This window comes from Tauraco erythrolophus, chromosome 2 (genome assembly GCF_009769465.1).
Source record: "Tauraco erythrolophus isolate bTauEry1 chromosome 2, bTauEry1.pri, whole genome shotgun sequence".
Lineage (NCBI taxonomy): Eukaryota > Metazoa > Chordata > Aves > Musophagiformes > Musophagidae > Tauraco > Tauraco erythrolophus.
The window spans coordinates 72,502,865-72,573,872 of NC_141466.1; the positions used below are offsets into that span (position 1 = coordinate 72,502,865).

The 71,008-nt window shown below is 49.8% G+C and overlaps 2 protein-coding genes across 4 annotated transcripts; one reads left to right on the top strand and one right to left on the bottom strand.

The window, feature by feature from the left end:
• Positions 1-2,853: 2,853 nt before the first annotated feature.
• Positions 2,854-49,136, bottom strand: RAB10 (RAB10, member RAS oncogene family). 3 transcript variants are annotated; one of them, XM_086631461.1, is made up of 6 exons: positions 48,992-49,136; positions 23,058-23,118; positions 10,038-10,176; positions 6,696-6,785; positions 6,112-6,213; positions 2,854-4,141 (listed from the first exon to the last, which is right to left on the bottom strand). In XM_086631461.1, the coding sequence occupies exons 1-6, from the start codon at positions 49,116-49,118 to the stop codon at positions 4,058-4,060; spliced, it is 603 nt and encodes a 200-aa protein (XP_086487587.1). In that variant the 5' UTR covers positions 49,119-49,136; the 3' UTR covers positions 2,854-4,057. The 3 variants fall into 3 exon arrangements, with proteins under 3 accessions (XP_086487587.1, XP_086487589.1, XP_086487590.1); XM_086631463.1 differs by lacking the exon at positions 6,112-6,213; XM_086631464.1 differs by lacking the exons at positions 2,854-4,141; positions 6,112-6,213; positions 6,696-6,785 and adding an exon at positions 6,792-9,706.
• An 11,771-nt stretch (positions 49,137-60,907) lies between these two features.
• Positions 60,908-70,450, top strand: KIF3C (kinesin family member 3C). The gene is made up of 8 exons (XM_009991591.2): positions 60,908-62,320; positions 66,614-66,715; positions 66,819-66,941; positions 67,042-67,160; positions 68,511-68,627; positions 68,909-69,017; positions 69,239-69,414; positions 70,331-70,450. Exons 1-8 carry the CDS (start codon positions 60,908-60,910, stop codon positions 70,422-70,424), a joined length of 2,253 nt encoding a protein of 750 aa, XP_009989893.2. The 3' UTR covers positions 70,425-70,450.
• The last annotated feature ends 558 nt before the right edge of the window (positions 70,451-71,008 follow it).

The window sequence follows — 71,008 nt, forward strand, 5'->3', positions numbered from 1 at the left end:
ATGGCTGCGCAGGGCCGCCACGCCAGGAGCCCCCGGCCCTGCTGCTGTGCGCGAGGCCCTGAATCCTCTTCCCTCCCCACCGCAAAATGCTGACGAGTCCCCGGCCATGGGGAGGATTCAGGATCCCCACGGCCTCGTCCTGCTGCGAGGAGCCACAGGGGCCACAGTTGTGACAGCCACAGCCTCATCACCAACAGCAGCACCAAACCACCCTGTCCCGGTTACTGACACCCCGTCAGCGGCAGCAAAGGAGAAGCACGTCCCGGCTCCGCCGCCGCGGGGGGGGTGACATCCCTGACCCCAAGTGCCCAAAGGCTCCCCATGGGCAGGAGAGCTGGTGGAGAAGGGGCTGGCGAGGATGAACGGATCCTGCTCCATGGCAAAAGACATCGGCCCAGCCATCCATACAGCTGGCTGTTGGCACAGTGCAGGGGTGGGTCTGGGAGAGCTAGAGACCACCTCCCGTAGTTCATATCCACACCAGGACCCATGGGGAGGATGTGCAGAGGGATGGGCTGAAACAGCCCCATTCCTTAAACGTGTTGGCGAAGGTCCTCTCCAAGAAGCCAGAGACAGTGGGGGTGCTCCCACCCACGGGGTACCCCGGCCAAGGCTAGCAGCCCCCAACACACCGTTGCGCCTCACAGCCCCAGAAAAGTAACACCCTAAAGCTTTTCTATGGAAAAGCCAGAAAGTAACAGCCCTACCCCACAGCCAAACCACCCCCTAAAGCAGAGATCAGCTCCCGCTTTCCAGATTTCGTCAGTATGTCCAAGCAGTGGCAGCTGCCGGGTCTAAGGGCAGCTACAGAGCTTTGCTTTGGCCTGAAGGCTCAGGGTGGGGGTCCCATCGCAGCCCCAGCATGCACCTGCCCAGGCAGCCTCTCCCCCGGCATGCGGGGGCCACCCGTGCCCTGGCCGGGGCTCAGCAGAAGAGAATTTACTGGGGCCCAGGAAGGAACCATTGCAAGTTTATAAAAGCTTTTATTTGCTCTTGGTATGACCAAGAATGGGACAGTGATTCTTTATACAATTTTGATACAGTAAGTGGTACAAAAGAATGTGTTTTAAATAAAAAGCCAGAGTGGAGTAGCAAAAATATTAAAAGATTAAGTAAAAAATTGTAGGCATGGGAATTAATCCTAGACCTTAAGTTGATGCTGTTTTTCCACCATCTGAGTCCAAGAGCACGAAGCGCCGCTTTCACCCCTGCCCCGCGCCGGCAGCTCCCCGGGGCAGCGCCGCAGCACCCAGGAGAAGGGGCACCACCCTTGTCGGACAGATTAAACCTCAGCTTTTGGTGTATCATGACTAATTTAATCAAGTTACTTTTTTTTTTTTTTCCTGACAAAAAGGTAGCGCTGAGCCTTCCTCCACAGAGCGGGTCGGCTAAAGCCCCCACTGCAGCAGCACCGCGGGCACCGGGCACAGCCGGGCAGCGGGCACGGGGAGAGCTGCTGTCACACCCTGTTCTAGGCTGGACTGAGGCTTCATTCCACGCAGGGGGCTGGGGAGGGGCGGGGGTCTTCCAAGTAGAGGCTTCCCAAGCAGTTAGTTTGCTAGCTAGCAGGGAGTTTAAGATACCGGCACAAATAAAGTTACCGCAAATTCCTCCAACATTATTATTTTTTTTTTTTTTAATTTTAGCGTCTGCATCGACTCTCGCTGCTCACTCCGCCTCGGCTGGGCCTTGCACTCCACACCACACTACACCGCCAAACCACGCGGCTAAAATCCATGGTTTTTATAGGAACAGAAGTAGACTGTCTAGAAATACTTCAGTTTATTAACTCGGTAAGGAGAGTACGAACCAGAGGTGGCAGCCAGTAGTACCAGCGAGTGGCCTGTTCTCTACCTGTTGGCTTGCAACGAACACAGCGCCTACAAGCGATCCCGAGGGATTTACACAGAGGGAGCCAAGCCCCTGGAAGCAAATAAAAGGCTCATGTTTAAAGCAAGGATTATACAAAAAAAGAAACCACAAACCCTTGATGTATATTTCTCCGTTTTTCCCTTTTTGATATCGTCAGAAAGTGCAGGTTTAACCACAAGGTAGCCGTACTCTATTTACAATGCTGACGGGCAGGCACGGGGCGTGAGAATGGGAATGGCGCCCATTTATCCGCCAGCCCCAGCGTCCTGCCCGGCCCCAAGAGCCACTCGACTGGGAAGGGTTAACACACACGGAGACAAAAATGCCAAAATACAGAGGAAGGGGGAGACACCTCGGTCAGGTCGCTACACGGGAAGCCATTCGAAACTAGAAGTTCAAAGTTAAAACACCATCATTTCATTAAAATTAAATTGGCGTTATTGACTACTTTAATTATTCACCAGAGACAGTCCAAAACCCGAGTGGACAAGAGCGAGGCACAAGCTTGTCCAACTTTAAAGGAGAAGGCGAGGCTCGGGGAGGAAGAAGTGTCTATTTAAAGTATCTGTTCATCCGTGGGCCGGAGCAGCTCTCCTGCGTGGCGTTTGAAAGGCAAAGCGGAGGGACAGATGCTCCCGCAGACAGGGTGCTGGGCTCAGCTGGAGCGGCCGAGCGAGTCGGACTGGCAGCGCTCAGCCCCCTGCCTTTCCAAAATGCCGAAGCCATCAGCGACACCGGAGCCCGGCCAGGGCAGTGCCCAGAGGGCAAAAGTGGGAAGACGAGCTGGAAAAGCGAGTGAAATCACGGAGCAGGGGGCTCGGCAGCCCTGCTGGGATCGCCCGCCGCGTTCCCACAGAGCGGCAGTGAGAGCAAGACTGACCCGAGGACCAATGACTCAGCTTCTAACACTGGAAAATGGAAAGTTTTCAGGGAGGTAATAAATTAAACTGCCAACTTGATGTATTATTTTAAAAAAAAAAAAAAAAAAATCTGGTTTCGCTCAGCCTTTTTGAGGCTCCCAAATGACTCGTCGGAGCGGCTAACGGTAAGAGAGAACTTACAGTTCAAGTTAACTGCTGTCAGTTTGGGAATCGCATGTTATATTCATACACACAAAGTAGACAACCACATCACCCTCCATAGGAAACTAGTGCATGCAAATAACTCTTCCATATCATAAAACCCAACGGCTATGCAGGAGGAGAGAGGAGATATACTAGTGGACTGACATCGGCTAGAGGGACATTAGTAGGTATCTTCAACATTTTTTTACCTTGAAAGCTAAATCAGTGCTTTGTATTAAATTTTTGGCAAACATACCACGTTGCCATCCTTTTAATTAACACGTCACACCATGAAGAAATGCAAATAAAAGCAGCATGCAGGCAAAAGGAAAGAGCTGCGAGTGAAAGAAAAAAAAAAACGGCAGCAGGAACAAGTTCTGAATGGGAAGATCACCAAAAAGGAGACACAGCAGAGTAAATGTGAGTTTGTTTTTTTTGTTGTTTTTTCTTTTTTGCACCACCCTTTGTCCTCGATGCATTACACCAACAATCACAGAAAGCAATCACAAGAGTTCAGTATTTTAAAATGGTCACGTACGGATGGTATATGTCTCCTGCACATGCTTCCACCAGAAGAAAAGAAAAAAAACAACAAACCAAACAGTGAAAACAAAAGTTCCTTTCCACATAAGGCACAGGACAAAATAAACCCCGTTCACAGACTCAAGGCGAAAATGAGTGTTTTCCTGGCTCTTCTGCTGATGCATCTAGAGAATATGGTGATTCAAGCACATGATCCATGACAGAGAATTCCACTGTTGTACAAAATAAATTGTTAATTCTAACTTTTATTCTTATACAATTTGCAGAATCGAGTTGAATATGATTGCTATATGTTTTAATATCAGGAGGAACGGGACTATAATACAACCAAAATGTAGTGGTAAGTTGAGCAGGTACATTAAAAAAAAATAAAATGAAGTCACGGAGATGATTTTCCTATACATGTTGTTGAGAAAAATTATAGTACGCAAGCTGTCCTAAACAGAACAACAAAGGGAGACAGAGCTTGTTAAGATGAGGAACAAAACATTGTTTTAAGGTTAAAAACGGGCAGAGTGGTTTGTTTTGCAGCGAGAAAAAAGGGGCGGTGGATGGCGATTGGTGATATAGGAGAACGCTCAGCAACACTTGCTCTTCCAGCCTGTCACCCCACCTCCGCTGCTGATATCTACATTTTCACTGTTGGGCTCTTTTACAGGGGTCTGCAAGGAAACAAGCAAAAAAGGTTAGGTAACTCTGGAGGCATTCTGAAATAAAGTATTCAGAGCTGAAGGGACTGCGGTTTACAAAAAGACTCACACCACCAAATAATATTATGAGTAAGCTACAGACAAAGAGCTCCACAGAACTGCAGGGAACCCTCCTCTCCTCGCCAGCAAGAGTATGAAAAACCAATTTAAGGGATTTTATTTTTTTTTATTTTGTTTTAAATAAACAACAACTGGAAAGCTAGGGAAAAAAAACCCACCACTTTTGGACTTGGACCACCCCAAAGGAAACTATTTCTAGATCCTGCTCTTAGAACTGACAGTTGAACTTTGGTGGAGTAAGTAAATCACAGTGTACAACTAACACGAGCTGAAGTTCAATTATGTGAACTAATGACCTTAAAAAACCACAGAGTAATTTATGGATAAAGAGGGGTTGTTCAAAACCATCTGCCTTCCAGTTAACCAGGACACCAGTTTCCGAGGCAGCGGACAAAACAGGCTCATCTGTGTCACGGGATGTAAACTTGGTCAAACTAAAGCAAAAATCAAAGTCAAGTGGCTTTGATCAGACACTAAGGTCTACTTTCAGCTGCTTAGAAACACTCATCAGAATACTGCAGTTTTGTCTCTACATCCCTTTTCTTATTCTCTTTGGCACAGCCTTGCAAAAGCAAATCCCCCCGTTCTTCAGATAAATGCATTGAGGCCCAAAATAAAAAATTGAAGTTCCAAAGGGTCAGCGAGACTCACTAGCCTGACCTCCTGTTTACCAAAGGCCAGGGGATTTTCGTCCATTTTCTCACGTAAAGTTCATCAAAAACTGATAAAGAAACAACTCAGGACCACAATGGCGAACCAGACATCGCTGAGCAGACACGCGTTTAACAGGGTTGCGAAAACATCCAGCATTGACCTTGCACCGAACTCCTAATCAATTAACTCAGATGACGTTATCAATAGCGTTCACGCAGGAGAGCGGTGGAAGCCAGTGAGGAAGGCAGCCTCGACACGCACCAGTCCCTACCGCTAAGCTGTCCACGGGAAAAACACGTAGGGTCAACCACTTGGGAGCTAAGCACACATGCTGGAGTTGGCCAACCTGTATCTCCTGAGCTCCACAGTTTCGGTGCTGGAGAGGCATGACTTGATGGTAAGGGGAATGTAAACCAAGCCCTTGGCGATGGGAACATATCAACTAACTGAAGCCAGCCCTGGAGCCAGCCAAGCATCCAGCCCAGCTCAATCCTGCAACAAAATAGTGGCAGCTACTAGAAGATGATGTGTTTTCTACTCATGAAAGACATCAGGGATGCAAGAACAGCGGTATCTCGTAGCTCTGGGCATACAAAGATTTGGGTGCAGGCCACAGTAAAGATAGTCATCTTTGTGGTATGCTGTATGTTTCAGGAGGGGGAGTCAACCAGTAGGAACCGGTGATCCATGTTCTCTCAGTTGCATTATAATCTTCCAATAAAACCTCCAATGAAATGTGGAAGCTGAGAGGGTTAATCATTGGAAACAAGGTAGGAAGTGACAGATCTCGTTCATTTGTTCCATCAACCACACATAAACTCTTCCCAAAAGGCACTTCTGAGTTTTTAGACGGTGTTGTGTATCGATGGAGATGGTGGCAGGGAAAGGACAATTCTCTTCCAGGCCAACTAAAATGTTTTAACTCCAAGCACGTGTATGACACAACCATGAGTTTATGAGCTGAACAGCCAGGAGTTCTTTGGCTCTTTGGTGTATACAACTCCCTCTACAAAGTACTCCTACAATAATGAAACATCAAACAAGCTTTAGAAGCTTAGATGTTTCAGATGTACAAGAGTCCTCCTTCAGGGACTCGCTTGTCTCAGCATGCCAAAGCCAAAAGCTGCAACAATTCAGGTAAATATCAAAAGCGGTGGGAGCTGAAATTTTAGGGTATTTTTCTTCAAACAAATCCTGTAAGCACCTACCTTTCGAAGAATGTCTTCTGCTAATGTGAGGAATGCCTTCTCAATGTTTATATTTGCTTTTGCACTAGTTTCGAAAAACCTAATACCATGCTCCCTAGCAATCTAAACCAAAAAAGAAAGAAGGTGGTTAGCATCACCGTGAAGTAGTCAATTGGTGCAACTTCGGAATCAGCAGCATTTATAAGCATGCAATAGTCTTTCAGCTGTAGGAGGCATCAGAAGTACTAGCTAGACACAGTGTCCCAAAAGAAGATTCAGAACTTAATGATTCAGAAACGGCAACTAAAGTGTATTAAATCACAAGTCAACGTCTGAACATAAGGCCACAGGTAACACACAAACCTCTCGTGATAAGTAACTCAAAGGATGCCTGAAAAATTTGAGTTGTCAAAGAAAGCAGAAACTGCAGCTGAACTCATTCCATTCATTGCAGTTCTTTGCAATGCAGCTTCTGAGAAAACCCTCCCCAGACTCACAAAGCACCAGCAAACCCAGCTACCTTCATTCCCTGGCACAGCCCGTGGCAGGGCAGTCTTGGCACCGACTTGCCTACTTTGATAAGCACGTTTTTGTCCCACACTTACCTGTTCGCCTTTTGCTTTAGGGACAACTCTTTTATCTTCCATGTCACACTTGTTTCCTAACAGCATCCTCTCCACATCTTCATTGGCATGCTAAAACAAGACAAGAGACAGGTTTACATGGGTTCCCCAGCAATCAGTAAATAACTACCTCGCTTTTGTACTTCCAGACTGTTTGAAGTCCAGGCTAACATTTACAGGTCTCGCTGTCCTCCACTTTCCTGAGCTGTAACAAAGACTGCTAGAAATCATTCTTCAGGCAGTGCCTGTAGACTAAATTCCTCAAATACCCTGGAAGTGGAACATGACAACAGCTACAGGTTTGAAACAGCTCTATCACCATCCCAATGCCTGTTATTTTCCACCTTCCTCTTTATTTCTATAGTTTAAGTGTGAAGTCTTCCCTTCTAGTTAATGACACCAGCCTACCAAATCTTCGTTCCTTTGCATTCAATGGCATGGGAAAAGAATCTACTTCCTGCCTGGCACTTGGAGGTGTCAGGTTGTGTGTGTGCTACACGAGCACATTTAGAGAAATGAGGCTACAAAACCTTACAGGAGATAAAGAACCTCACGTCTGTAGCTGCCAACAATCAAGCTTCGTGCACTGGAATGGCTCCAGCTGGTGCTACTGCTTTCTTGGTGTCTGAAGCATCCTTCGCATAGTTTCACTGTAGACAGGTACGTTTCCTTAACAACTGCAACTCTGCTTTAAACCACCACAAAGACAAATAACCAGGAAATTCGTAAAAAAAAAACCCTTTCGTCTGTAATTTTTTTTTAAGAGTTACTGAGTTAACTAACAAAGCGAAATTACAGATCTGTAGCATCACGCTGTTCCTCTGATGTCACAATCATCAGAGCAAGACCATCTGTCAGCTTTGTGCTTTAGCTCTAAGTACTTCACACAGAAGTCGAGAAACTCATGCAGTGAAGCAGCACGCAGAGTATATACCAAGCAAATACAAAACAGGACTTCACAAAGGGAAAACTGAAGTGAGCACCATGCTAACGCTCAGCGTCCAAAGAAAAGCAGGACCACATACACAGGGAACCACCTCTGTAAGGCAAAAGCGAATGCCAATGCTTTCGCAGGGAAAACTGAATGAGCAAAAACACCTTGGCTGTTCAGTTACTGAAGTCCTGCCAATATCCATCATAGTAAGGAAAGAACACGCCAAAGACAACCACCAGACCAGCAGAAAAGTTCCAGCAGCCGCAGCACAAAGCATCACTTAAGTGGATAATTGAAGTACTCTGAAACCTGCCATGAGAAGCTTCTTGGAAAGTCTAATCTGAATTTACTTTCACTCCAACAATCTTAATGCTACTTTACGGTAGCAGGACTAATAGAACTACGGAGGCAAGAGATCCACCTACCCACTACTCCTGCTTACAATAATAACCCACTGCACGTTCCTCAGAAGAATCACCCCCAGATTTTTTCCTTCACGTCACAAGGAGGAAGAACAACCAGACAGCAAAGGCAGATTAAGATATCATGTAGAATAAGTCTCTGAAAATGTTAATTTTTTGTGTACGTACACAAAACTGCTTACACAGCAACAGATTTCTTTCAAATACGGCCAGCCTCAACGTACAAAACTGTGCACTCGAGCAACTCAACAAATTCTTACGAGCCCAAAGCAGAAGCACATGGCATAGCACGCCTCTAGAGAACATGTGGACTTTAAATAATTTGGTATTTAGCAAGGACGAAGATGTAACACCTCTAGGTTTCCTGGCTATTTCTAAATCACGGCTTAAGTACCCTGTAGGAGCACCTGCTTGCACAGAGCAGCAATGCAGAACAGCAGCTTCACTTGTTGAAAATTCTCCTCCTTGAGAAAATATCCTTGGCAACGTTGACTCCTTGTAAAAATCAAAGCGCTTTGTCACTTCATTCACAACTACCATTTGCAGTAATACTGTACATGAGTGGGTAACACCTGCCACCCATCTCACCAAGAAGCCTCAACACTGCACCTGGAACCTCAGAGAATGACTCCATCCCTCATTTCTGCACACGCACTCCCTTAGTGAGCTGCTTCTGTAATAAAAAAAAGCTTCCTGAGATGTCCAACATCCCTTACAAAAACTGCAGCAACCACGCAGCCTTCACAACGCACCCGAAGCTGCGGAGGTTTGTGTGTGACACACTTGAAAACCATGAGGTCAGCAAAAACGCTTCTCAGACACAAAGGTATGAATGACATCCATTACTCAACTTCCTGGAAACTACTGAATTTTTTAAACAAAAGCAACCGCAGAATCTAAAGGCTTTGGTTTCGAGTCTACATCCAGCTCACCGCTGAGTCTCTTCCGGTGCTGCCTTACTCCCACACACACTCTGCACCCTCCAAAACGGGCACCTTTCCGTAAACAGTACAGTTTCCCATTAAAGTCCCAGTATTACATTTTTGCTCTGTAAGAATCTTTCACCAGTCTCAGTGGTCCAACCAGCGTTGCCTGACAGCACCCACCTGCCGACACCCAGTTCCACAGGGCCGTCTTCACACTTTCTAGGAAAACATGAAGCTGGAAAATCCAAACATTTATTCCATTTGGGAACAGCGTAATGAAAGCAAGAACTAACAGTTGTGCTGCTCTCTAACATCTCAGAGCTCCCGGAGAATGAACTCTTGAGGATCCAGGCAGTGAAGTTTTTCACATTAGTTTCTTCTGCTCCACTTGACCTCACTTGAGATGGTACCAGCCTCCCTGTTGGGTGCACTCCTCCAACGAGGACAAAATCAACCACGGAGGTTTGAGCAGTTGGCTAACATTTGACAACAGCAGCCTGCCATGCTACCGCTAACCGTCACGATCAACATGCGAGTAGTTCATGACATCCATTTTCAGGGAGTGGAGGTGATCATATTTAACTGTCTTCGAGGATTTGAGTCACTGTTATAAAACAGGTGAGTACTAGAAGTGACATACTCTATAGCTACTCCACAGCTTACAGCTGAGCGCTCCTCCTCCACACACCACCTTGTGGTAGGCAGCTCCTCCTGGAAACGGCAACTCCCAGTTACTGAAAGACATACTCCTTACCTCTAAGTACTCTCCAGCAGGAAGCAAAGTTTTCTCAGGTATGAATTTGACATTTTGGGACACCACTAGCTCCTGTGCAGTGTTGCAACCCTTCACGCTATTGTTGAAGGAAGAGTTGATGGAGGGAACACAGGACAGCTGAAGAACAGCACCCAAAGCCAGGTGTTCATTTACACCTTTTGCCAGGGTAGAAGCCACAATCCAGAAACTGAGTTCTGTGGGACTCATCACACACTCTATGGATGACACCAAATGGCTCAGTTCCGGGATCTTACAAACATTACTCACCTCATCTATGTTTCTGAGCCACTTGCTGATGTTTTCAAAGCTCTTGGCATTGGTGATGTCATATACTAGCATGATCCCCATGGCACCTCTGTAATAGGAGGTGGTGATGGTGTGAAATCGTTCTTGCCCTGCTGTGTCCCTGCGGAAAACAGACAAGAGTATATATCAGAGGCGAGCTCTAAAGAAACCAGCATGGTGTATCCATTAGACCAGCGTGCACGGCCCGGTACGTGCTCTATGGCACCTCTGCTGAGGGATGTGCAATGTTTTCAAAGAGTGGTAGGACACACTCCAATGTGCATCAGCAGCAGCTTCGAGGAAGGCCCACTCCCTCCCACATGTAGGTGAACATTCAGAGAACAAAAGAGCAAACTTCAGGAAGCCAGGCTCGTGAGGGTACAGAAACTTAGGGTTTGAAGTTTCTCTTTTGGATTTTACTTTAAAACCATCTTTCAGTCAACTATGACAGAGACAAAAGACACTGGACTGCTTAACTGGGCTTACACGATTAAGGTGGCAGAAAATGAAGCTATCTGTTGAACAGCAAAGTGGCAGGTTGCAGTCAGTCTTCTCATATATTACCATAATAAATAAACTCAGTATCAAGTTATGGCAGAAATTTGTTAATGTTAAACTTTGTCTTTTTATTGACAACTTGAAAATTACACCCAGAAGGAGAAACTTTTATTGGCAAATATATTATTTTAGGGAAGTGTCTCAGAGACTTCTGAGCCTTGGGGGAAGCCAGTAGCAGACAGCATGAAAACAGGAGCAATAAATGCTCTACCAACACTTCAACAGGTCCGTGAACTCCAGCAGTGGGAGTATCTGAACAACCCCAGAAAAGTCATTGTCCCAGACGCTCTCTCCTGTCCCAGATCAGTTCTTCCCAAATGAACATAAAAATAAGCCACTTTAAAACTTTATCTACAATTTTTAAGTTACATACCATAACCACTGACCAGCTTGATTAGAAACGGCACAAACCCAGCTGACTTTGTACTCAAGTTTCTGTAGGGAGTTCCCAAAACGTTGCAGGTTGTTTACCAGTGCTGCTGTCAAAGTCAGGAGAGACTGGAACTGTGAGCAGCAATGACCTGCCCCAACTATCCAGGTGACACCACCACAAAGCGAGAGAAGATCCCTTTCAGCTTCAGCAGCTGCTGAGCAGTCATGAAGACAGTCACTCAACATTTTCTGGAAGTCAGACTTACCACTGAGAGGAATTTTGTTTTCAGGTAAGTTTTATGAAGCTTTATCTTACAAATGTATATTCTTGAAATTTTAGATCAAAGCGTATGAAAAATAAATCCAGGAGATATACTGTAACATTAAACTGTTGATTTCTATAAGCAATATGCTGAAAGTTGATCATACATACTGCCAGTGATCTTGCCTTTCCCCATCTCATTCCGAGATCTTTGACAGAATGCATGACATTTGGTTAAACAAACCTGCGTGCCATTAAGTTGAGAATTAGGAGTTACCTGCACATTCCACAGTGTCTTTCAGAGGACATAAACCCAACAGATTGCACGTTCACAGACACTTTTCAGTGACACTACTGACATAAGAAAGGGATAGGCCTGGTGGAGCAGGTCCAGAGCTGGCCACAGAAACGATCCGAGGGCTGGAGCTCGGGTTGGCCGAGATGGCCTTTAACGGTTCCTTCCCACCCAAATTATTATGCGATTTGATGATTCTATGACAAAGTAGAATCAAAGGTGTCTCTAAATTTAACCTGGTCTAAATTGAGATTACACGTTTCCTAACCATCTTCAGAAAGGCACAGTGTTCCCCCCTTGACCTACAGACCCACATTTCCTTGCTCACAAACCAGTAACCCCAGAAAAGATGATGGACTGCAGTTGAACTAGTTCAACCCATTTCCCTCTCAACCGCTCCTGAGGTCAGAGGAAATGCCTTGGCAGAACATGGACACCACCAGGCACTGAGACTGGTGAAAACTCAGCTCTCCCCACTGTCCCATCACCTACAGTTGATCAGCAAACACTGCCTGTAGCTGCCAAATGAATTTGTTTAAGCACACGTCAGATTTCTGGCCAAGTATCAGCTGGCACATGGGGAGTAAATGAAAAGCCCCTAAATCTGAAGATGCCATGGAGGATGAGTTCCTGAGATGCAGGGGAAATGCTCTACAGAGTTTCTTCTCAAAGAGTCTTAGCAGCTCTGTTTAGCTCAGACTCCAGATCACAGTTTTGAGGCTGACTGTTCCCAATCTTTTATCTCCCCCTAGGAAATCATAAACACTAGGAAGAGGCCAAAGAGCAAAGGAGGAGGAATAGTGGCAGGTCCTAAACCTGAGCACCACTTTGTCCAGAGACATTCTAACACGCCATGCTGTGCAGAGGTCTAGCTTGCTGCCAGTAGCCTAGAGAGGCAATCTAGTCCATTCCCTGGCTCTACAAAACATTGAGGGATACCCACATCATTTCTCAAGGACGCCTGATGTTCTGCTGGAGACCTCTAATGAATGCTGGCTTGAATTCCCTTCTCTCATTTCCTTTCTGTCCCATTTGGAAGTTTCTTCTGATGGCACACTTGGGTCTTTCTTAGTGCAAATTAAGGCTGTCAATCCTTGTCTTACTTTTCACAGGTAACTAGAGGAGTTCATTTCCCTTCTTTCTACAATTATCTTTTACGTATATAAACACAGCTCTTGCACCTTCCCTGATTTTTCTCAAGCCACCTCAAGCTCTTTAGACCTTACTCACCGGCCAAAGCTCTAAGATACGCAGCCTCACCTATTACTCTCTCTGGACTCCCTCCAATTTGCCCATGTCTAAGCAAAAACCAGCACACTACTCCAGCTGAAGAGTCTTATCAGCCTCATACAGGAATATCTTCTAGAGGACCTTGGCATGCCTGTTTACACATCCCACTCCCTTTCCCTATGATTAAACAGATTTTTCTGACACTCGAGTAATAGATTACACGTACTGAACTTGATAATTTTGCATTTGTCTCTACTGAATTTCATAGGACTTCTTTCAACGATAGTTCTCCAATCAGTCAAAAGCAACCTGAATTATAATCTAGTCCTCTATGCAATCTACATTTTGCAACTTCATCTTTTCCTGCTTAGCTTAAATACAATAACTATACTCTCTATTCTCTTATCTCAACCATTAAAGATAACGTTGCTTATCCTGAAACACAGGACAGACTCTTGCAAAATATCTCACCAGAACTCTTACTTACACATCATTTATCTTCTCTGCTCATGAGTTTTGCATCCACTCCATAGCGTCTTTACCTAAGTCGTTTCCTCCTAACTTGCTCAGATCAAGCAGGACAGTGTCAGAAAAGCCTTACCAAAAACACCAAGACATACGCCATATGCGATTTCGCCCCTTCCAACAAGGCCAGCAGCTGTTACAGTAAAAATTCAGATTGATTTAACACAACTTGGCAACACTTAGTTGTTTCTCATTGCTTGTCACGTCCTATGCACCTACAACTAACTTGCTTAGTTAACTCCTCCGGTGTTTTTTTTCTGGCAACTGAAGCTAAGCTAATGGATGAAAAGAAAGCTGGGGAGGCAAAAAGCAAAGAACCTGGAGTGCTTCCCCTGTTGGTTTTTGGTTTTGTCTTTTTTTTTTTAAAGTACGTACTATATTTGCCCTTTCCCCTTCTTAATGGATTCTCCATTCATTATTCAGAGATGACTCTTAATGGATACGAGATTAGAGAACAGACTGAAGCAAACAGAGGAAGTGAGTTATGGTTTTCAACTGCCCATGACTGACGAATCCACCCTGAGCAAATGGCACAAGACAACCGGAGACCGCAGCTCTTTTTTACCGCCCTGGCTTTCCGTTCCTTTGTTCAAACCTCGAGGATGTAAGAATATGCTCTAAAGCTATGGGCGTGCAATAAATCCTTGACGTAGGAAAAAACACTTGTGGAAGCTCTCTGAGCTGAAATAGATGTAGACAAGAACTAGTAAGATAGCCAAGGAAAATGAGGCCCTACTGCACAAAGGGAAACTGAGAGAACTTGGGTTTGTTTAGCTCCAAAATGGAGACAAAGAAGGTCGTCCTGTGGGACCAGGGAAAGGAGAAGCACCAGGAAAGCTAAAAATCTATTTAAATTATTCTCATGTCAACATTGAAGTATGCATAAGCTATACCATATCAAAGGTTTAACCTACAGAGAAAGGAATTTCTAGGACAGCCTTCCGGTTGACCTAGCAGAGACTAAAGAAACCTTGAAACGTACTATGATTTGTTTATGAAATATTTACATGGATGCAACAAGAAGAGATTGTATTTGATGATCTGTGAAGATCCTTCCAGTCCACATAGCTTGAAATAAAGGTCTTCAACATATTAAACCAAATAATTCCTAGCAAAATAATCCTAAGAATTTTATTATTGTCCCACTATTTTTTCTTATAATATTTTTAAAACTACGCAGCAGAATACTGCATTGAAGAAAGTGCACTGCCGACACCGGGCACTCTGGAAGCTTTAGCGACACAAAGGAACATCTGTAAGATACTTCAAGACCAGCAAATTTCAGCTTTTCTGAAAAATATTCAACCAGGAAATAAACAGATAAATCTATAGCTAGTGAGGTATCTAATTGCTTTATAGGAAGTCAGACTGATGTGCCAAAAGAGTCTCCTCCACTTTGAGCTATGCACATGGTGAAGAGTCAAAAATCTCTCAGCAGCAAGAGTTAACTTTTAGGTGTTCCTGGGGTAATTGCAAAAATTAATGAGACTGGTCGTACCCTCGTTAGTGGTGCTGTCTGCAGCTTTGGCTGTTCACCACCAGACTTACTCAAGGCAAGAATTTGCGTGTAACAGGGAATTTCCACATGTGGAGCTATTCAGATAGCTATGCTGCTGCACATTTCTTTGGCTGGGACAGGTGTCCCAGGTCAGATGATATTTTAGCAACGGGCTGATTGCTGGATAAAACAAAATTCTGAGGACACTTTTCTAGCCATGTAAAAGTGATCCCAGCAAAGATGCACTGACAGACAAGTGTTACTTCACAGTCTTCTACGCAGTTAAGAACTGCGTACTAAAAAAATGAAAGCTGTTTCTAAAATTTAAAATCAGTGAACAAGACTGTAGGAAAATAGGCTGACATGCAGATTTTATGTAAAGACAGGGGGGTCAGAGTAGCAGCTAAGTAGGAGAAAAAGAAAAAAACTTAGATGTCTTCAAAGCTCTGAGTTAAGTGTTTTTCAGTTTACTGCAGAAGGAATTTTGTCTCTCTACTGCTTCCATACTAACACAACACAATCAAGTGTGACTGTTTCATACTCTGTTGAAGAAGAATGGACCATTTGCCTTACCCAGCTCTGGAAGCTCTTCAGGATCTCACCTTTTAGGTCTCAACTTTCTGGCCTTAACGATGCAAGTCACCACCTTGCAATGAGCCTGCACAGATGCTCCAGGGGCAGCGGTTCTGCAAACAAGCCTGTCCCAGGCGCACAAGAATCACACACTTGGATAACTTGTACCTGCTGTCATTCACCTCAGTCTATCACAGCTCTTTGTTCTGGCTTGACGATACGCACTGATGGGCTGCCGGGAAAGCAATCGGCATGAAAACTGGCACATGGAAAATTCACAAGTGAGGAATCAACAGTTGTTAGTCTCCATGAACCGCTGTGAAACTACCTATTCATACAGGTCTATCCGTATATTTCACTCACTCCTTAAGATCAGTTTAAGACTAGATGTGAATACACCGTGTGGCTGCGTAAGGAAATCTGGAATTACTTACTACTAGGACTTGGAAAAGCAAATAGGGACCTCTTGAAAACGCTAATCACTCACCACTGCCCACATAACCCCACTCTGTTCATAACCCCTAGAAAGCTGTTCCTAAATACTACAGTCATTTCTTGAATGGCTTTCTGCCCTACCCCATCCCTTCATCATTCCAGTTAGCATCAGGGTGTTAAGAGGTTTCTGTTTCGGGTTCACTCTCCCAATATCAACATCCTGTGTAAATCCACCTTCAGGGTCACCTCTTACAGTTCTGAGTTGTCTCTCCAGGCTGCAGAGTCTGTGAACAGAAAGACCAGAATGTGGCTGCATTTTCTGCAACCAATTTTCACATAATATTCTTGAATATATGGAAAGAGGGCTCCTGAGGAAAGTTCTTCTGCAATAGCAGAACAAGATACATCATGATCCTCGTATTTGTCAAGCTCTATTCTGAAACGCCTGGATGATCTGGGATTTTTTTTCCCCTCCACGTTCCACTTTCTCCATTTCCATTAAGCTGAACTAGAGTTTCTCCCAGAGTCTCCCGCCCCTGCTGGTGGATTTCCAGCAACTTAGACTTCCACTGTCCTTGGCCTTAAAGGGTCTTTCCTTCTCTTCTGTGTCTGCTACCACTATGTATTTTTTTAGATGACAGTAGTGTTTCCTTTCAGCCTTCAACAGGATGAAGAACCTCAATCTGACTGCTGTGCCTGGTCAGGCCAGAGCTTTTCCAGCTTCCACTTCTCTGTAGTTCAAAGACTTCTGGAGTCAGAGATCACATCCATATATTTAACAGTCCAAAACAGACCCTTCCTCTGTGAAATCCCTGTGAACTCGCATACATCTGCAGCTACCACAACACCTTGTGATGAGGAGTTTCACAGCTTCACTTCATTTCCTTGTGCTTCACCAGTGCCACCTTCCAGCCTTATGCCAGAACCAGCGTTCTGGTACCGGAAAAGGCAACGAGTTGTATCAATCTCTATCCACCTTTTCCAGTATACTCATGATTATAAAAAAGCACTTTGGTCACTTGACATCCTGAAGAATCCTCATCTTTCCAGTTTTATTCCTAAACTATTGTAGCGACAGGACATGGGGCAATGGCTTTAAACTGAAAGAGGGGAGATCTCAATTAGATCTAAGGAAGAAATTTTTTACATTGAGGGTGGTGAGGCACTGGCACAGGTTGCCCAGAGAAGCTGTGGCTGCCCCATCCCTGGAAGTGTTCAAGGCCAGGTTGGATGAGGCTTTGAGCAACCTGGTGTAGTGGAAGGTGTCCCTGCCCAAGGCAGGGGGTCTGGAACTAGATGATCTTTGAGGCCCTTCCAACTCAAACCATTCCATGATTCTATAAAACAGCTATTACATCCCCCTGATCACCCTATTCACCCCTTCCTTTCCAGGGCATGCTAATCAAAATTGCATATTATGTTAGACTGTGACACTTCCCTGCCCACTGGAAGTGATCACACCCACTTCATCAGAAAAATCACATTTAATTTTTTCTATTGCTGCATTACGCTAAGAAGTTCAGTGAGTTACAGGATGTCTAAGCCTTTCAGTTTCCTTTTCAAAGCAATTCTATCCAAGTTTCTGGAGTGTATGATAATGCACTCTTTCATAGTCGAATTTTTAGCTCTACTACTCTATTCCCCAAAAGCATTTCAACTCTTTTGCCATGATAACACCATCTTTTCCTAGAGCAGTAATTTTTTTCTTCTTTTATTATCTCTCCCTTCTCTGTACTACAATGATTATGGAAAATATTAATATTTTTAAAGACATTCATCAGTGTCAATCCCTCCAGGTCCCACCCTTCATAAGTATTTCTACTCCCAAATCTTCACTCTAATTCCTTTTGCCTAAATCCTGTATTAAGCCCACCACTGATGACTTTCCGTATGGCATCATATTATATGGATCATATATCAGACCAACAATTTTTATGAACAAAGAATTACAGTAACCTAAACAAGAAGATATTCAATTCTTCTATGTGTTTCCACCCAGAATTGGACATACCAGTGGTCCTCCCGATGGAGGTGTTCCTCAGGGGTCAGTACTGGGGCCAGTGCTACTTCACAACTTTGCTGGTGACATGGACAGTGGGATTGAGTGCATCCTCAGCAAGTTTGCAGATGACACCAACTGTGTGGTGTTGTGGACATGCTGGAGGGAAGGGATGCCATCTAGAGGGACTCTGACAGGCTGGAGAGGTGGACCTGTGAGAACCTCATGAAGTTCAACAAGGCCAAGTGCAAGGTCCTGCATGTGGGTCGGGACAATCCCAAGCACAAGTACAGGCTGGGCAGAGAATGGATTGAGAGCAGCCCTGAGGAAAAGGACTTGGGAGTGCTGGTGGATGAGAAGCTCAACATGAGCCGGCAATGTGCGCTGGCGGCCCAGAAAGCCAACCGTATCCTGGGCTGCATCCAAAGCAGCATGGGCAGCAGGTCAAGGGAGGGTATTCTGCCCCTCTACTCTGCTCTTGTGAGACCTCACCTGGAATACTGTGTTCAGCTCTGGAGTCCCCAGCACAACAAGGACATGGAGCTGCTGGAGTGGGTCCAGAGGAGGGCCGCGAAGATGATCCGAGGGCTGGAGTACCTCTGCTATGAAGACAGGCTGAGAGAGTTGGGGCTGTTCAGCCTGGAGAAGAGAGGGCTCCAGGGTCATCTTATTGCAGTCTTCCAGTACTTAAAGGGGGCCTACAGGAAAGCTGGAGAGGGACTTTTTACAAGGGCGTGTAGTGACAGGACAAGGGGCAATGGATTTAAACTAAAGAGGGGAGATTTAGATTAAATCTAAAGAAGAAATTTTTCCCTCTGAGGGTGGTAAGGCACTGGAACAGGTTGCCCAGAGAAGCTGTAGATGCCCCATCCCTGGAAGTGTTCAAGGCCAGGTTGGATGAGGCTTTGGGCAACCTGGTGTAGTGGAGAGTTTCCCTGCCCATGGCAGGGGGGGTTGGAACTAGATGATCTTTGAGGTCCCTTCCAACTCTAATCATTCTATGATTCTATGGATCTGCCCTGAACAGCTCATTCCTTCAGAAAGCCAGTCCCGAGAGCTGCATCCCACCCTCCTCCTTGCTAGCAGCCCATGCACCACAACAGGATGCCCAGCCTAGCCAAGGCTCTCCTGCACACAGACACAGTCTCACTTGCTACCCAGTCCCACTGTTCTCTACCACTTGTAGCCCCAACCTCCCCTTTCCCCATTTCAACATTATTTTGCAACAGGCACCTTTACATTTGGAGCGACACGAAAACGCTTTAATCCTAGCTTGATCCTTACTGAACAGCAACCCCACTTTTTAATAGCTATGAAGTATCAAGTTGCTTATCACTTTTGGCAAGGTTTAACTCAGCTTGACCTTTGTATGCTTGCTTTACTCCTATATATAATTTTAGAGGTCAAGGCATGACTCATAACTGCCACGTCTGCTCATTTTCCGTCGCCAGGAAGAGGCAGGTAGCTATCCCACACTGTAGGAAAGGGGCAGAGCTGTATTAGAAAGTGGAGTTTTCTGTAAAACCAACTGCCCGTTGAGTTGATGCCCCCACCCCAAGGAGTACAAAAGCCAGTACCAGCCACGGTAAAACACAGTGACACAGCTTTGCAGGCAGCCAGAGAGCAACTCCTATACCAGGAGAACAGCATGAGGAAGATTTAATATGTGGGTGATGGAGAATTATATGGATCAGCAAGAGGCAAGTCAATATAGTAATTTTAAAAAGAGTAACAGTTTATTTCTATTGCTTTCTGTATGTGAAAAGAAATACGCTTTTCACCTATGTAAATAACAAATGCTACATAATCAAACAGTTTATCACTCCACTGATGGAGAAACCTTATTCTGTGACAGGTCTGTTCTGCCATCGCTTTTCCAGTGATGGATCATTGAACACAGCTCCTTCATAAACACTGAGCAACTCTACGTAAAGAAACTCTGTCATATCTGGGAAATGGCTAACACATACTAAGTTCTTCGAGGTATAAAATTCTGTCACCATCTGTCCTTTCATAAACAGCTGAATGTCACTATTCTGGAAAAAAAAAACCCACAAAGAAAGAGGTTTCAATCTGAACAGGCACCAATAATAATAATAATGATGATGATAATAACATCAGTGACAAGACAAAACTGTCTTTGCTTCTAACAACAAAAGGGACTGTTAGGAAGCAAGAAAATAGCATTACGAAAGGCTAAACAAAGGTATGGTGGCACTTTGGAGAGCCGTGGGTGGACTGGGCCAATGTCACGGCACCCGGTATCTCATCTCTAAGAGACCAGCAGCAGCTCAGACGTGTGTACAAGAAACATGGTAAACGGACAGGCGGTCTCACAAACGGGACGATAGTTTTCAGATGGAGGGAACCCACAAACGAAATCGCCGTCATTCCTCCTCTAAACTCTGAGGGTGGATATGCTGCATTAATACAAGCACATCTGCGAGGCAATACTAACTGAAAGCACAAAACCGCCAAGGTTCTCATCTCCTGTCCTTAACTGGAAGTCTGTTTGCTCTTCACCATCCATCTTTTGTTACCTTCTGAACAGGTTCATCAAGTGCGGAGCTATGTCCCAGTGGAAGTGTCACCTACCACTCAGAAGACACATTCTGTTGATTCAGCTCCATCAGCTCCTGTGCATTTACTTCGGTTATAAAAGCACGACCCATAATCTGGGCGCAAGAAAAGCTACAAGAACAGCCTCAGGTTTATCAGGGAAGCGTTCCACTGCATCCCATTCCTACTAAACTGCTGCAGCGGGAGTGAAGTGTAATTCTGGAAATACGTTACACAACTCCTGGAAGTACAGGGTGAGTTTAAATACAGGAAGCGGTGGGTAAATATAGATGCAGTGCACAAAATATCCTCACTAAAAGACGCTGCTGCCGTAGCCACCAAACCACTGCTGGGCAAACCTCCCTGTACAGGAAAAGTTGGAAACTACAAAGCCTAGATGTTATTGTTTTTTCTCCCCTCATCAAAAATGTGTGCCATAGGAACTTCATTTTCCACTTTCCAAGTTTCATTTCGAAGGTGACATTTTAAACAGGCAGGAACACAACGTCCTCACTTTGCAACATTTAGAAGTTGCAACTTCACAAAAACCTCAGCTCACCCAAACCCCTCTCGGCATCTCTAAGCCACTAAAACCCACAACAGGTACAGCTCATTAGGGCTTGCTGCTTTGCCTACACACACATTATACGTCCTCAGTATGCCGTGTTTTCAGCTTTTACATTTAAGGATGGCTTTTTCCTATGTTTAATCTAACACTTCATTTTAAGTCATTCCAGTGCTTTTGCTCTACCCTTCTAATCCACGGTCATTCACAGCACCTACCTGTTGTGGTAAAAAGTACAACACAAAACAATTGTTGGAAGTTATGGTCTGATCCGGGTTGAAAATCTGAACGAGTGGTGAACTCATACAGCAAGAGCTGTGCAGCGAGTCAATCAATGAAGCTGCATCACACCTCAACACCTCTTTAGCTAACACTCTCGGTCCCTTCCTTTCCACTGCTCTGCTTTCAGTTCCCAGCTGATCATGGAATCATTTAGGTTGGAAAAGACCTTGAAGATCACCAAATCCAACCACTAGCCTAGTATCGCCAAATCCACCACTAAACCATGTCCCTGAGCACCACATCTACACGGCTTTTAAATACGTCCATGGATGGTGACTCCACCACCTGTTCCAATGCCTGACAATCCTTTTGGTGAAGAAATTTTTCCCTAATATCCAGTCTAAATCTCCCCTTGTGCAACTTGAGGCCATTTCCTCTTGTCCTATTGTTTGTTACTTGGGAGAAGGGACTGACCCCCACCTCGCTACAATCTCCTTTCAGGTAGTTGTAGAGAGTGATACGGTCTGCCCTAAGCCTCCTTCTCTTCAGGCTAAACAACCCCAGTTTCCTCAGCCACTCCTCATAACACTTGCGCTTCAGACCTTTTACCAGCTCCGTTTTCCTTCTCTGGACAAGCTCCAGCACCTCAATGTCTTTCTCATAGCGAGTGGCCAAAACTGAACATAGTATGATATGATGATATAGAACCATCATATGATGATGATCTATACCAATCCTTCCTCAGAGAGCTCCATCTAAAACACTGCCCTTACCAAGACAGTTACCCTTTGTGGCTCCCTGTTGAAGCATTCCAGCACTCTGAGTTACTTCATCATCCAAACGCTTCCTTATCGACCAGCTACGCAGTTTATACAACAAAACAAAATTCCACAACTCTTTCCCTTGCAGGGCACAAAGCAAAATAAGTAAGTTGTCCAACTGTTGCTGAGGAGCTGCTCGCAGAATGGGATATGAGAACCAACTAGGAGACAAGGTGGACCCTCAGAGTGGTAGTATCAAGAAGGATTCAGAATATGTGTTGGGAAGGATAATCATTCAGATGGTCCTACAGTGTTGGAACAACTGCCCAGACAGAAGACTGGTGCCTCCTTCTAACTGGAACCCAACCATCTGCATCTACAAATGTCAACATTATCAAGCCATAGATTTTTATTAGTGGGGGACAAGATGGACAAATTCAAGTTCTAAACAAAGTTCTGAACTCTCAGTAGAGCTGGAGAATGCACCAGTCACACGTGTACGTGGCTGAGGAGGGAGTCTGAACATACTGGCCAGGGAAAGCCATTAGCCTTCCTGACCCAACTTCTTACAGGCCTATTGAAATAGAAGAAACATCTCTAGTAAGACATGCATAGCATGCTAAAAGGAAACAGTTCTAGTTTTGTCTTATGTTAGACTTTGCTACAGAAAAGCAGCCCTGTTTCAGCCAGCTGAGCAACTCTTCACAGTTCACCACAGAAAAATATAAATAAGTGCAGACGTGGATTACACTTTCCTGGTGCCACAAGGCAAGGCTACTAGGCAATTTATAGTCACAGACTGGAGGCAACTCCTCATTTACAAATTCCAGTTTTAAAACACTTCCCACTAAATCACAGACTGCGAGGATCCTGTCCTCCCAAACAGGAGATCTGCCAACAGCCTGTCCGAGGGAGCAGTCAGTAACAGTGGTTATGAACACAACGCACAGATCTCTTCCTCAGTTCTTAAAAATAGTTTAGGGGAATACACATGGAGCTTTACTGCTACTGAAAATACAAAACACAGTTATAAAATTAGATACCTGAATGTAATCTCAGAAAGATTAAACTTTTCTCATGAAAACCTGCTTCTGAATGAAGCCATCCGGAAGGATGCCACGCTGTAGCTTCTTGGGTATATTACTCACCATATCTGTAGCTTGATCTTCTTTCCTTGTAATTCAACAGTTTTAATCTTGAAGTCTATCCCTAAAATAAACAAACACATAAATAAGTAATTAGTATTAACTTACAAAAAAGAACAATTCCACATCAACTCGGAATTACTGCAGATAGAGCAGCAGCTTTTTTTCTTCTTTTATGGAATCACCAGGTAAAACAAGAACGTCGGAGTAAGCCAGACTGCAGGAGGAGCACAGCTATCAACACAGGCAGGGCCTCAAAGGGTCTACAATCGGTCAATGGACACCTTCAGGTAACACTGTTAAGACAATCTGGCTTGTGAAAGTTTTTAAATTCTTGCTTATTTTTAAGAAAGAAAAGTATCAGGTTTTTGCAATTTTTCTGGAGAACTTCCAAAAAGAAGAAATCTGTGATTTTGGGTATAAATGTAAACATCCTAGACAAAATGGCAAGCTCTCCTCTTGTTTTCTAAAAAGACTTCCCCCCACCCTGCAAATGATTCAACCACGATATTTTGCATACGCAGAAAAACTACCTGAAATATTGCAAATTTTTGTTCAACTTTTATGTCTAATCCTTGTGATGCCACCAATTCAGAATCCTCTCAAAAAACCTGCCCTTCTCCCCGCCCAAGATTCTCCTTTCGTTAATCTTGTTCCAGTAATCTACTTGTCAGAGTAACATTAACTACAGAAATCTTAATGCTTGTTATGTGTTTAACATAACTCCAAGAGGTCAGTGCAAGAGCCTACACCAGAGCATGGGACAAGGCTCCAGACTATTAAAAACAGTCATCTTGCTTTTTACACTGTTGAAACGAGCAGCAGAAGCCCTAAATTGTCTCTCGAGCTAAACACATGCGCGCATGGTTTATAGACCGCCAACCTCAAGCTCCAGTAATGTAAGCAGAAGGGTTTAAGCAACACGAAGCTTTCAACCAGCAATAAAAGGCAAGTTATCGGCCTAAGCTGGCACCCAACTGCCGCGTCTCTTCGTTCATGTCCATCCCTGCTCCAACCTCTGACGTGGTACAAGCCGAGTTGAGACTTGACAGAAGTGCCTAACCAGGACCCTCAAAACACAGAGTAAGTGGAGACCATCTTGACAGAGAATGAGTAAGGTTCTACTGTTAACACAAATACAACTACTTACTAATACAAAATAATTCACACGCTAATTTGTGGCAAAAGCTGAAATGGTATTTGCAAGGAAGTTAGTTAACTATGGGATGTGCAAGGACAGAGGAGATAAAGCTGTCCAGAGAAGACTCAGGAAAGAAGAAACTATCAAACCAAAGACAGATAATTAGCGGAGATCAACACTGCAACCAGTATTTAACATTTTCATTATTCATTCTGGTGTAATAACTCGTCCTATTTGAAGCCTACTGCTTACAAAAGTGAGAGGCACTGTACAAAACAATTAAAATAAGAAACTGATAATCTTGAAGAGAGAATCAAAAGAAGGGATGGGTGTCAGCAGTACAAAATGCAACATTACATGCCTGTTACCTAAGAATTTCTTCTGTGAACCAGCAGCTGTTTTCACACGACAAAGACGACAGACTGAAGGCTGAGAGATTCACCATTTTACTTGCACAGAGTAACTATAATCCAGTGGAGAGGCAACCCTAGAATAAGCAAATATGGTCTTGCAGGCACCTGGTGAGAAATTTCCATCTGAGGCAGGGAAATACGAACACCGTTGTGTAAGACCTTGGTGAAACCTCATTTGTGCAATGTGAAATCGCTCTTCCCCAGAAGAGATGGAGTCAGACCAAAACGGATGCCTACGCCAGATAAGCCAGGATGAGCATCCCCTCCACCAGCACCTCCATAGCAGAAGAGGCATGACTGAGGACCACATCTTGTTTCAACCTTCTCTTCCCAAAATTGCCTGCAAAAATTATTAGCATAGACTATACATCCAGTGGAGCAGGAACACTACAAGCCATCTTCTCAAAAATGCTCTGACAGTAATTAGATGCCAGAGCTCTGACTTTCAATTCAAATCAGAGAAACACTGCAGATAATTTTTCATGCTTTCAAAAAAATGTTTATATTTAGACTTTTAAAAGGCAGCAGCTGCAATCACAAACTTCCCTCCTAAATCTACAAGGTCATTTTATAACAAGTAAGATTAAACAGAATTTATGAAACACACTATTACGTAAGAAGTCTACATGGGAGGCCTGCTTTAAACTCCACCAAGTCCAACTCCTTGTAGCTCTCTATACTGCACACTCAACGTCATTTTAACGTTGAAATATTAAATTATAAAAATCTTTTCACATAAAAATCAGGATACCAGAGCCTCCCTGGGAAAGGCTGCACAATTTTAGATGCTGGGGGGGAAGACGACTCGCCCTCCGCACAGCCCTGCATCATGCATGGGCAGAAACAGGGACGGCGCTTGCTAGATGGACACCTACCACATATGCAGTCAAAAACGAAAACAGGGAATAACCCTTAAACAAATATCAAATGCAGCCCCTCATGGAGCCTCTTATGGTACCAAGTATTTAATAAACATGAACCAGAGTATAAATTCCTCATTTCTAAAGATTTAAAGCAGTACAGTGGCTAAACGCTGAGGTCGTCCACTAATTCTAGAACATCAGCTTGGGACCTTCAGAGCTCAGTTTCAGGTCAGTGCTCCATTTTTTTCCAATTAGCCAAAGCAGTACTTCTTCACTCACATTAAGTTAAATTTATGAATCGATATAGCTCATACCATACGCACGTGGTCTGAAAAACAAATCTGCTGAACGATTAATAGCCAACACACGAAATTGCCCCAAATACACCTAACTATCCCCACATTTTATAGCGTTTAGTCGTTTGTTATGATGTAGTGCTCCACAGCATTTGCCAAAAGATCATAAATAAAAGTATTTTCTACAGCAACACTTTTAAGGTTCTGCCCAGATAAGGCAGGATGTTTGACAGACACTTCTTACGCATTAAGATAAAGTAAGCTATTAACCCCGCCAAAGAAATTAACTCTTCTCTGCACTGAGAGAGATTTAGCTAACTCTAGTATTTGGGGATAAAATAAATCTCTAATCCCATGTTATACTCAGCTTCCACTCCAATTACAATATAATACTAGTTCAGCCTTCATAACAGAAAGATTGTTATAAATAGTAATGACTATTCACCTCCAGATACTTCCAAAGTAGTTTTAACTGACTGGAAAAACTTAACTTCTGCATCACTATAATGCCCATTCACTTCTGGGTCTTTCCAAGGAAGTTGTCAGTGACACTACGCCAGCAGAAACACAAAGGCTTCAGAGAGAAGAGATTACAGGTATGGGGAGTTTCCAGCAACATTAAGTTCGGGAAAGAGCTTAAGAGGGTAACGGGTATAAAAATTGAACAGCATGCAGAACAGACATATTACCATCACAGGAGGATAATGACAGAACTAATGAATTAAAGATAAGCATGAAATTACTCCCTTATTAAGTGTAGATAAGATATTCATCAGCTTCAACAAGACAAACTGGAATTCACAGAAAAACCTAGAAGTACACTGCCAGCCTATTAAGCACTTAACAGAACTCCATACTTTCAAATAAAAACTTGGAAATGTTTGTTACGCTTCAGCATGGCTTGTGCAGTTTAACAACGAAGTCTCCTTACAGGCAGATCCTCCCAGGTTTCTGGCTCACTTTTGGATTTCCTTCCAAATTCAAGCCTTGTACCAGCTGCTTATAGCAATATACAGGCCCAGGTCTGATCAAAAACTGAACTCACAGCTTTAAAAAAAAGACTGAAGCTATTTACGGATTCTTTAGGTTACTGGTCTTTGAGTACTAAGGCTTAAGAAGTACCATTAGTTGATCTGATGGTATGTGCAAACAAGATCTGCCCTTACACAAATATTGAACGTCCTTTCTGCCCAGTCACTGTAAACACGGAGAGCAAGAGGAGCTCCGAAGCTGGAAGGTCAGACTGGTGCATCAGGCCACTGAAGCCAAGCTCTGCTGTCCCTACATCAGCAGAGGTTATTGCCAACAACTCCGGACGAAGCATTCTGGCTTTATTTGTGTAAGTTTAAATATCTGTCTTGGTGAATACAGAACTATTTGCTTGAAGGTTTTGCATTTCCATTGCTCTCAAAGACATTAATGAAGACCCAGGACTTGCGTCAGCAGAACAGCATGTTTTAAATCCATAATCACTGCATCCAAACAGTTATATATCACCTTACACCTCCTCAAGCCCCTGCCAAGCTTTTGTAAAGATCACTCTTCTGTTGGTAAATCACAAACCAACTTGAAAAGCAAAAGATAGAATGCCATCAGCACAAGAGGGAGAGAGAAAAAGTTATTTTCCAGCCCATTTCAGAGCTACAAACGATGAGCTAGCCCTTTTCAGGCAGCACAAATTTTGTGTGCATTCTTTGCAAACAAAGGCAGCATTCAGCGCGGGGAGGACGCTGGGCGGTAGGAAGCGGAATGTAGGGCAAGAGAGGGGCATCACTGCAGCACTGGCAGCTGACGGCCAACCTGCACGTCAAACCCCCATCAACGGCAGGCAAACGGTAAGCAGCATAGAAATAAGTGCATTTTGTACCTCGTTTCTTAGCCATTGCTTTGCAAATACACTGTAACACTATTAGGCATTTTCAACTCAGGAGAGAAAAGGAAAAGTGCACAAATTCACACTAAAATCTTGTGTCTTGAAGCTGTCCACCTTTGTGCTACAGGCTCTGCCAACAGCAAGTACTTTGAACAGTGTAATTAAACTGCAGCTATCAACATCCAAATTAACACAGCAGAACTTGGACCACGTTCACATTTCCCAGTAAGTGCCAGAGCCACCTGGATGGCCCTTTTCACCTGCCCCCCTACCAGTGGGCAGTAATCCTGAAGAAGGTACGGTTCAGAGCTTCAGCTACAGCACATTCTTCAAGGGTTTGGAGGCACACCTGGATATGCCCCACACTAATCCATGCCAAACAACTGAAGCAAGGTCCAGCTCTTGCAAGTGCTCTAATAGAATCATAGAATCACAGAATGGTTTGGGTTGGAAGGGACCTTCAAGATCATCCAGTTCCAACCCCCCTGCCATGGGCAGGGACACCTTCCACTACACCAGGTTGCTTAAAGCCTCATCCAACCTGGCCTTGAACAGCTCCAGAGATGGGGCAGCCACAAAAGAATATACATCTTATCTTTACAGCCTAACTTTTTAGAAATTCCAGCGTCAAGTAAAGAAAGAGACTGACCAGGTAGAAAGAAATCCATCTGCTGCCTTTCTTTGAATCAACAACTTTCAAATTCACCAAGTCAGAAGGAACACGGCCTCACGACTTGTGGTACATTAACACAAAGAGTAAACACAGTGACACACCTAGTCAGCACAAGAACACCATCACGAAGCAGACAAAAATCTGTATCCTTCAGATATGTTTTCAGCCTACAGCAGGGCCCAATAAACAGCCCTAAATTTTTTTATTTAAAAAAGCAAAAATGCAATAAAAGAAAACTTATCAACAGCAGGAAGATACAGCAATAACTAAGCCTGGAAGCTTTTAAAACTACAAAATTAACTTCAAGGCAGAGATCTCTGCAGATCTTTGCCTAGTCTTTTTATACAACTACCTGATTATAAGATCCCTCAATTCGCGAGACAGATTTATAATACTGTTAAGACTTCCTTAACACCTTAATGCAGAAGATGACTTCTAAAACAAACTCCTAAGCCAGATACTGCTTTATCAATTTTATTAATCTCTAGAGCATAACACTAATAAAAACTTGATTCCTCCAAGCCCTCCCAACAACAACCTTCCCAGATACTTCAAGTTCAGAACTGTAAACTCTTCGAAGTCAACGTAAGTCTTTCAACCAAGCTTTAATACTTCAAAATGTTATTTTACTAAGAACACTCAGACATTAACATTTGTTATCAAGGAAGTAGTTAAGATCATGTATTTTGTAAAAAAGCTTTGGATGTGAACATACTGTCTCCTTCCAAAGCCAAACACAAGCAAGAAATAAGAGTTCAGGTTTTAACTAAGATCTTAATGATCTCAGTTACTACTTAGGTCTTTCAAAGTATTTATTCTACAAGGTATTCATACTTACACAGGGTGAATATACAACATTCCCAACCACACTCAACATTTTAAATACAAATACTATTCTTCAGAGGCTTTATATGAATTGGATTTCTAAAGTTTCTCTGCCTTCTTCACACCTTCAGCAGAGAACAAATCCTCAACGCTAGGTTCTCCAGGTGTCACACCAATACTGGGACCTGGGACTTTGCTGAGACAATGATTCACATTTGGTGTGACGTCTCCTTTCACTTGCCCATAAGAGATAAGAAAGGAAGAGGCATCCATCACAAAGCGCCACTTATAAGATGTACAACTTTTTAATAGAGCATTTAGGAATACTCTGCAAGTCGGCAAACTAATCCCCATTCAGACTGTTCTGGAAGAGAAACTCAAGCTGTTCACAGACTCAACCTTTGGCAAAAGATGGAGTGAAAGCACAAGTTTCATCAGAGAGCAAAATCGAGCTGACGCAGTAAGGAATAGGAGGAAGCTTTAGGCTAGCTGGGACAGGCCTCTGCAGCCATGGCAATTCTTTCTGAAATATAGAATTGCTACCTTTGGCAAGAAGAATGGCATTCAGCTACAGAGGAGAAAACTCTTAATAACTGGTCTCTAAAAGGAGCTGGAACTCACATCATCCTCCCCTATTGCTTGTGGCTTACATCTCGCATGAACTTCTCTAATTAAGAGGTGGATCTCTGTGGCTATTAATTCTTTGTCAAATCTTTTTTCTCAGGAGAAAACTGCAATAAAACAATAAAAGGCATCACTAGGCAAAGTCTCAAACTCTTGTTGAGACTGAAGCAAGTCTTAATGAGATTATGACAGAGACTGAGACAACAAGGAAACCCAAAAACTCGCCCTACTTGGCTTCTTTTAAGCAGTACTGAGAAACTGTAGATTCAGAAGAGGAACTGATTCTTTAGGCCATAACTACTTTCTCTAACACGACATTTATTCACCAGGAGTAAGGGATTACACTGCATTTGAACTCTTTCTTGTCTTTATCCTCAATCACGTGTACCACAGTCAGCTACTTGAGAAGAGGAAAAGCCAATGTCACCAACAACAAAAAATGAGTGATCGAATCAAAAAAAGAAGCCTGTCAACGCTTTAGAGCCTGATGAGATGCAAACATGCAGTGCTCTTAGTTTAAACCTAGCGGGCAATACTAATTTTGCTCATGCCTTTGTAGGAGGATGTACAAAAAGTTATGGCAGCTCCACACCCCTCGGTTTTACAGTACTGATCCACTCTCTCCAGCTTCCAAGTACATTTAATCTTATGAGTAAACAAGATAGTAACTAAGTAAATGAGATAGCTAGTCTTCCTCTTTCAGGAGAAAGCTCACTTCACACACGTGCTTATCTGCTGATATTCTTTTGTGTATGTGTACACATACATACAACACAGACGGATCTTCAGCCTCCCACATATATGTACTTCTATGTATATCAGTACTCGTATGTATCTTTTCTACATTTGTGTGTGGCAATGAATTCTTTGAAGAAATAGAAAAAACACAGTATTGTTTAATACAAACATCCATGCAAAACAAACATCTCCCCTTTTGCTTTGAAAAGGTGAAAACCAAGATGACAGAACGCAAGTCCTCCGAATCCCCTCCCTCAGTGTCTCAGACCCACCAACCTCTTCTGTAGCTCCCCCAGAGCCGTAGTCAGTCATGGATCATCCACCACAACGCTAACCTACCCCAGGATACAGATCAGGTCAGACAGCCCATGTGGGCTGCAGCAGTCTCAGGACCAGGCTATCTTCAGGCAGATCATTTCAGGGCAGGTACCTCAGGTTCTACCCCAGTGCTTGCCTGTGCTGTGTTCTCCACCGTCAGGTGGGGAGCTGGGGAAGAGCATGGGGTGAAAGGAAGGAGTGCGTGGCCAGAAGCAAAGCTCTACCCAGATAGACACACAAGTTCTGGTTAGTACTGTTATAATGGCAACCCCAGCAGCAGCTCCTTCCACTACAAAAACCAGAGCAAGTTTCTTACGTGTCTCAAGTCCATGTTATCATCTCCATTTCAATAAAAACAGCCAAGGCAACAGCTCAAGACTGGCATGTGGAGCAAGCTACACTCTCCAGCAAGACTTCTGCTTTTGTCTTAGTTTTCTTGACCACACAATAAAACCTGCAAGTGCCCCAAGTACTGCAGGTGACTCCAAAAGCTGAAGGGACATTATCCGCTACAAGCAAACACTGCTGTAAGACAAAGCAAAAATCAGGCACCTATATAAAAGAAAATTACTAATAAATTTAATAATTAATATATTAATATAAGTTTTTTTAAAAACTAACAAGATGTTACTGAACGTGCCTGTTCTGGTTAGCACAGGGGATCAGGTGAGAGAAGAAAAACAAAAGGAGAAAACCGTACCAGGCAGCAACCATCAGTCAGTGACCGAGTTATTGGTGTACTCTGAAGGCAATTTTAGTACTTCTGCAAAAACAAAACTGCATATCCTGACACAGCGAGAAGCTTGTAAGTTGCTTTCCCAAACTTTAAGTTCAGCAGTGCTCATCAGAAGAGCACAGCCAGATGTGGATGGAGAACAGAGGAGGCAAACAGGTATCTCTCGCCAGCTGAACACACAGAGCCGGGCAATCCGATTGCTGCTGTCAGCGCGAGGTAACTCCTGACCAACTGCTGCAAAGCAAAGTTATGAATAACGTAGGGTACCTGCTGCACACAGATGACAGGCACCACTTAGTGGTTACGTTAGACCATGTCACAAATTCCCATTCATTTTAACTCGAGGCTCTACTATCACACCAGACCGAAAGTAAATGCTTTAAGGTTTACCCACCCTTCCCCTCAAAAAAAAAAAAAAAAAAGACTACAATGGTTCATGATACAAACTTACATGAGAGTTTCCTTGCAGTCTCCAAAGTCACAATGACTCAGGACTCCCACTCTGCTGCAGGCTAGGGAGCACCTGGCAGAACTTGTTCCGATGAAGCAGCCCAGCACCAGGAGCAGTGAGCAGAGCCTCAGACGTCGGAGCAAAGGGGCCACAAAAATGAACTGAGGCAGTGCGGGACTGTCTGAGCCAGTGCCCGGAGAAGGCTATGGGGAGAACCAGCAGCAGTTCCCCAGGACCAACACAGAGGGTATCAGGAATCACAGAGCAGGTGCTGCTGAAACGGTCTCTTGGCTGTCTTTGCTGTCCTCTTCTAAACCTTTAATTCCATCATTTTTGACATTCAGTGACCAGAAGCGTAATGAAGTACTCCAGATATGATCAGACTATGGATTTGTGCAGTTGTAAAATAGAAAGTCAATGAATTCATGTGTTTCAGTGTTTCATCTTCTCTGCACTAAGATTTTCCTAGTGCAGGGCATGCAAACTAGAGCAGCCACACAAACTCACTCTTCCTGCTCTGCAAGGTTTCAAGTCCTAACAACTCAGCATTTACAGAGCACATAAAGCTGCACCTAACTAAAGTAACACATACCTTACACAAAACCTTAGGAAATGTACACTTAGTTCATTCCAGTAGTCTAAGTTCCACAACTGGTTAAAAGGAAATATCCATGAAGGGAAGTGTCCTGTTGGAGAGCCTGGTTTTGATCGAGCTACACATGGGAGGGCAATGGTAACAGTAACACAAGATTTAATTACTATAATTCCACTAGCCACAAATCATGATGTGATTAGTGATTTTTTTTCCACTCCTCTCTCCCACACATCCAGTCGCTCATGTTAAATTCTCTTACCCTCAGACTGAGTGTCACCTAGCAGCCTCTTCTTTCCTGAAGGACCTTCCCCAAGTGCTCTACTTGCCACCCATTCCCCAAACGACCCATTGTGTGCTTTGTTTTAGTGCCCCCATCAACTATCACTTGAATTCACTCCTGTATCACCAGGTCAGCAGCCTCAAATCACACTGCCTCAATATAGCAACAGCTACTCAGAACTGTTTTTCTCAACAACGTTAGTAGTCACAAGCAGAGAAACTACTGGGGGAATAGCTGTATCTTTGACTGCTAGGGATGCACGGGACCTGAAGGGTCCTGAAAACTGGTATTTTTGTAGAGCAGGTATCAAGAAAAGTAATTATGACAACACCTCTCTGTAAAGATTAGCATATATCACTGATTAAGAATCTTCAGCTTATGCGACAGTGTGTATCTTAATAAACCACTTGATTACATATAGCATCTATTTTTAGGAACACAGATTCTCAAACTACCTTTAGCTTTTAACACAAGATCTGCTAAACTAGAGATTCTCTTCAACAGACTGATCAAGTCCTATCAGCCCCTCCTAGTGACCACAGCTCTTCCCTGAATCTTCAGGTTTTCAGTATGATTTTACGGTATCTTTGTAAAACTCTCTTTACAGGCTGAGTTTCACTAATACCAGATCAACACAGATAAATTCCAGAGTTGGTCATGTTAAGGCAGAACACGAGACATGAGCAGTAGCACTGTTGCCAGATCATCTCCTACCAATTAATCTATTCTTAACGAAGCAGATGACAATCCTGCGAGACGGCAGCTTCTTATTGTGACCTACATTCTTCCATTCCAGATGCCTACGTTTGTTGTGCTTTCAAATGCTGCCACACGTCATGAACAAACACAGCTCAGCGTTGCAGGGATATTTGATTTATGCAAATCAACACTGACTAACTGATACAGGGGACTCAGCTGAATATTCATTTTGGTGACAAATCCAGTACTCTGCCTTATATCCTCCCCAAATATCTGGCTTAATCCCCCCAGAACAATAGAAGGCCATTGTTATCCATCCTGATCTCTTATCTGGGAAAGGCCCCCGTACTGGGAACTCATTCCCATCATCAGGGTTTGCAGGAACCGGGGATCCTCACGCCGCACTGCTGCCTCCCCACCCACGCTGCCTTGCTGCAGCTTTCCGAGCCACCTGCCATGTCTTGCACCCACAGCCACCAGGCACTTGAGAGACAAACAAGGATGTTCAGAATTATAAGATTCAGAACTACAAGAGTGAAGGACGCTTTCCTAACTTGAAATTCTTTTTGAAGCGTTCCCATTTCCCTTCAAAGCAGGCGGAACAGCTTACAGACGAGCTGTAAGCATGCCAGCTTCCTTTGTGCATCCGTTTGTTTCAAGGATGCATGTTAAATCTGGGTCAAGGCTACAGCCCTCCAGTGCACCAAAATTTTCTCTCGCTTCTAGCCTCGCCTGAAACCTCCTCAACGATCATTCTTTAGAGGTTTATATTAAAATCATAAGCTAGGACCTACATGGTAACTCTGGAGTAAACCATCACAGCAGTGAATATTGCTACCAGAAATTCTTTAAGAGCACTTGGGGGCAGTATTAAAAAAAATAATAACCATCAAGGAGACAGAGGTGTTGTGAATTGTCTCCTCTCCATACAGAAGGTTGCTGCACCTACACAGCAACTGTGACCTTCCAACCTTCCACTGTTCTTGTCACCTATATTAAAAAAAATAATCACAGGATGGTTTGGGTTGGAAGGGATCTCAAAGATCATCTAGTTCCAACCCCCCCTGCCATGGGCAAGGACACCTTCCACTACACAGGGTTGCTCAAAGCCCCATCCAGCCTGGCCTTGAACACTTCCAGGGATGGGGCAGCCACAACTTCTCTGGGCAATCTGAATCATCTTCAGAAACACATTTTGATATCTCTTTCGTTCCACTTTACTCCCCTTTGATAAAGAGAAGTCCATGACCTTGCCACTATGCACCGGATATTTGCAGACGTTACGTCTTAATATTAGCTGGAACACAAGCAGTAAGACTTTTCTTTTCCTTTTTAAAATACAGATTATGTCCATGCATGTAGGTCTCAGAAGTCACAGGGCTGTAAGGAAGGAAACAGTATCAACACGTCAAGAATTCCATGAAGCTGCTTCTCCTCAAGTAGCATTGTTCAGATGTTTAATAGATCGATTACAACGTGAAGTGCTGTTTATCCCCATATCTGGAATTAAAACAGCAAATCCAAACAATCAGAAGGTAAGAAGGGCACCATTACCATCCAGTACAGTCTCGTAGTTGAGGTCCCACCACTAGTACCCACTCGGAAGGCACTTTAAAATGGCACTGCCTCGTTCAACAATGACAGGCAGCGATTAACTAAAAATTTTACACATATCTCACGTTCCGGCTCCCTTACCCCATCTGCTGCATACATTTAAATACTGGTCTGTAAACTAAAAATCTAGTAATGAAGTTTATTCACAAAGATTAGTAGAAGATACAACTTTCCTGTAAAGTGAAGATAATGACTCCTCCAAGGGAGGAACTAAGATATATAAGCTTAAAAACATTAATTAGGGATGCCTGACTGGAGGTCTGTAGGGAAAAGTGTCTTAATGAACTAAAGCTAAATCTCCAAGAGCTCAAAACAATCTGGTTTCTAGTAACCTTTCCCTGAGAGGCACCATGGAGGCACCACTCCCTCCATGTTCAGAGGGAGTGACAATGGCACAGGCATTCACGCCTCAGCAATTCAAGCCACACTTTTGGGTGATAAACCAATGCACCACTGGCAATTTAAACTGACGGGGGAGAGCTGAGCCAGTAGACAAGACCTACATGGTTTTCTACCTCTGGAAAAGCAACAGGGTTGGGACTTTGGGCGAGCTCTTTAACTGCCACAGCTCTGCCCGTGAACCCTCCAGGGTGTTGAACACAGAAGATCACGCTATGACCACATCCAACAACAAGCCAGCTGATGGCAAGAGAAGTCCCCAGGACCACAACTTGACCCAGTGGGCTAAGTGTTCGTGACACAGTTCTGATCTCATGGGTTTGATGTGAGAGATAGCACTCTCCATATCAGGGCCTGGGCAAAGTTCAGGAGATAACCAGGGCAAGGACCATTTCCCAGTAAAACAGATGCAGACACAAGGTTCTGGACACCAAGTGACAGCCGTTTCCAACAGTTAAGAATCTTGCATGTTTAACTTAAGCATTAATTCAGTAGAGGTGTTCAAAGCACAGCTGCACAAATTTTGGGTGCAGTGAGCCTACCTGACATTCACGTCAAGTGGACTAAAATTGAGATCCCAGACAATGACGAAGGTTCAGAGTGTCCCACTTTGGTGCAAGTAACCTGTCACGTATGACAGGGACAAAAGCCACTTTTCAGGCATGAATCAGTTACAAAGCCGCCTCATCCTCTCCTCTCCAGCTGCCTTCATCTCATTTGTAAGCATTAACGCGACTTTTGTCTAGTGAGGTTTATGTGTTAAACAGTCCTCAATACAGGATGCAGCATCGGAAGATCCGAGGTGGCCACAGAAAGCACACAGACAACCCATGAGGGTTCCACAGGATCTCTCTTCACTTAACCATATTCCTTCCCTGAAAGGAGTTTCAGAACTCATGTGAAAGTACAGTTCAAATTTACATGTAAAAAAATCTCTGCTCAGAAAGAAAACTAAAGCTTCCTGTTGACCCCACCTACGCTGTCACATAGGTCTGTGAGACCACGCAGAGCTTCAGCACAAGCAGTTACTTCTTCCAGAAAAAAGAAACTTTATCATGTTGTTATTCCAGCAGCTAAACCTTACACAAGGCTCCCACAAACAAAAGAAAATGAACGAAGGAACTATTTTAGCGATGCTTTATGCATACCAAGAAACAATAAGGTTTTTATTCATAAGGTAGCAAGGGGGGGAAAAAAAAGGAAATGAAGCTCTAGCAAGAAACAGTACTTACTTCAGAGTTGTTCCCATGCAGCAATAATCTCTGCTCAGTGTCAGTTAATTCCAGGTTTAAGGGCTGATTTAATTCTCTGACATTACATCTTTCATTTTCTCATATAGTCAATAAGTTTCTTGCCCGTGCAGCAGAGTTCTGCCAGCCACCTTTACCAACATGGATTTTTAGAGGGGGTGTCACATGAAGCAGCTGCCTCTCCCTGTGAATCCCTTTGTCAGCAAAGCCCATTAGGTCCCACACCTAAAAACCATGGCAGGGAAAGGTCTGGACTCTAGAAAGCTGACAGTCCACACACAAGTTCACAACTGATTGGTTTAGAGGAGAATTCAACCAAGGATGTGCGCTAAGTATGTTCAAGTTCAGCTACATCCCATTTAAATCAGTTTTCATGCATGTCCTGGCCTACTTATGCTATATTTGTTAGCTAGAAAATAAATACGGTACATGAATCTGCTTTCACATAAACTGCTTCTATTTGTGAAACAGAAAATTTGTCACTACTTGCTCTAACTGTAATTCTGTCCTCAAATTACATAAAAATAAAATTCAAGTTAACACTTACCCTGGCTAATTTATACTCAGCAGATTGACAAGACAGACCATACATAAACGAAGGGAGGGAGATTCACTCAGGAAAAACATTAACTTTACCAAAGAGGCAGGTACTGCATCTTGGAGGTCCTTAAAAAGGTTCAGTCAACTGGTTGTAACTAGTAGGAAGCTGAAGAAGAGCCCAGCAGCTCTCTGCCTTCCCAGCTTCTGTAACAATGACTTACTGCAGTGCAGAAATTCAGTTACTTCTTTTTTCAGTAATTAAAACTCCTTACTGCTACAGCTACCAAAGGAAGGAAGGAGAGACCATCACGTATGTTTTCAGACCACGCCACTTGCTTGAACATACACTCTCAGCTGAACCCACTGACCTCTATTAGGCCAGTTTCAGCCACACCACAGAAGACAGACGCTAAATACACTGAAACACCCCCACCACAGGTACTACATCGGGATTTCCAACTTTGAACAGCAAAACTGAGGAGTCAGAGATTCTCTGATTCTTTCCAAACAGCTTTTGATGTTTGTTTGCACGATTTAGTCACTATCAATATTTGAGAAATGAGAGCTTGTAACGCTTTACACACCTCACAGTATGTCTGAAGTTTTCCAAAGTCAATGCAGCTCTATGAGGACTAGGTAGCTACTGCACTTGGACATATAAATGTTTTCTCTGGTGAAACAGTCTACCGGTTGCCTTTTCCAACTCACTGAAAAGAACACGAGCTCGTAAGTGACTACTTATTGCCCGAAGAAGAGGTTTCTTTCATTACAAACAGAAAATACTACCATTATTTATAAAAGTGTCCTAAGTCAAGCTACCTAGACTACACCACAGAAGCAAGTTCTGTCCCTGTTGGCATTAGATACGCATTGACATTAGTAAAGCACTAAGCACTGCAGTCTAAGATGCTCTCTAAGCATCGTTGCATTTAAGAGAGGGTTGGAGATAAGCTGTGACCCAGCCCTTTCTGTGCAAAATTTTAATACAGAATTGCTGGTTAAGGACACATCTATTATTTCCTACGTAGACTCCAAAGAACGGCATTGTGTCCAGTATTAAATTTAGTACGTTCAACTCTGAAGCTCCATTGCTTGCACTGCATCAGTACAATTCCACGCGTATCTAGCTAAAGCAGCTGTCATGTGGGTTAGGATATTTGCAGTTACGAAATATCAGCTTATACATACACTCCAATACCTACGTTTCAGAAAAACTTTTAATTTATGAACGCTTCAGCATGAAGAAGCAGAGACTTCAGAGTCAAAGAACGGCAGCAGGTATGGATCTTTGGTTTACACCAAGTTCTAGGAATTGGTAAGACAATTTCCACACCTCAAGCCACATGGCACAGCATGACCATAAAAGTTCCTCCAACTCCCTACTCTGGGAGGAGATCAAGTATTATAACATCAGATGGCTCTACCCAACCTCCAAGTTCTCCAGTGAGTGAGAAGATGAATGGCAGCGTTGTCAGCTAATCGGCAGGAAAAAAAGCTTGAAGTAAAAAAAAAAAGCCTATTGCTACAATACAGCCCAGAAGCATCACATTTATCAGTAAGCTTTATTCCCTTTTTTAGCTGTTACTGATACTATGACACACAATTGAACTCACAGAAAGAGCCTGAGAAACAGCATTATATACCTTTGAAAGGGTGGAATAAAATGGAAGAATGTCACACAACTCACCTAGAATCCAAAGTTCTTGCTACCCCAAAACATCGGCCTCTCCCAACGCAGCACTGGAGGCTGTAAGACTCGTTTGGATTCTTTAGTCTGCTGTATGCTGCAGCAAGGTCAGCTACACCTCATCTGCCAGAAGAAAAAAGCCTCAAGCTAGCACCTTGCCAACCCTCTACTCTAGCGAAAAGGCATCGCACCTCTAGAATAGATGCTCACTTGCAAGGCAACCACAGAGACTCCTGGTTTCAATACTCATGGAATAAACCCATTTCCCTTTGCCAGGAAGGCAGGAGAGGTTACAGTCAGCCGTCCGGCCTCAGCAAAGGACCTGCTCGAGCTCCCTGTATCCCACACCTATTCTGCAACAAAGCATCTGTTGATGATATTGAAAGGAATTATGTTATAAAATGACACCACTATTTACACGGAAAGAATTGAGGTTAAACAAGAGTTTTATTGATAGCTGGACCGGCAGCATCATGAGTTACAGGGTGAGAAACCACAGTGCTGATGGTAACTCTGACCGAAGAGGTGCCTGCCCAGAGTTCGGCAGCAGCGCTGAAGCTCCTGCAAAAGCTGGATGAGGAGCACCCGAAATGGCTCTGTGCAAGACATCACATGCCCTCCTTTATCAGTTATCTCTTCTACCTCTTAGGAAACTACTTTGTTAGAAGCTCTTTACAAAGCTGGTGGCCACTATCTAACATTGTGAAGATCACAAGAGGGTGGAATTCCACTTCCAGGTGGAACCTCTCCAGACTGTAGTGCTTTTGATTGGATCCACTAGCAGCTCTGACACACACTGGGAATTTGGACCCTCAACCCAGGTCCTGTCCTGGCACACAGGACCAACAGCGAGACCAAGGCAGGCTGTGGAGCACGGAGCTTGTGCTTCTAACACCCCACAGCAGGGCCAAGTCAACTCAGGTTGCCTGAGGTCTCTTCTAGGAATATTTCCATTACCCCATGGACAGCAATCCCATCATCTCTCTGCATTTCTATTCCAGTTGCAGACCACCTTCATCACAATTTTTTCCCAATACCCAGGTCAAGTTTTCCCTGTTGTGACTCATGTCCACTGCTTCTTGTCCTCAGCAGCAGCCTCAGGCAGCACCGCAGTGAACGCCCGGGACCTGAACACGGGCAGCCACATCCTCCTGCTTCTCTGGCTGGGTCAAGGCTTCAAGCATGCTGGGACATGTGTCCTGGGGCACATGGCCACCACGACTGAGCAGACACTAGTGGTCTAACACTTACAGGCTGAGTTTCTGAGCCCTCTTCCATGCAAAACACCGGCATTTCAGTTCACCAGTCCTGCTCACTGAATTAAGAATGAGAAGCACCAGACTTTCCAGAAAACTTGCATTTCTGGTCCCTCCTGTCCCAGACGTACCAATGGCAAGTACGAAACCCAAAGAACTAGTCAGTAGGATCTTTGGTTTTGTTAGAAACTTGAGTAGTTAAAAAAAAAAATTCATTTTGTTGTTTACTGGCAAGATGAAAAAGTTACGTTGAGATGAAAGCATTTCACAGTGTGCTTAATAAAACAGAAGCGTTGGTGGGATTCATTTCATCAACAATTAGACAGCTATATTAAGCTACACATCTAAGCTTCCTCCAAGGTGACAGAGAGGCGTGCGTACACACTGCCACGTTCAGATGGATGGAATGTCCTTATTTCCTTCATCCCAACTACAGAACGAGCCTAGACAGCTAGCCCATGCTGACAGCTCAGCTTTTAACCAGTTATGCTAGACGAATCCCATTTCAGAAAAGGAAGGGAAGGGGATCAGATGCAGGCTGCAGCAAGCCTTGGAAGGTGTGAAATTAAGATTGCTAAGAACTGGAAACATCTACATACTGCTACCAACTTTTTTTAATTATCAAAGTTCAGACATCTACTATAGATCTGCAATAGTAAAACAATTTAAGAAGTGCAGTCAAGTTAGTTACCTACAGGGAAGTCAGCTGCAGTGAGATCTGGTGGTGAGGAAGAACAGGTAACACGCCTATGGTTAGAAGGGCAGGAGAGATGACACCTGGCACATCAATACGTCAGACATCAACAGGTTAATTCATGCGTCCTGATGTTAATAACCGAATATCTGAAGTAAAATGTAAGATCAGCCTTACTCTAGAAGACTAAAAATGCTGGTGAGACATAAGTTAAGATATAACCACTTCAGAGGGCAGAACAGCTTTTTATTGGGCACCAGGCGCACGCTGTTCAGTGAAGGTTGCCACGAAACAGGCACAACAGTTTGATCTCATAAGCCACAGATGACACGACCTGACAAGATCAGCTTTAATGAACCTTCTGATAGCCTCATAAATCAAAGGACAGGCAAGTCAGTGGTACCGCACCCTGACCTAAAATAGAAAGCCACCTGTAGTTATCACAGTACTACTCATCTGCGTAACCACGTCTTTTAAGGGTTCTGGAGCTCAGATCTTGGGCCAAGACGGCCTCCCACTGAGGATGACATTGATCCCAGCCCCGTCAGACTGCAGCACTAAAGGAACCCATCCCTGGAAGTGTTCAAGGCCAGGCCGGATGAGACTTTGAGCAACCTGGTCTAGTGGAGGGTGTCCCTGCCCATGGCAGGGGGGTTGGAACTGGATGATCTTTGAGGTCCCTTCCAACCCAAACCATTCTATGATTCTATGAACTCCCAGTAAGTAAAGCAAGACATCACACCAGGCCCACATTATCAGGAAGCGAATGTTTCCAGCACTCCCTCCGGTCCAACAACCGCTTCAGTGTATCTGGTATCTATAGCGCTAATCACTAGTCTGAATATGAAAACGTACCACTTGGAAAAGCATCCTTGAGGAAAAAGCTGTACAGGTATGGATGTCGGTGCAGGTATTCCATATTTAATGGCAATCAAGTGAGCAGGCCTCTCAAGGATCGTTAAGTCAGATTTCAGAAATGCAAGACACATTGGGTATTTTTTCCAGGTTACGCAGTGTAGAAGTCACAATCCCAGTGGGAAAGAAAGCCTTGAGTTGTTTTAGCTACAGAAAAGAACAAAAACACGCAGAGACTTCTAGTTAAACCCACACAAGACTTCTAGTTAAACCCACGCAGAGAAGAAAAACCCACACAGTTCAGTCGTACCGAAACACTCCACACTCCAGGCTTGCAGTAGCAGCTCTGGTCTCTCCCCTGTTTCCCCAGGGCCAGACAGGGAATTCCCACAGCACCAGGAATTTGACAAGGTCGTTTTTCACAAAGCATTTCCGAAGTACCTTACCCCCTCGCAAGGGTTACCACAAAATCAACACTGGCTGAAATTCTTCTTTATGTGTCATCAGAAGGTCACATAGCAAAACAGGCAACGGCTGCTGCTGTCAGGAGAATCCATGCAACCTGCTCTCATCCAATGTCCTTCCCAGGCATTTCTCAATCCCAGGTGGGATGAATTTCCTGGCAGAAGCAGCCTGCTCCCAGCCACTATCCCTCCCAAAATTCTTCTGCTCTTCCCTCCATGCCGCCGCTAACAAGCAAGAACACGCTGCCCTTCCACAGCTCGAGAAAGGAGGAGGACAAGGGCAAGCTGCTGCCATCGAAGCGGTGGAAGTGGTGCACACCCTGCTCCCGAGGGCTGCCAGGAGCAGGCAGAGCCAGCAGGGCCTGCCAGGGCAAAACCCCATGCGTGCAGCACCGCTGGACCACAGGCAGCAGTATCTGCTTAGCACGAGCTAAAAACACTCCTTCGAGTCAGGATTAGGTTTTTTCCTACCTCCTGATGAAGCATATATCAATAGACTCAACCGATTCTCTAATTAAATATCAGTATTAACTTTAAAGGGTAGAAAAGATTAAGCATTTTTGCAGGAAAAAGAGGGGAGTAACAGATTTTTCTTTCTAAAGAGGTAAATCAAGAAGTCAAGAGGAAGTCAGTTCTCTGCACCCCACAGTTGTGCTTATTGCTCAACAAGGCACTAAAAACCAGTCCTCGGTTTCTTAAAATGAAGGCTGCATCCCAGCTTAGCAGTTCCTGAGCAAGTTTTCTACCAACGTCAACAGGCATTTCATTTGGTCTTGTAAAATTCAAGAGCAGGCCATGGATCACACGGACAGCCTGTCACGAGAAGCTACCAGCTGCGCCCCGAATCTGAGACAAGCTTTATCCTAGAAAAACCTTAGTGACTTCATCCGTTTTTTATCTTTGCCACTCACTGCTGAAGCAACAGTTCAGCCTCCTGCAGGACACGGTGCCGGCTTCATCGAAGCGGCCAACCTTCACACACGCTCCTTCCCATTCGTCTCCATGTCTTCTGATCATACTTAGCACATTTAGGTAACAGCTGCCCATTGGTTTCAGTTGCACATTAATAGCGTGTCAGCGCAAGGACGAACAGAAAAAGGAGCAGCGGGGCCGTGTGTCCTGTGCTGCCAACGCTCAGGTATGTGCCTGAGGACAGAGCTCAGCAGCATTCTCACCCTCCACCAACTGATTCCGGCCCCAGACAGTGACAGCAGCAGTGCAGGGAAAGGAACAAGACCAGTTTAGGGTTTGTTTCATGCTGGGGGCAGGGTGGAGGGAGCACCAGGCACTGGCGCAGCTGCCAAGTGCTTTGTGTCATGGAACTGCAACTCCAAAAGTGAATTTTCAGTATGAGTGTCACCTATTCCAGTGTTTCCCTGTCCCCAGAAGCCCTGTGCGCTCCGCCAGTACAGATTTATATGGTAACACAAGAAACAAGATCAGGGAACTGATGCAGCTCAGCTGAAAAAACAACTATGTTTAAAAAAAAGTTTCCAACCAGTTCAGTTCCTCAGCTCTTCACCATATGGCCATCCACACGCTTCTCATCAGTGCTGCAAGGTGTGCACAAGCGAAACTGCTGCTCGTTACCCATGGCCCTAGATTAAAAAAAAGCAAAAAAACAAACGCCCTCAATCGCACCGTAAGTCCAGTTCGCTCTGGGCGAACTGGAAAAATCCTCATTCGGCCTCCAGCAAACAAGAGCTGAGGGGCTTCCCAAGCTCGAAGACTGTATCCAGAGCATCACGTCCAACAGCCACCGATGGAGCCACTTCAATTTTTTACTTTCATTCTGAATCCATTTGTATTTTCCTGTCCAAAACCTCCCGTGACAGCAAGTTTTACAGCTCAATTACCTATTTGTAGAAATTATTTTTGCATCCCGTGCTGCCTGATGATTTCTGGACCCCATGTCATGGAAAGGGCTGAATAGGAGTCGGGGTGGGGTTTTGTTGGGAGGGTGGTTTGTTGGTTGCTTTTTTTATTTTTCCTAATTCACCTGTTCCATGCCAGGAGTCAGATAAAGACTGAACCCATAGCCTGGAAACAATACAAAACTCAAAAGTTGCTGCTCCTACAAGCTGACAAGCTAAAGATATAAGACAGAAAAGGAATATAAGGAAAAAGCAAGCCAGTACTTTCAACTGCTGTGGTAATACTCTTTTTTTGGACCCCAGAAACTACTTATTTTCCCAACTTCTTTGCAACCTCCATACAGCTAAAAACATCTGCACAATTCAAAACAATATCTAGCTTGTTTTCCCACCATCGATCAAGTTTTTCCCCATTCTCTATCTGGGACTCCTTCCTTCCCAATATTAATACATCAAAATCATGAGCAAACAAATATTCACAAGATGTATGAATAAACTTGTTATATTTACTATTTTTGATATCTTGAGGACTTATTTAAAAAAAAAAAAATCACTGCTTAAATGTACCAATAGGCAATGATTCCAAAGCAAGTGCTTAGCAACTCAACAATCACTTCCAATAAAGGCTAAAAAAAATAAGAAAAACTGAGAAAAAAAGGATTCAATCAGAAAGTAGTTTTCATATACCTTTACATTTAAAACAATACAGTTTTGCACACTCCTAGCACAGCCTTGGCATCAAGACCTTGCTGTGTTCTGAAAAAAATATGGGGTGATCAAACCTCAAAAAGTATACTGCTTTTTCTCCCTCTCTTTGGATTTGAGTTGCAGTCAGCGAGAGTAAAGACCAGAAATACAGCACACAGCTGCATGTTCAGTATGGGCTAAGATCCATGAAAGCTTTACCTACATCAGTAGCATTTAGAGAGAATCTCACAATAATTACACACGCTTCATTCTCTTGAGCACTTTACTAGAGGTGGTCAGATTTCATGGGAAAACATTTTTTGTGACTCATCTTAATTTGCATTTTACTTAGTCAAACAATAGCAATTATACGCTTGAGTTCAGTTTTGACATTCGAACGTTCAGACACCCTTGCAGGAGCAGCCCTCTCTACCTGCCCCTGCCGCCAAGGCCGGCGCTTCACCTGCGGACCCTGAGCAGCTTCACACAGCGTCACCCGCAGAGCTCCAACAGATCATTTTTTGACGGTTCACTTCAAACTCATCAGCTTGATACGCTGAATGCCAATAAAAAATTACTAAAGAAAATTAAGGTCTCAACTATACATTGACTGGAAGCTACTTACAATAACATTTTTGATATTAAAAATAAAGAAAATCTGCTGGCAGCGTGAGTGGCAGCAGAGGAAGCACTAAAATTAGCAGTATTTGGGGAGAGGGGAGACCAGACAGCAGTCCATTTAAGAGAAGCTTCAGTGCTTAGGAGCACCAGAGAGGAAACCCACTGCCCAGAGGAACAGCTACCACAACAGACCTCACTCAATCCATACAGCACAACTGAAAATCACCACAGTTTGTCAAAGAAAAAAAGACACTGTAAAAATGATTTTTGCAACAGAGAATTACTGAAGAGCTATTATAAACAAGAATGGTCTGTGATAGACTAAGGCTTCTATAATTTATTCTTTCTACCCGAAAACAGCGACACAGCGTTTGAGGACAAGGCCCCTGCTCTCTCCAGGGAGGTTACGATGACTTAGGGATTCTTGCAGAAGAGCCATCTGGATTATTTATAGTACCTCGAGACAGGGCAATGAAATCGTTCACACAGGCACCTCATCACATCCAAAAGCTTAACTGCTGTTTTAGCAGGAAATATTAGATTGAAGTGATTCAAAGCCAAATGTTAAAGAGTATACCAAATTACACATATAGTAAATTATATCCGAACTGCCATCACAGAGCATGCTTAATCAGTCCTTAAAATGGGTAAAGACAGACATAAGTGAACATAAGTTACTAATGTGAGTTAGAAATGTATTATTATTGTATCTTCACTTATATATGCAGACAAGCTTTTGGGTTTATAGCATTATAACACTTCCCCCACCTTGTCTTTTACAGACACGGGCTAGTTTCGATATTCTTTGAGACCCAACTTTTCCTATAAAGACTGGGAAGAGCAAACCAGTCCCTGCTCACAGCCACCAGTACTACTACACATTTTACATGCTGGACTATCTCAGGTTCTTGGCGGAGCTCAGTGTAAACACAAAAGCATGAATCAGAGCTAACAAGCTACCAAGTTTGTTTGGTTTGTTTGTTTGTTTTTTAATATAAGGAGAGATTCAGCCAATAAGTCAGTCACCTTCAATGTCATCTGCTGTGTACGTAAGTGCTTTGGAAATAGTATTTCCTTGTTGCTACAGGTCAAAGACTCCATCTGAGGTTTTTCCTGAAACTCTCCTCTTCCGGCTGCCAAACCAGCCCAAGTTGTGCAGCTACTGTGGGAGAACTGATCACAGCAGGTACCACCGGTAAAAGCACCTTTTCAGGCCCTGTGTTACGTTTCCCAGATTGTCATTGCTGCTGCCATTGCTGCAGCAGCAGAAAACCTAAGTCTAAAAACTGTGGTTACCAGTGGTAATTAGAAATAACCTACTATTTTCAGACAGATTACTCAATCGCTTTGTTGTAATAATGCAGAGAACAACTAAATGGACAGATGTTTTAACCCAGTTCAAGAGTTTTCCTTCAAGGATGGGCTGCTTAAAGGAACTACCACACAGTTTCTCTGTCAACTGACACTGCTTGCACAGGATGCTTTCCCTCCAGGTTTCCTCATTAACCAATTACTTACAGAATAACTAAGGAAACAATACATTTAAGTCATCTTTGGGCAGTTAAGCACCCAGAATTTAGCACCACATGGAAAACCTATTTGTACTCCCAAAGTCTGTGAAGCCGCAAGTCTGACACACCAACCAGTCATCAAACGGTGTTCACAGCTACCATAACTAGACATTTAGTTCAGAATTTAGGAAATAAAACTTGTTTGCCTTCCAGTGCACATGCACTACCAACAGTCTCTTTTATATACCCTAGAAATAAATACTTACTGATCTAAATCGGTTTGACTGTTCAGAAACACTTCCCAACTTTGCACGTGCACACTTGCTACTAAACCCGACGATATTCTGCTTGAATGCTCAAAAACTACCATGATATAGACCAAGAACTAATTACCAAAATCACCAATCCCTAAACGTACAAGTTCTCCGAAGCAAAAGCCACCATATATCCCCTGACTTCTCAACTAAGACATGGACTATTTTTAACTTTGAGAATTGAAATAAACCTTCCCAGCGAACTCAGAAAGCAACAAATGCCATGTGATCCAGGCGAGAATTTGCCAAGCAGCGCAGAATTACACTACAGCCACGGCAGCAAAACAAATACAGCCTTCCATAGTCAAGGTATGCGATGTTAAGAGACAGGATAAAGCAACTGTCGCACACACCCCCCAAAACAATTAAGCAAAATCCTGAGTTGAGGCCTTAAGAGCTTTTAGGCAACAACTGTGCCTTGACATTTAGTTGTCTCAAATACACTTTCTTTCACTTTAAATTACCCAAGGCTTGCTTAAGAGCTGTCTTTGTATGTCTTGTAGCCTGAGCTGCAATTTTTAGGGTGACATTTTGACACTGACAATGAAGTACACAGGAGTATACTTACACCTATCACTAAGATTTATGCTGATACTCTTATGTTCTCCCACCTTTGGCAAACAGCTGTATGGTAAATCATTTAAAGGATTTAGATCAAGCACAAAAAGCCAGATCCAATTCAAACGCCCCCAAAAGAGATTTTCTTTTTTTCCAGATGCGTGGTAGGTATCTGCAAACCTTAACACCAGCAGGTACTGCAAGAAAGAGTGGAGGCATGAATTCTCTTAAATTGCCAGAGTCAGTCACTAAGAAGGGTAGAAGCTGCTGACCTGAACTCTTCATCCGCAAAACAAGATAGCATTCAGGAGAAGAAAAGCAAACCTCTCTGACAAACCTAGGGAGAAATGATGTTAGGTACAAGGCCTGCCTCACAGCCGTAGATTAAACAGAAAAAGCAAAGCCTATGGAATATACAGCTCTCCTTCATGATGTCGAAGGAAATACCACAGTCAGGAGCTGCACACCAACAAAGGGCTGAAGTCGGCTTTGCCAGAAGCCCGGCGGCTCCCTCAGGAACGAGGGAAGGACAGCTTTGTTGGGTGAGAAAACAGACCCCACCCACGAGTGTAATCATTTCTGCTAAGCCACATCAATAGCGGCGAAGGCACTGTGCAGGGATGGCAGCCCCCCCTCCCCCGGCGTGCGGGGGCCGGAGGCTCACCGGTGACGGAAGGAGCCAGGTGGGTTCCCGCTGGCAGCGAGGTGGGGGGGGGGGGGGGGGGGCGAGCTGCCAACGCAGCCCCCACGGTGGGGAAAGAGAGGGTCGCTCAGGGTCACCGACGGCCGAGAAAATCGCTGCGCCCAACTGCGGAAAGAAACCAAATGGCTCCTGCCCGCGGCGGGGGCGAAGCCGCGTCGGGCGTGAGCGGAGCGGCCGCCTGCCCTGGAGGTAGGGCGGGGGGACGGGGGATCCCCGGGGGCTGACACGAGATGAGCAAACCTGACCGAAAGCTGCGAGGGGAGGCAGAGCGCCGGGGTACAGACCCCGGAGAGGGCTGCAGGAGCGCCCCAGGGCGCGGGCACTGGGGGCTCGGCTCGAGGGGGCCCAGCCGAGGGCGTGCGCGGGGAGCGGCGGAGGCACTGACCGATGGTGGAGATGAAGGTGGTGTTGAAGGCATCGTCGGAGAAGCGGAAGAGCACGCAGGTCTTGCCGACGCCCGAGTCCCCGATGAGGAGCAGCTTGAAGAGCAGGTCGTAGGTTTTCTTCGCCATGGGGAGGCGCGGCGGCCGCCGCCGCCCGCTCCGGCCCCCCGCTCGCTCCCTCCGCCGCCGCCCTCGCTCACCGGGCGCCCCCGCCGCGGGTCCGCCCGCCCACCCCGGCCGGCACTACCGGCCGCGCCGCTCCCGAGGGCGGCGGCGAAGAAGGAGGAGGAGGAGGAGGGGGCCCACAAAATGGCTTCCTGTCGTGGGGCGGCCCCGGCGCCTCGCGCGCTCCCCGCGCCGCCACGGGCCCGCTGCTCGTCACGGTGAGGCGGCAGCGCCCGGCCGCATAACCCCGCGGCTCGGCTCGGCGCGGCTCGGCCCAACCCGGCCCAGCGCGGCACGGCACGGCTGCTCCGGACGGCGGCGACTGCTCACAGGCGCTGCCGAGGCTGCGCGCGCCACTCGGCAACCGCGCAGGCCTCCGGGCGGGGGCGCGCACGCCCCTGACGTCAGCACGCACGCACCCGGGAGCGCGCCCCTGGCGGCAACGGGGCCGATAGGAGAGAGAGAGGGGCGCGCGCGCGCCAGCCGCAGAACGCCGGCGTGGTGACGCCACCCGCGCTCGCGGCCGCGCGCCGGGGCGGGGCGGGGCGGGGCCTGAGGGGGGCGGTGGCTCCGCCTTCCCATCCCGCAGCCGGCCGGCCGCCGGCGGCGGTCCCGCCCCTCGCTGTGCTCGCCGGGCTCCCATTGGGCGCGCCCGCCCGCCACTCTCGCCTCCCGCCGGGGGTGATGTCACGGGGGCGGGGCGCGAGCGCGGTCGGGAGCGGCGGCCGGAGGGCGCTCAGGGGGCTTCCGCGCGGGCCCCGGGCCTGCAGCCCCTCCGCAGTGTCCCCACGCCCCACCGCCCCCGCCGCGGCCCCCACCCCCCGCAGGGACCTGCCGCTGCCGCCGGCGGCGTCCCCAGGCCCGGGACCCGCCAGTCCCGGCTCAGGGTGCACCCACCGGGCCCGGTACACGGGGCCCGCGCCCCGGACCCCCCGGGGGAGGCAGGGGGCGGTCAGCACAGCCCCGCAGCAACCACCTGCTGGTTGGGAACTGGTCTGAGCCCAGCGCCGGCTGGGGACGGGCACCACCGTGGCACCGCTCCCTGGGGACCGAAGGCGTACGCGGGCCCGGCAGCTCCCGTGAACAGCCGGAGCCAGGCCCTGCGCGGAGAGGCGTCCCAGGCCGCCTCGTGTGGGCTCTGCCGGAAACGGGAAGCAAAATCCGGACAAAGCCCCGGGCTGGAGGAGGCTGACATGGGCAGCCTGGGTACCTGCTGCATGTGGTGTTTGCCGCGGAGCTGGGCGGCTGCACGGTCACGCCGCTGGCAGAAGCGACGATAGTTCCTGGACGCTCAGGGTACTCGGTCAGCTCCCACTCTTAGCGAATGGGAGAGCCAACCCTCCCAGAAGAGCGGAGCTGCAGAGCCGCCACTGCAGCCAGTTGACGTGCAGGGTCAGCAGAGCTGCAGAGACCCCGTCGCTCCGGTGCGGCCCTGGTGCCCTTGCCAAGGAGCAAGCGCTCGCAGCCCTCCAGCCCGAGCTGTCCCACGCTGCGATGCAGCGCTCTGCCAATTGCCATTCGCTTGCATAAGTATTCTGCCATCAGTGATTTCCCACTGTTTGCAGAATGAGTTCAAAAGGTTTAACACAAGTTGTATCCCTCCCAAAGTGCAGCTTATCAGGGCTCTTAAGACAGACACTTGTGTTTTTTTTCCCTTGTATTTGGATTTCTCGGGCTCCCCGGCTCCTTGCAGGCACAGTACCCCGCGGTCAGTGGGGTACAAGCCTCTGTCTCTGGAAACCTTGGACTCTGCGGCGGGTTCTCTCCGGGAGCTGACACAGCAGATAGTGCAGGAGTTTGTGGCTTCACAAAGAAGGTTTATTTTTAGCGCTTTGCTGGATCAGTTTAAGGGCACTGTACGAAACGCTTCCTGTCTACGACTGAGCAGATAAGGAGGAAAACGGCAGCATCCGTGGAGAGCTCTGCAGCGAAGGCTCTGCTACAGATACTGCCTGGGCACTCCAGGCAGGCAGCTCCCGCTCAGTCCCCCAAAGTGCATCGCCAGATGTTTGCACCAGTGTTTACAATAACCTTTAGTCCTGGAGAGTTTGCTAATGGGCTTCAAAGAAGTTTGATCTTTTAGGATCCTAGAGAGGAAGCGATACGAAGCCCTGCATATCCCACTGCGACGATGACAAAGTGTTTTCCATCTGACGTCTAAGGCTGGGTCTGATGTTAAATGTTACCCTCTGAGGGAGCCGGTCCTGCAGAAGACACCCCACCAAGGACCAGGACACCCTTGCTCCTGGTTGCTCGGTCAGGAGACCATCACTGCAGGGCTGGTAGATTTGGGGATGGCCAGGGAGAGGTGGAACGGTTCTCACAGCTCTCCTTACCACATCCTCCCAAGGATCTTCTGTCCTGGTCTCAAGAGGGCACTGATCTGATGTGATGAGGGGTAATTACCAAACGAGGAGGAATGCGGTGGAAGGGGAGAGTCCACAGGTCCCGGCAGCCTCTTCCCGGCTGTCAGAGCCCGCGTGCTAGGAACAGCTGAGCCACAGTGGGTTGCGCCACAGAGCTGCAGACGCTGCCCTCCAGATCTCACCATGGGGAGGGGAAAAGTGACTCAGGAGCGAGTTGTGCAACAGTATTTAAGTTTGGGGCGGTTTGCTCGAGCGGATGCTAGGCTTGCTGGTTACTCAGAGCCTCTCACAAAGCAGGGCCAGCCCTTGGTGCGCACAGGGATGGAAAAGATCTTTGTCATCCAGGAAGCATCAGCAGCCCCACCACTGCAGGGAACAAGCAGCTTTGTTTTCTCCAGCTCCGCCCCCAGCCAAGGCAGAGACAGGGGCTCTGCTGCTCTGCCACAGGCACGGGTCGTGCCATCTGAAGAGGTTCTGGTCCCAACATCTCCGGTTCCTCACCGTGAGGGATGAGCTCCCATGGAGCCCTCCAGCAGAGACTCTCCCAGCCCCCATTCACCTCAGCTCCCACCAGTTCAGGAGTGACTGGAACCCAAAACTTGCCTAAGGATGAGCCCCAATGGAGCTGGCGGTCACAGCCCCCGGTGCTCAGGACATCGTCTGAGGAGGTACAGAAAAGTTTGCAGTTGCTCTACCCGCTGCCCTACGCCACCGTTCCTCTTAGCAGCGGTGAGCACAGCATGGTCCATGCTGCGAGTCCCGCAGCTCCAAACTTCAGCCACTGCTGTGGGCACATGATTTTGATTTTGCTGTTGTCGTCAAGGCAGGGAGCTCTAAATAAATAAATCTCAAACTGTACCGGGGAGCTGGGTGAATTTTTTGAGACAGCTCTGGAGAACGCAATATAAGAAATAAGCTTTGTCAGAAAGATGAATTCCTGAGAAGGGGGAGTACAAGTGGTGCAAGGCGGGTCGCCCACACTGTTTTTCTCTTTTCTCTTGTGGCGTTGGGTCTCACCAGGCTTCCCAGCCACCCTCCTGCCTCCAGCGGATCCACGCAGCCAGGCCGAGCAGCTTCCGGAAAGGCCACGGGCTGGTGTTTGGAGCAGCTCCTACCACCGCTGCCAGTGGGGTCGGACTTTCACCGGCGTCGATCACACATCCCTGCCTCCTGCCCCATCTGTCTGTCTCCCAGGCAGGGCTGTAGCAGACAGCCAGAGAATAAGAGGAACAAGAAAGGCAGCTCCACATCCCTGAAATGGGGACCCTCTCCCCTGTTTTCTGTATCAGCTGGCACCACCCCGTCGAGAGCAGAAGGACTCAGTCAGCACTCCCAGGCGCAGGGAGGATGCGAAGGTCAGGCAGAGCCCAGCGCGCCACTGGCAGAGGGCTTGATGTGCCGGGCACCTCTCCGATTTCTGCACAGTTCCCTCAGCTCGGTGTCTGGCGAGGCAGTGCCAGCATGGGCAGCTCAGCAGGGCTCTGCCTGCCAGTGGGCAACATGCTTGGACGCATCCAAAGAGTTTTCTGCTCTTGCTGCTGCCTGGGCTGGCTCTGCGCAAGATGGCAGGGCAGACCTCGGCCATGCGCTCACAGGGGCTCCTTCTCAGGTTTAATTTTTAAGGACTTTGGTCTTCCTGTAACTCTGCTCCCCCTGGACATCTGCCCCTCTCCGAAAGGTTCTGCCCCTCTGTCTGCTGCCACAAGTTTCTGCCTTCTGGCTGTAGCATCGCTCGCTTAAGCTGGGTCATGGTCCCGTGCTGCTGGCGAGCAGGGGAAGAAGCTCAGCATTGTTGTCAGCAGTGCTTTGCAGAGCCAGTCACAGCCTGGTTTTCCGAGGTTTCTCACCAGGGAGTGAAGCAGCCATTAGAACAAGGGACTGAGAAGCAGCAGTTGACGGCTCGCCGCCTCCACTCAATGGTGCTTTGACCTCCGGCAAGTGGCAGCACCGCATACCCCCAGCACCCGGGGACTCGCCGTGTCCCCAGTGCAGAGGCAGCGCCACCTCCAGTTCCTTATTCTTTGTGGAGCAGCTTGAGGTCACTGCACGAAGGGCTCCTGAGAAGCGTGTTAATGGTAAATAAGGAGTTACCTACAAAGGAAGGCAAAGCGTTAGTCCCAGGATCCCTGCAGGATCCGTCCCTGGAGCCTGCCCTGCACGCACTGGGGATTTATTCTGTTTACAGGAGGGTTTGCAGGGATCTTCGGGGGGAGCGTGGGAACCCCCCAGTGCCTTTGTTGAGTGCTGTACAACCAGAGCTCTGCCTCTTCCGATTACATCTTGCCAGCAGATTATTAAATCCTTTAATCTCTGAGCAGCGATGCTGATCTGGTTGCTTTACAGACTTTGCTCACACCACATCTGTTGAAAACCCAGATCCAAGATAAAAGCCTGGAGCTTCCCATGTGGGGGCCAGCCGTCCCTTTCCCCCCTCTCAGCTCCTGTGGGATGACAGCAGAGATGGGAAGAGGGATGATGGGGCACAGCTCAGGGCTGCGGGACCTTGGCAAGCAGCCATGGTGTTTCCCCAGGTCCCGCAGGAGTTGGGGCAGAGCCAGATGCGGCTCGGGGGCTGCAGGCAGGGGGCATCAGGCACAGGTAGGGTCCCAGCCTGCAGCCCCCGAAGCCAGGCAGGGCTGCAGCTCCTTCCAGCCGCACGTTAGCATGGCCGATGATCGGCAAAGTGGCACAAGATACCGCTAAGCTATCCAGCTTCTCATCCCAAGGGGATTCATCCTCTGGGTCCGAGGGTCTTCTCCTCGAGGGCAGCCCCAGGGGCCTGCAGAAGAGGTAGCACTTTGCACAGGAGCTTTTGTTCCTCTTCTCCTGTTCTGTCCAGAGCTGCAGCTCATCGCTCACATGGCTGTTTTAAGTGGCTGAGGGTCATTTGGAAAACAGGCAGTTGCCTTTAACAACACTCCTGCGGACAGGAAGATGTTGGAGCCCCGCGCCCTGAGGTGCCTCCTGTACCGCCGCCACCATCTAATTATAGAGGAGTCAGCTGCCGGCAAACTGATCCAGCCTAAATCCAGGCTTAGCGTGAGCTGCACTTACCCCTCCAACTCCCCCCCCCCGTTCAATATGGGGTGAATCTTCCACCAGGGCCATTCCCTTGCTGCCTTCCCAGGTGGCTGTGGGTGGGAGCTCCCCTTTTCCTGCCCTCTCATGCCGTGCCCAAGCAGTCTCTGCTGCTCTACAGACCTAAAAAGCCAGAAAACCTCTGATCCAAGCCCAAGAGGTGGCTGGAGCCCAAGGTGGCGGCTGGTGAACACCGAAGACGCTGATGGCAGTCGCCTATGGTCCCCATCAGCTGAGCATGCCTTGCCCTGCCCCTGTCTCCCCCAGCCCTCCCTGCACCTACCCTGCTGCTTGCGCTGCCTCTTTCCATAGGTGTCATAGCCGGGAGGTGGAGGCACCCTGGTCCTGCCCACAGAGTCCAGAGGGAATGACCAGGAGCCGTTTCTTCCTCCAAGCCCTGCTCAGGGAGCCTGGCTTGCTGGGTACGGGGTGTCTGGGGAGGGAGAGAGGCGTTTGCTGGGTGGGTCAGGAGGATTTAGCAGAAGCTGGAGGCTCATTCCCAGATATTTTTCACAGAAGTGGCGTGGTAGGACACATCTCTCAAGTCATAGAAGAACAAAAGGGGTCCCATGCCGAAAAGGGGGGACGTGCCGGCAGTGGCAGCAGGGGGACGCCAAAGTGAGATGGCCTTTGCTCTTAGACAGACTATGATGGGCAGCCGGAGCAGCTCCAGGTCCTGAGGAGCAGAGACCTGGCAAACATCAGCCAGCTCAAGCACCAGGCAGCTCTTGGGCAAACAGCCGAGCTCCCCCTGGCTTTGGCTGCTTGTCCGTGGGACAGGGCTCACCCCAGGGTTTGGGATGGGCGGCTCCTCAGGCACCCTCCACACTCCCTGGCAGTGCCGGGAAGAGAGGAGCAGCTGGAGAGACTCTGCCGCTTCACAAACTGTCCCGCCAGTGAGCCGGCATGACGGAACGGGGACAGCGGGAGGGAATTCGGGAGCGCGTGACAGATGAGGAGCGACATGAGTGGACAAGGATACGGCCAAACCGAACCACAAAACTGCCACAGAGGAGGGAAATGGGGAAAAAAATCTGGCGGAGCTCTGGGAATGCTGGTGAGCTGGTTTTGGAGTAAAGCAGCCAAATGCCTGCCAGATCCCCAGGTCCTGGCAGTAGAAGCCGAGAGAATAAAGCTGAGAGCAGGAAGGGCAGTGGTGAGGGGCAAGCAAGAGGATCCAGCCTCTCAGCTGCTGCCGGAGCCAGAAACAGCGTCACGCCAGGCCATATCCTTTCCCCATCAGGGAGGATGGGCTTTTCTCCAGGGCTGCTTCAGCCAACACCAAGAAAAAGCCTAAGGAATGTCAACCCATTGCTGCCAGCACAGAGATCATTGTCCCTGCTCCCAGCCCGTGTCCCTGCTCCCAACCCACGTCCCTGCTCCTGGCTCTGCCCAGACGATGCTCGCTGAGCCCCAGCACCATGTTTCTCATGGGCAGCAGGACTCTGGGAGCCTGGGAGGGCTCCTGCTCCAGCCTTGGTTTAAACAAAGCGAAGGCGCAACAGGGCTGGGCAGCAGCAGCGAGCCACGACAAACGGCACCAGGACCTGGGGGCGAGGGACCGTGAGGATGATGAGGAGCCAAGCGGGAGGAAGCAGAGGCCAAGTGCTGTCAGCCCTGTTCTGCATCCCAGTCCTGAGTTGAGGCTGCGTCCGGAGTGGCTTTGAGACAACCTCGGACATGGGTTTGGGGAGGAGGGAGCTGGCAGAGCGTCACCACCCGCGCGGCACTGGGCGTCCCTTCCCTCCCGCGGCTGCCTGGCTCTGGCTGACGTCGCTTCCCAGGTGGCCAGGGAAGGCCAAGAGCATTCATTCCTTAATGCCTCTGGCCCCTGGCGTTGCCAAGCCTGGGCAGCCCCGGACCCCCGGGGAGACACCTCACCCTGGGGAGCTGCCCTGGGACAGAGGGTGTTGGGTGTCCCAGCAGGATACGGAGCCACATTCCCGCCCCTCTGGCTCCTCCCAGCCATCCGCGAGGGCTGGGAATTGGCTGATTTTGTGTTTTCCAGCATTTTTTCCAGTGCGGAACATCTCTCTGGAGCAGAGCTTGGCTGTATTTCCATGGGAGCAGGGGACCTCAGGAGGCCGCAGCCCCTTCCCATCCCATCCCATCCCATCCCATCCCATCCCATCCCATCCCATCCCATGCCAACCTCCGGCACGGCCCCCTGGCATGGACAGAGCGAGGGCAACAGCCACCTGTGCCAGGGTCCCTGCCACCGGCTGCATGGGCAGCCCCCGCCTCACCCCACTGCAGCACCGGAGATCTGGCACAGGCAGGGCCAGGGGGGACCCAGGAAGCAGTGGGGTGGGAAGGAACCCAGCCTTGGTGGCCCAGGGGTGGCTGTGGTAGCTCAGGGGTGGTTATGATGTCCCCAGGGTGGCCGTGGGACACGGGGACACAGGATGGGGAGGAACAGGAAAGCCGAGGCCACGGGAACCAGGAGCCCTCAGCCCCCCTGCAGCAGCAGCAGCGTTTTGGGGCTGACCCAGACCCACGATCATGCTTCGGATGGCATCTCACCCCTCCACGGCACCCGAATTGTGTGCCCTGTCCCCACCAGCCCAACGGCACCCCAGGATGCTCATTCCCACCTCAGCTGTGGCACTGACACCAGTGCGGTACCCACAGCGAACAAGGGAGGGGGCAGCGTCCCTGGGGGCCATGGAGACCCCCGTGTCCTGGGGTCTGGGTGGGAGCTGAGCTGTGTCCCAGCGGGGCCGTGAGTCACCACGCAGCCCCCTCCTCCTGGAACATGTCCCGCACCCCACCCTGTGACTCAGGACCTGGTAATCCACCCCCATGGGTGCCCGGCTGCCCACTTACCATCCTGCGCCACCGGCCGTGCTGGGACGTCACCAACCGCGCCATCGGGACCCCCACCCAGTCAGGGCTGCCCCACGGCCCCCCAACCCGCACCGTGTCCTTGTGCATGGGTGGGATAAAGCCGATGACGGTGACGGGAGTTCCCAGGGGCCCACGGTGTGGCTCCCATCTGCATCGTATCCCCCCATGGAGTAAAGGGGGGCGAAGTGAGGGGGGCGCTCAGGGCTCTGCCCCAGCTGCATTGGGGGCTGCTGTGGGGTGGGTGGCCCCCAAAGCAGTGCCCCTGCCTGCACACCCCAGGCTGGTCCAGGAGGGGTACAATGAGGGTCTGGTGTCCCCCCAGCCCCACCGCCCCGAGGACAGCCCTGGGCTGCCCTAAAGGTGAGCCCTGAGGCCAGGCCACCAGCCACCATCGACCAGCAGCTCGCTCCGGGGCCAGTGCTGACACCTGCGGGCGAGGGACTGTCCCTCCATGGCACCCTGCCCTACGTGTCACCCTGCCCTCCATGGCACCCTGCCCTACGTGTCACCCTGCCCTACGTGTCACCCCACCCCTATGTCACCATGTCCGTATAGGTCACCCTCTCCTGACATGTCACCCCCTCTCCACATGTCACCCTGTCCCTCTGTCACTCTGACCTTACATCATGCCCTGCCGAAACATTGCTCCTTTCCTACGCATCACCCCTATTGTTACTGCAGCTGCGGGGAACTTGGGGCAGGGGCACCGTGGCCGGGGGCTGCGGGGGGCGCAGGGCTACAGCACCCTTGAACCTGTCACCTTGGGGACGCCGGGCCAGTGTCACAGGCAGCACCGGGGTCCCTGCCCCACAGCACAGGGATTTGGGAGGGAGCCAGAGCATGGGGGCTGCAGCAGAGATGGGACCATCCATCGAGGGACTGACCCCCACTCGACGGCCATCCTGCCTTGTCCCCAGAGGCTGCAGCAGTGCCGTGGGGCAGTGCCATGGGGCAGTGCCATGAGGCTGTGCATGTGCCTGGTGTGAGATGAGCCCCAGTCCTGCAGCGCCTTGTCATTGTCCTCCAGCACTGGGACTGGGGCAGCCCAGGCCCCAGAATCCCCCCCTCCATCCACCCATCGCCCCCTCCATCCATCCCCTATCCCACTTCCATCTCCCTCTATTGCCCCCTCCATCCCCCTCCACCCTCCCCATCATCTTCGCCCCTCCCACAGTCCCCTACATAATCCCTCCTATCCCCCTTCCATCCCTTCCTCCCTGCTGCTGCATCCCCCCCTTCCACCCCCCTCATTGTGCCCTTTACTGTCGCTCCATCCCCCTCCATCTTCCTCCCCATCATCTTCTCCATCCCCACACCCACCTCTGTCATCCCCCCATCTCCCCTCCATTATCCTCCCCATCCAATTTCCATCTCCCCTCCATCCCTACTGCATCCTCCTTCCACCCACCCCCATCACACCCTCTTTTGTCCCCTCCGTCCCCTCCATCGCTGGGGCTGTGCCTCTGGGGAGGGGTTCTGTCCCGCCCCCGAAAGCTCCTCCTGGAGACAGAGGGCTGGATTGCACCGGGCAGTCCTGCATATGGCAGCAAATACCCTAATTAATTAATTATGGGATAATCTCTGGTTCCGGGGCACGGGTGGCTGCTCAGACTCAATTAACCATGAGAATGTTTAATCCCTCACCGAGGCCCTGGGTGCCTCCCCCGGGACGTGCCAGGGGTTATTCCCACAGGGCCGCGAGCGAGCCCGTGCAGGACCGTGGCAGAGGGACAGGAATGGGGACCGGGATCGGCTTTGCTGTGGTGAGGGGCAGTGGCCTGGGGCAGCCCAGTGTCCCCAAAACGCTGCCCTGGCCCCGCAAGGAGGGAGAGGTATCCCTGTTCCGCTGTCAGGCCCGAGGAAAGAGCTTCGTCCCTGCCTGAGTGCTGGGGCTGGGTAGCTCCCCCTGCCCCCTCCTGCCTCTCCTGTCCTCCATCCTGCATCCTGCATCCCAGTCCTGCATCCCACATCCCGCATCATGTACCCTGTGTCCTGCATCCCGTGTCCTGCATCCCAGTCCTGCATCCTGCAGCCCATGTCCTGTACCCTGCATCCCGCATCCCAGTCCTGAACCTACATCCCACGTGCTATATTCTCCACTCCACATCCCAGTTCACATCCTGCATCCAACATCACGTGCCCTGCATCCCGCATCCCAATCCTGCATCCCACAAAATCAGTGTCCTGCATACAAATCCTGCATCCCACATCCCAGCCCTGCACCCCAATCTCACATCCTGCACTTGCATCCTGCATCTCAATCCTGCATCCTGCACCCTATATCTTGCATCCCAGCCCTGCATCCCAATCCTGCATCCTGTGTCCTGCATCCTGCATCCCACATCCCAATCCTGCATCCCAATCCTGCATCCTGCATCCCACATCCCGCATCATGTACCCTGCACCCTGCGTCCTGCATCCCACATCCCAGTCCTACATCCTGCAGCCCACGTCCTGTACCCTGCAGCCCACATCCCAGCCCTGCATCCTGCGTCCCGGTCCCGAACTCATATCCCTTCCACTGGGCATCTGGCATCCTGCACCCTGTACCTTGCATGCCAATCCTGCATCCTTTACCCTGCATCCCAGTCCTGCATCTCACATCCCACACCCCGCATCCCAGCCTTGCATCTCAGTCCTGCATCCCACATCTTGCACCTCATATCCCACAACTCAGCCCTGCATTCCAATCCTGCATTCTATATCCCACGTCCTGCACCCTGTATCCTGCATCTCACATCCTGCACCTGCATCCCGCATCTCAATACTGCATCCCACATCCTGCACCCTATATCTTGCATCCCAGCCCTGCATCCCAATCCTGCATTCTGTATCCTGCATCGCATATCCCAGCCCTGCATCCCAATCCTGCATTCCGTATCCTGCATCCCAGTCTTGCATCCCACATCTCCCACCCTGCGTTCCGCATGCGACCCTGCATCCAGACCCTGCACCCCGCATTCCGCACCCCAGCCCAGCATCCCAATCCCAATCCCAATCTCCCCTCGCCGCCTCCGGCGCGCACAAAGGCCGCACTACAGCTCCCGGCGTGCCCGCGCGGGGGGCGGGGCCGGCGGAGGGCGGGGCCGGCAGCGCACGCGCCCCGCCCCGCCTCGCCGCTGCGCCTCTGCCTGCGCGTCTGCGCGCGCGTGTGCGTGTGTGTGTGCGCGCGTGTGTGTGTGCCGGGCGACAGCCAATCAGCCGCGCCGCCCGCCCCCGGCCCCGCCCCCCCAGCCCGCCCCCCCGGCCCCGCCCCTCCCCGCGCACGGGCGGGGCGCAGCGGCCGCGCTGCCATGAGCGAGCGCCCGGCGGGGCCGCCCCGCTGCCCCCCGCCCGCCCGCGCCCTCCGCCGCGCCCGCGGCCCCCGCCCGGCCCCGGCCCCGGCGATGCTGCGGGGGCGGCGCGGCTGAGCGCAACCTCCCCGCACACCCCCCCGCCACCGCCGCCGCGCCCGCCGCCGCCATGGCCGGTAAGGCGCGCAGCGGCTGCGAGGCGCTGCGGGTGGTGGCCCGCTGCCGGCCCATGAGCCGCAGGGAGGAGGCGGCGGGCTGCGAGCGCGTCCTGGAGCTGGACGTGGCGCTGGGCCGGGTGAGCATCCGCAACCCCCGCGCCGCGCCCGGCGAGCTGCCCAAGACCTTCACCTTCGACGCCGTGTACGACGGCAGCTCCCGCCAGGCCGACCTGTACGACGAGACGGTGCGGCCGCTCGTCGACTCGGTGCTGCGGGGCTTCAACGGCACCGTGCTCGCCTACGGGCAGACGGGCACCGGCAAGACCTACACCATGCAGGGTGCCTGGGCGGAGCCGGAGCAGCGCGGCGTCATCCCCAGCGCCTTCGAGCACATCTTCACCCACATCTCCCGCTCGCAGGACCAACGGTACCTGGTGAGGGCCTCCTACCTGGAGATCTACCAGGAGGAGATCAGGGACCTGCTGGCCAAGGACCAGAGCAAGAAGCTGGAGCTGAAGGAGAACCCTGAGACGGGGGTGTACATCAAGGACCTCTCCTCCTTCGTCACCAAGAATGTCAAGGAGATTGAGCACGTGATGAACCTGGGCAGCCAGGCGCGGGCAGTGGGCAGCACCAACATGAATGAGCGCAGCTCCCGCTCCCACGCTATCTTCCTCATCACCGTCGAGTGCAGCGAGACAGGGCCGGACGGCGAGGAGCACATCCGCGTGGGCAAGCTCAACCTGGTGGACCTGGCCGGCAGCGAGCGCCAGAGCAAAATGGGGGCCCACGGGGAGCGCCCCAAGGAGGCATCCAAGATCAACCTCTCCCTCTCCGCCCTGGGCAACGTTATCTCCGCTCTGGTGGATGGCAAGAGCACGCACATCCCCTACCGGGACTCCAAGCTGACCCGCCTGCTGCAGGACTCCCTCGGGGGCAACGCCAAGACAATCATGGTGGCCACCTTGGGCCCGGCCTCTCACAGCTATGAGGAGAGCCTCTCCACCCTCAGGTTCGCCAACAGGGCCAAGAACATCAAGAACAAGCCCCGAGTGAACGAGGACCCCAAGGACACCTTGCTGCGGGAGTTTCAGGAGGAGATTGTCCGGCTGAAAGCCCAGCTGGAGAAACGTGGCATGCTGGGGAAGAAGAGGAGAAGGAGCAGCCGGAGGAAGAAAGCGCTGGATGGAGAAGGTGCCACGGAGAACGAAGGGGAGGATGACAACGAGGACGGCCTGGAGAAGAACATGGAGAACTACTTGAAGGAGCAGAAGGAGAGACTGGAAGAGGAGAAAGCCGCTATCCAGGATGACCACAGCCTGGTGAGTGAGGAGAAGCAGAAGCTGCTGCAGGAGAAGGAGAAGATGATAGAAGATCTGCGAAAGGAGCAGGAGGCCACCGAGCTGCTGGCCACTAAGTACAAGGTATGTGTTGCCACCTGCCATTATGAGCGATGCTGGGGGAAGACCTGCTTTGCCTCCAGCCCCTCGTGGGGTGCTTGAATGGCTCCCAAGGAAGGTGGGCTCCCAGGCAGGGTGCCCAAGGGCAGACCCATGCTCCTGTGCAGTGGTAGGCCAGGGTTGCCCTCAGACATGACCTGTGTGATGACCTTGTGTGGTGTGGGAAGGGCCATGGGGCAGTGGATCACTGGTGGCATGAGTTTGCTGTGCTCAGCTCCTGTCCCTCTCGGCACAACAAAGCAGCTTGTGGCGGGCTGGGGAAGTGATGCTGCAGATTCGTCCCTGGTGGCCCCGGGAACACGCCTAGGGCTGGGGCTGGGGACATGGCACCGCCTGCCCCCTAGTCCTGACCAGCCCTGGATGGACAGGGCCTGGCAGCTCTGCAGGGATCCCTGTCCCTCTCCCCACCTCAAATCCTTCCTGGCACCCCATGGCCAGAGTGGGGTGGGTGGATGGGCCAGGGATGCTCAGGGATAAGGGGCTGAGCACAAGAGGGGCCGCAGCAGCCCTGGGCGGCCATGCCAGGGGTCTGGGATGCACCACTGCCCCCTCCCAACCCAGTCCTGCTCCTGTCTCCGGTGAGGCTGGAGGTCCTGACCCCCCCCCACCTGCCTGGGGGCTGCTGCGGGGCCGGCGTGAGTGAGGGGCTGGGATGATGGTGACAGCGGTGGGGAAGGAACCCCCGGCACCCTGACCCACCGCATCACGCTCCGGCATGGCCCCTTCATCACCATGGTGGCCCGGATGTGGTGGCCAGGCTGGAGACCTGGCACAGAGTCCTCGAGGCGAGGAGATACCCGGGGTGCCCGTCCCTGCCTGGGAATTTGGGGGCTGAGCAGGGGGATGCACTCGTACACTCCTCCATGGCTAGAGCCGTGTTTGGTGCGGCCCCAGGGACGTGTGGCCGTGCCTAGGGATGCATGGCCATATCCAGGGACACATGGTAGCCCCCAGGGACACACGGCAGTGCCCAGGGATGCGTGGCCATGCCCAGGGAGGGCCACGAAGATGATCCGAGGGCTGGAACACCTCTGCTATGAAGACAGGCTGAGAGAGTTGGGGCTGTTCAGCCTGGAAAAGAGAAGGCTCCGGGGTGATCTTATTGCAGCCTTCCAGTACTTAAGGGGGGCCTACAGGAAAGCTGGAGAGGGACTTTTTACAAGGGCATGTGGTGACAGGACAAGGGGCAATGGCTTTAAATTGAAAGAGGGCAGATTTAGATTAGATCTAAGGAAGAAATTTTTCACTCAGAGGGTGGTGAGGTCCTGGAACAGGTTGCCCAGAGAAGTTGTAGATGCCCCATCCCTGGAAGTGTTCAAGGCCAGGTTAGATGAGGCTTTGGGCAAGCTGGTGTAGTGGAGGATTTCCCTGCCCATGGCAGGGGGGTTGGAACTAGATGATCTTTGAGGTCCCTTCCAACCTTAATTATTCTATGATTTTATGGTCATGCCCAGGGATCCGTGGCTGTGCCTGGTGAATGCATAGAGACCCACAGGCTCACACTGGGATGTGCTGCTGGGGCAGAGCCGTGGCGGCAACACCGGTCACTGGCTGGCATGGGTGTCTCATGACAGGTGTCCCAGCAGAGCAGGATGCTCAGCGTGGAGGTGGGCTCCCTGCAGCCGGTGCCCCACACCGCGGTGGAGCACAGGGTACCACTGGCTGTCGTCCCGTGCGGTCTCATCGTCCGGCGTGGCGCAGCGGGGCTGGCTTAGGGCCACGACGTGTCCTGTAACTGCTGAGTAACGAGGCAGGGCCGGAGGCGAGATGATGCTGCATCCCCTTTGGTGACCTTTGGAGCCGCTCTCCATGCTGGGACCATCCGGGCAGGGGGATATGGTACAGTCACACCAGTGGGCTATCGCCCCAGGGGGCAAAAATCCCCCCCATGCCAGTGATGGAGGGGCAGATCCTGCCGCGATGCTCACCCCAGGGACCTGCCTGGGGGGACACCGTGGGGGACACCGGCTGCCACTGTCGTGCAGCAGGGCCAGGCAAGAAGGCACCGGCGTGAGAGGAGCCCCGTGTCCTGCTCACGTGTTTAACGGCTCCACTGTGACTGTGGCAAAGGCAGCCGTGGTGACCAGGGGTACACAGGATGCCCCCCACACACACGGGTGACTGACACTTGCCCCCGTCTCGCCATCACGCTTGCAGACATGGGCTCTGCCTCTGCTGTCTGGCACAGCCACGGCCCGACCCCACCGTCCGACTGGGACACGTGGGCAGCATCAAGCCCGGAGGGGCGGCACCCAGATGTGCACCGTGGCACCCAGATGTGCAGCATGGTACCCAGATGTGCACTGTGGCGCCCGGACAGCACCCTGGGCCGCTCGCCCGATGGCTGTGCCGAGGCCAGGGTCAGTGGGCAGGAAAGTGCTGGGGAAGTTCTTTGGGTGCCGGAAATGAGTTCCGGCAAGAGGCTTAGTGTTCGATCTGCCCCACGTGCTAAAGAAGATTGGGAGTTGTCTTCGTTAGAGGGAATAAAGGCTTTGGCAGGGAGGAAACAGCAGCGCCAAGAAACCCCTTAATCCTGTGGCGCTGGCGGTTCACCCTGCGGGGAGGGCTGGTAGCACCGTGCCCTGGCCAAGCACTATCCCAGTACCCACATGATCCCACCCTGGTCCCCTTCTGGCACCCCAGCAGGGTGCAGGGGACACTCACCATCACAGAGTGCCATTAGGACTGAGGCTTTGGAGGGTGTATGAGGGGCCCGTAGCACCCCAGTGCCCCCAGCCTGGCTGCTTCGCGGAGCCCTGGGAGGGGATGGCATGTCATCAGGTGCGGGGGCTGCCGTCGGGGGTCTAAGCCCCCCATGACAAACTGGTGGCTTCCTGGCAAAATGCCCGGCCGGTGGCACCCAACTGAAGGCGACAGGGCCGGGAGGAAGGAGGAATCCCCAGAGTGGGGTCTGGGGAGTGCAGCAGGGTCAGGGGGCTGGGCGGGGTAGGTGCGTGCCAGCGCGGTGGTGGTTATCGGCTGGTGGGACACCCCAGGGACAGCAATGGGCGGTACTGCTGCCGGCACTGTCTGGGAGATTAATTTTTAAAGCCGCGTGTGGTGGCACCGGGGGGTCTGGATCCAGCCCCACTCGTGCCCCTGAGCCACAGCTGTGGGGGACACAGGGTGACCCCCCCTGGCCCCACCGGTGCCACCTGCACTGTCCCACTGACGCCTGGCACAGTGACATGGCTCCCGGCGTGCACGCACCCTGTGCACAGGTGCACACACATCTTGCACGGGTGTGCAGGCACCAGCTGCGTGGGGTGTGCTCAGCTCTGCACCGGTGTGCACAGGCCCCCGGTGCTTGTGCGCACACAGGTGCGTGTGTGTGCAGGTACCTGCCCTGCGCACACGTGGGCACGTGTGAGTGTACTAATGTGTGTGTGTGGGCGTGCGGGGGGTGTGCATGAGTGTACTCACGTGTGCGTGCACGGGGGCTGTGCACAAGCGTGTGCGTGCGGGGGGCAAAGGAGACTGTGCACACCTGTGAGCCTAAACACCCGCACGCTTGGGTGCGTGTGTAGGAATGTGCATGTTCACGTGCGTGTGTGTGTGTGTATGCAGGGGGTGTGACTGCACAGGCGTGTGCACGTGTAGGGGTGTGCGCGTGCACCGATACATGTGTGTGTGTGTAAGGGTGGCCATGGGCAGGGGAGGCCCCTTTCCCCCCGGGGAGGCAAAGGGAAGCGCGGGTGGAGTGAGGCAGGATGGCATGAGGGGGATGGGATGTGATGGGATGGGACGGGACAGGATGGGCACCCATAGCCCCAGAGCTGCGGGTGGTTTCCCGGCAGCATCTCCCCCAGTGGGTCCCAGGGGGCTCAGGGCAGAGCCCCCCTACCCAGCTCCACAGCTCGGCACAACTTGACACAGCTCGGCACGGCTCGGCTGGTGCCGAGTCCCTGCTGCCAACAGCTGCTGCACACTGGCAGTGTCCCACGGGCTCGCAGCTGTGCGGAAGGAAGTGGGACCCGAAACAGCCTGGGCTTGGTGCCAGCGGCCCCACACCATGTCCCCGCAGAGGCACTCACGGTGCTGAGCCGGCCTTGAGCTCAGCATGTCTGTGCGCAGCCCCCTCCCCACCAGCTGGGGACCGGAGCTTGTGCTGCGCCGAAAGCTCCCACCTCCCCGCAGCCAGGGCTGAGCACAGGGAGCCCAGGGTGGGGGACGGAGGTGACCCCGGGTGAGGATGGCTGGGGGTCATCCCCATGGGGCTGTGCTCTGACCCCCCTTCCCACTTTGTTCCCCTCCCAGGCGATGGAGAGCAAGCTGCTCATCGGTGGCAGGACCATTGTGGACCACACCAATGAGCAGCAGAAGATGCTGGAGCTGAAGCGGCAGGAGATAGCCGAGCAGGTAACGGCGTGGGGGCCCGGCCCAGCATAGGCGGGCAATGGAGGTGTCCTAAGGGGCTGGTTCCCCCTCACGGCTCTGAGCGTTCCTCCCCCCTATGCTGCAGAAACGCCGGGAGCGGGAGATGCAGCAGGAGATGTTGCTGCGGGACGAGGAGACCATGGAGCTGCGGGAGACTTACACCTCGCTGCAGCAGGAGGTGGAGATCAAAACCAAGAAGCTGAAGAAGGTGAGAGTGTGGCAGGTCGGGACGACCGGCCCTGTGGCCACTGGAGCCCCAGGGCTTGTAGCCCCCGAGCTGCACGCTGAGGGGCTGCCCCTCTCTGCAGCTGTACGCCAAGCTGCAGGCCGTGAAGGCGGAGATCCAGGACCAGCACGACGAGTACATCCGCGTGCGCCAGGACCTGGAGGAGGCACAGAACGAGCAGACGCGGGAGCTGAAGCTCAAGTAGGTGGTTATGTGTCCCCCATGCCCGGGCGCAGCCAAGCAGGAGTGTGCAAGGCAGAATTGGGGTGCTCAGAGGAGAGCTGGGCTGTGCACAGAACAACAGAGCTGGGGTTCGCAGAGCAGAGCTGGAGTGTGCACAGAGCAGAGCTGGGGTGTGCACAGAACAGAGCTGGGGTGTGCACAGACCAGAGCTGGGGTGCTCAGAGCAGAGCTGGGGTGTGCAGAGCATAGCGGGAGTGCTCAGATTAGATCTGAGGTGTGCACGGAGCAGAGCTGGCGTGCTCAGAGCAGAGCTGAGGTGTGCAGAGCAAAGCAGTGATAGAAGGTGTAAAAGGTATTTAACCCTGCGGAGCAGTGTGACTCACACGTTCACAGCAGTGTTAACATCTCAGCAGTGTTAAAAAGTTGCTGAGAAACATGAAAAGCCAGGAAATGCACAAGCAGAAGCAACAGCCCAGCGGCAGCGCGGGCTGCGGCTCTTACGGGGCAGGACAGGGCAGTGGGGTGTCTCCCGAGGGCACCCGGAGACCGGCTCTGGCCCCAGCACGGTCGGCAGAGGGAGAGTGGCTTCAGGGCAAAGTGGGGTGAGCCTCAGCCCCACGGGAGCTGCCGGCATGACTGTGGCACCGGGCAAAACCGGGGGCAGCGGGCAATTCGGGCAGTGCTTCCCCTGCAGGAACCTCCCTGCAGGAGATGCAGCTGCTGCTCCACCATCTGCAGTGCGTTTGTTTTCACCTGGAGCAATTATTTTACTGAATATCTTAACAAAATCCCACCTGGATAGGTATATATATATCTATTTTGGCATTTTCAAGGTAAAATATTTATGCTTTTACTAGAAACAAAATTTCAGCTCAAATTTCGCTGCCTTCCCCTTCGGACGTGACTCAAACTTTTGAATGAAGCAGCTCATTGATTCAAAACAATTTTCTGCAGCTGCTCAATTTGCCCAAAAAACAGTGGGGAGGAAAGAAAAAGATTCCCTTTGGGGTCCATTTTGTGTTATTGAGCTTTTCCTTGTTTTCTGGTGGGGCAGCGGGGGGGCAGAGGGGTCCCGTGAGGAGGAGGAAGAGGAGGAGGGCTCCTACCCAGAGGAAGGCTCGCAGAGCTGCCTCAGTGCCTTCATGCTCCCGATGACCGTCCTCCTCTGCCCTCCCTCTCTCACCTGGATGTACCGTGTCAACCTCTCCGTTTCCATCGTTCCATCTTCGTGATGTTTTCCCATCCCCTCTCCCTGACATCCCTTTCCCACTGATTTTCTGTCACTTGGCATGTTAACTCCCTCTTCTCCTGCTCCCCCCCGACCCCTTGCTCCCACTCCATCTCTCTTTTGGCCGGTCGCTTGCTCAGGTACTTGATCATCGAGAACTTCATCCCACCAGAAGAGAAGAACAAGATCATGAACCGCCTGTACTTCGACGGTGAGGAGGACCAGTGGAAATTCCAGCCGCTGGTGCCCACTGGAGGGTATGTCCCCAGCCCCAACCCATGCTCTGCCCCAGCACTGCCAACCCGCGGGCGCAAAGCCTCGGCCTGGGGGGCAGGGATGTCCCGGGACTGGGGGGGACAGCGGGGACCCCGGGATGCTTGCAGGTGCCTACAGGTGCAAGTCCTCTCCAAGCCAAGCCCCACCAGGAAGGGCCACCCTTCGCTCGCCGTAGATGAGCTCCATTCATCACTGCTTGGATGCGTTTTTAGTGGGAATTTATGTTCTCTAATAAATGTTCTTGTCTTAATCTATTTCTTAGGAACAGCAACCAAATGAAGAAGCGGCCTACCTCTGCAGTGGGGTACAAGAGACCCATCAGCCAGTACGCTCGCGTGGCCATGGCCATGGGTTCTCATCCTCGGTACCGGGTAAGCGAGAGGGCACTGGTGTGTGCTGGGGGGACAAGGAGTCATTGGATAAATGGGGTGGGTGGGTGGATGGGTCGGTGCATGGATGGATGGGTAGATAGATGAGTGGATGGATAGGTCCATAGCTTCCCTCGGCTGTGTGGGCTTCCCAGAGCCAGTGCTGTGTTTTGCCATGCAGTGACTCCTCGTGTTGGCTTTCTCTTTGCCCTGTCCTGCTGCAGGCTGAGAACATCATGTTCTTGGAGTTGGACCTCTCCCCTCCAGCCATCTTCGAGTTTGAGCGGAGCAGGGACCCGGCGGAGCAGGACCCCCGGGCTCTCCACCTGGAGAGGCTGATGCACCTGGACAGCCTCCTGGAGCGGCCGGCAGCCTCCCGGGTGAGGAAGTCCCGCTCCTGGTGAGTGCTGGCGGGCAGGAGGTACACATGGGGGCTGCAGCATGGCCAGGATGCTCCATGCGGGACAGCGCGTGGGCCCGGGGCAGGTGGAGGAGTCACAGCAGAGCTGCAAGACCCCTATTCCTTTTGGGGCTGAAACTGGTCCTGAGTTGTTCATGTGTGATCAGATTTAAAAGTACGGCTGATATTGCTTTGGTAACGGCTGTTGGATGAGTATTAAAACAGGGTGATGATGTCATATATGATACATCTCAGCACAGGAAAAACATGGACCCCTTGGAGTGGGTCCAGAGGAGGCCACAAAGATGATGCGAGGGCTGGAACACCTCTGCTATGGAGACAGGCTGAGAGAGTTGGGGCTGTTCAGCCTGGAGAACAGAAGGCTCCGGGGAGACCTTCCAGCAGCCTTCCAGTGCCTAAAGGGGCTACAAGAAAGCTGGAGAGGGGCTTTGGACAAGGGCGTGTAGTGACAGGACAAGGGGCAATGGCTTTAAACTGAAAGAGGGGAGATTGCGATGAGATCTGAGCAAGAACTTCTTCCCTCTGAGGATGGTGATGCACTGGAACAGGTTGCCCAGAGGTAGTAGATGCCCCATCCCTGGAAGTGTTCAAGGCCAGGTTGGATGGGGCTCTGAGCAACCTGATCTGGTTGAAGGTGTCTCTGCTCATGGCAGGGAGGTTGGACGAGATGGCCTTTAACGATCCCTTCCCACCCAAACCACCCCATGATGTGATGATACACGTGTATCTCAGATGGTAACACACACGGTACTGTCCTGCACAACGCCGAGGTTCCGTTGGTGCTCCTCATGTAGCAAACAGCTGGGAAAACGGCTAGATTTCAGGGTGCAGGGGAGAGCAGGAGGCAGAGGAAGGGGAAGGAAACCATGTTTTCTTTGTTCGTCCCTTCCTCCAGGTGCCAGACGCCGCGGTCATTGCCATCCTCAACCACGCATGTCTCCCTCACCTCCGGCTCCCCGTGCACCGCCACGACGTCGGCTCAGGAGTGACGTCCTGGACCCCCCCCATCCCCTGCACCACCCCGGGCGAGGACTCTGCCCTCCCGGTGGCCAAGGAAGGGGCCCGGCCGGCATCATCTCCACCACCGGTCCCAGTTCATCTTTTGTCTTCAGCTACTGTGTGTGCGCGTGTGTTTGTGTGAGACGCCCACGAACAGCCCCCGAGGTGAGAGGGGCTGCCCCCTCCTTCCTTCTGCCCCCAACCCCCCCCGTCGATCCGGATCTGTCACTTTATTTATTTAAAGTATTTATTTATGGAGTGGGTGATGCGAGGAGTCAGGAGGCGCATTCAGACTGGAGGACACCCAAGGCTGGCAGCGGGCACCACGCCGACCGCTCCTCGGGGCCGCTCAGCCCCCAGCTCGCCCCACGCCGCCACCGCAGCCCCCGCGCAGGGCTGGGGCACGGGGACACTGCCTGGGTGGGCACCACTGGCGTACTGCAGGCAGGAGAGGGCACGTGCCCATCTGCAGTGGCTTTGGCAGAAGGTGAGGCAGCCCTGGACTACAGTGCTGCCTTTGCTTTGTTGGATCGCAGGGAATTTGGTGATTTCTACAAGGATTTGGGGACTTCGT

What these genes read in the sequence shown, in the direction of transcription:
- RAB10 (XM_086631461.1), bottom strand. Translation starts at nt 49,118, where the DNA reads ATGGCGAAGAAAACCTACGACCTGCTCTTCAAGCTGCTCCTCATCGGG. An exon ending in AAGATCAAGCTACAGATATG is followed by an intron (nt 10,177 to 23,057) that starts GTGAGTAATATA and finishes TGTTTTCCGCAG; the next exon opens with GGACACAGCAGGGCAAGAAC. An exon ending in GGCTCAGAAACATAGATGAG is followed by an intron (nt 6,786 to 10,037) that starts GTGAGTAATGTT and finishes GTCTTGTTTTAG; the next exon opens with CATGCCAATGAAGATGTGGA.
- KIF3C (XM_009991591.2), top strand. Translation starts at nt 60,908, where the DNA reads ATGGCCGGTAAGGCGCGCAGCGGCTGCGAGGCGCTGCGGGTGGTGGCC. An exon ending in AAACCAAGAAGCTGAAGAAG is followed by an intron (nt 66,942 to 67,041) that starts GTGAGAGTGTGG and finishes CCCTCTCTGCAG; the next exon opens with CTGTACGCCAAGCTGCAGGC. An exon ending in ACGCGGGAGCTGAAGCTCAA is followed by an intron (nt 67,161 to 68,510) that starts GTAGGTGGTTAT and finishes TCGCTTGCTCAG; the next exon opens with GTACTTGATCATCGAGAACT.